The sequence below is a fragment of the Drosophila nasuta genome, chromosome 3 (genome assembly GCF_023558535.2).
Source record: "Drosophila nasuta strain 15112-1781.00 chromosome 3, ASM2355853v1, whole genome shotgun sequence".
Taxonomy (NCBI): domain Eukaryota; kingdom Metazoa; phylum Arthropoda; class Insecta; order Diptera; family Drosophilidae; genus Drosophila; species Drosophila nasuta.
In genome coordinates, this window is record NC_083457.1 from 15,083,327 (window position 1) to 15,144,274 (window position 60,948).

The window sequence follows — 60,948 nt, forward strand, 5'->3', positions numbered from 1 at the left end:
CGCCATGTATGTCATACACGTCATGTATGTCATACACGCCATGTATGTCATACATGTCATGTATGTCATACACGTCATGTATGTCATACACGCCATGTATGTCACACACGTCATGTATGTCACACACGTCATGTATGTCATACACGCCATGTATGTCATACACGTCATGTATGTCATACACGACATGTATGTCATACACATCATGTATGTCATACACGCCATGTATGTCATACACGTCATGTATGTAATACACGTCATGTATGTAATACACGCCATGTATGTCATACACGTCATGTATGTCATACACGTCATGAATGTCATAAACGTCATGTATGTCATACATGACATTTGGTATATATGACATACATACATGACGTGTATATCAGTTCACGCACGGCATCAATGTTTTCTGGCACAATGGCTGTTTTTGGACGACCTTTGTCTTCGAGCGAGCATCGGCCACGATAAAATTCATTAAACCAGTTTTTCATAAGGCTATAGGATGACGCTTCATCGCCATACAAAGATTTAAGTTCTTCGTTACACTTTTGTAGTGATATTCCTCGTCAAAAAGTGTGAAAAATTATTGCTCGAAAGTGTTCTCGAGTAAATTCCATTTTTCTGCCGAGGTAAGTTTATCATTAATCGTTTATCGATGTCAAACATAATACACGTAAAATAAATAATATAAATAAATAACACATGTATGACATACACGCCATGTATGTCATACACGCCATGTATGTCATACACGTCATGTATGTCATACACGTCATGAATGTCATACACGTCATGTATGTCATACACAATAGTGAAAGAGAAAGGGAAGGAGAGAGGAAGGTAGGTTAACAAAGAAGACGGAGCCACTCTCTCATGAAACACAGCTGTTATTGTGTGCAGACGCCCACCCTACCATGATCCTGCATTCATTGCCAAAAACTAAAAAGTTGGCAGGATCCCTAAGAGACAGTGGTTCGGCTAACCTACTCCTGCTTGGTTATGCATGGTTCCAAATAAAAGTAAACAATTAAGCGGACATACTTAATTTATTAACATATAAGAAAGGTGATTTGAATTTTAACATTACAAACGAAATGACAAGAAAAATAAATAAATAAATAAATTAACGGACAAACATAGTAAGTGTGTATGAGGCGGAATTAATTAAATAAGGCAAAAAATAAATAAATAAAGAAAAACTAAAAATATTTAACCAATAAATATAAAATATGATCTAGCATAATTATAATATAAATAATTATTTTAATCCTCGTCAAAAAGTGTGAAAAATTATTGCTCGAAAGTGTTCTCGAGTAAATTCCATTTTTCTGCCGATGTAAGTTTATGATTAATCGTTTATCGATACACACGTAAAATAAATAATATAAATAAATAACACATGTATGACATACACGTCACGTATGTCATACACGTCATGTATGTCATACACGTCACGTATGTCATACACGTCATGTATGTCATACACGTCACGTATGTCATACACGTCATGAATGTCATACACGTCATGTATGTAATACACGTCATGTATGTAATACACGTCATGTATGTCATACACGCCATGTATGTCATACATGTCATGTATGTCATACACGTCATGTATGTCATACACGCCATGTATGTCACACACGTCATGTATGTCATACACGTCATGTATGTCATACACGTCATGTATGTCATACACGCCATGTATGTCATACACGTCATGTATGTCATACATGTCATGTATGTCATACACACACGCCATGTATGTCATACACGTCATGTATGTCATACACGCCATGTATGTCATACACGTCATGTATGTCATAAACGTCATGTATGTCATACATGACATTTGGTATATATGACATACATACATGACGTGTATATCAGTTCACGCACGGCATCAATGTTTTCTGGCACAATGGCTGTTTTTGGACGACCTTTGTCTTCGAGCGAGCATCGGCCACGATAAAATTCATTAAACCAGTTTTTCATAAGGCTATAGGATGACGCTTCATCGCCATACAAAGATTTAAGTTCTTCGTTACACTTTTGTAGTGATATTCCTCGTCAAAAGTGTGAAAATTATTGCTCGAAAGTGTTCTCGAGTAAATTCAATTTTTCTGCCGAGGTAAGTTTATCATTAATCGTTTATCGATGTCAAACATAATACACGTAAAATAAATAATATAAATAAATAACACATGTATGACATACACGCCATGTATGTCATACACGCCATGTATGTCATACACGTCATGTATGTCATACACGTCATGAATGTCATACACGTCATGTATGTCATACACAATAGTGAAAGAGAAGAGAAGGGAAGGAGGGAAGGTAGGTTAACAAAGAAGACGGAGCCACTCTCTCATGCAACACAGCTGTTATTGTGTGCAGACGCCCACCCTACCATGATCCTGCATTCATTGCCAAAAACTAAAAAGTTGGCAGGATCCCTAAGAGACAGTGGTTCGGCTAACCTACTCCTGCTTGGTTATGCATGGTTCCAAATAAAAGTAAACAATTAAGCGGACATACTTAATTTATTAACATATAAGAAAGGTGATTTGAATTTTAACATTACAAACGAAATGACAAGAAAAATAAATAAATTAACGGACAAACATAGTAAGTGTGTATGAGGCGGAATTAATTAAATAAGGCAAAAAATAAATAAATAAAGAAAAACTAAAAATATTTAACCAATAAATATAAAATATGATCTAGCATAATTATAATATAAATAATTATTTTAATCCTCGTCAAAAAGTGTGAAAAATTATTGCTCGAAAGTGTTCTCGAGTAAATTCCATTTTTCTGCCGATGTAAGTTTATGATTAATCGTTTATCGATACACACGTAAAATAAATAATATAAATAAATAACACATGTATGACATACACGTCACGTATGTCATACACGTCATGTATGTCATACACGTCACGTATGTCATACACGTCATGAATGTCATACACGTCATGTATGTAATACACGTCATGTATGTAATACACGTCATGTATGTCATACACGTCATGTATGTCATACACGACATGTATGTCATACACGTCATGTATGTCATACACGCCATGTATGTCATACACGCCATGTATGTCATACATGTCATGTATGTCATACACGTCATGTATGCAATACACCTCATGTATGCAATACACCTCATGTATGTAATACACGTCATGTATGTCATACACGTCATGTATGTCATACACGCCATGTATGTCACACACGTCATGTATGTCATACACGCCATGTATGTCATACACGCCATGTATGTCATACATGTCATGTATGTCATACACGTCATGTATGTCATACACGCCATGTATGTCACACACGCCATGTATGTCATACACGCCATGTATGTCATACACGCCATGTATGTCATACATGTCATGTATGTCATACACGTCATGTATGCAATACACGCCATGTATGTCATACACGCCATGTATGTCATACATGTCATGTATGTCATACACGTCATGTATGCAATACACGTCATGTATGTCATGCACGCCATGTATGTCATACACGTCATGTATGTAATACACGTCATGTATGTCATACACGTCACGTATGTCATACACGTCATGAATGTCATACACGTCATGTATGTCATACACGCCATGTATGTCATACACGTCATGTATGTAATACACGTCATGTATGTAATACACGCTATGTATGTCATACACGTCATGTATGTCACAATGGCTGTTTTTGGACGACCTTTGTCTTCGAGCGAGCATCGGCTACGAAAATTCATTAAACCAGTTTTTCATAAGGCTATAGGATGGCGCTTCATCGCCATTTCAGTTCATCGTTACACTTTTGTCGTGATAATCCTCGTCAAAAAGTGTGAAAAATTATTGCTCGAAAGTGTTCTCGAGTTAATTCCATTTTTCTGCCGAGGTAAGTTTTTGATTAATCGTTTATCGATATCAAACATAATACACGTAAAATAAATAATATATGACATGTATGACGTGTATGACATGTATGACATACATGACGTGTATGACATGTTAATTCCATTTTAACAGGTAAGTTTTTGATTAATCGTTTATCAATATCAAACGTGGTCGCAGTTCTATGGAGCTTTGATTGATTATAGCTTTCTTGCTTATTTAAAAGTACTATTATCTGTCCTATATATAACAGAAATGTATATTTGAAATTTTTATATTTTTTTTTTTTGTATATTTGGTGCATTGAATTGTGTATTTAGTATATTAAATATTCATTTGTATATTTGGTATATTAAATGTATATTTGTGTTTTCAGTATTTTTTGTTATATTAACTTGGTATACGTAAATGATAATACCGCACTCTTTTGCTTGTGCTCCCTCTGACCATAGCGCTGCTACAGCTGTTTGCAGTCCCAGCGGTCAATGACCTGGCGAGACTGGCAATAGCAAGTCATTTATTTGAGTGACAGCCATCAGCTGATCCACATTTAATTTCAATATAATGTTTGCCTATATTCTAAATGCTAGCAATGCATTCTAAATGAACCAAAATTAGTTAATTTTAACTATCATTTTAGTTTCACTTCATTTTATTTCCAAAATAATTATTTATATTATAATTATGCTAGATCATATTTTATATTTATTGGTTAATTATTTTTAGTTTTTCTTTATTTTTTTTGCCTTATTTAATTAATTCCGCCTCATACACACTTACTATGTTTGTCCGTTAATTTATTTATTTATTTATTTTTCTTGTCATTTCGTTTGTAATGTTAAAATTCAAATCACCTTTCTTATATGTTAATAAATTAAGTATGTCCGCTTAATTGTTTACTTTTATTTGGAACCATGCATAACCAAGCAGGAGTAGGTTAGCCGAACCACTGTCTCTTAGGGATCCTGCCAACTTTTTAGTTTTTGGCAATGAATGCAGGATCATGGTAGGGTGGGCGTCAGCACACAATAACAGCTGTGTTGCATGAGAGAGTGGCTCCGTCTTCTTTGTTAACCTACCTTCCTCTCCTTCCCTTTCTCTTCTCTTTCACTATTGTTTAATGTAACCTTCCCATTACACTCCTTCTTCTCTGTCTTCCCATATGTACGCGTATTTTAAAACTATTATTATTATAAGTGGTGCGTCCTATTAGTTGGCCCTTTCCTTGAACCCCATGCTATCTGAGCAAAGCCCGGAGAAGCCAGCGCGTACGCCACGCTAATAAACCCAACACCAGCACCCGACGAATATTACACTAGTGATTCGTTACAAAAACTAAACGTTTATTATGTTTATATGATTCATGAATAATTTAAATACATATTTAACCTAAAAAAGAGCACCTAAATAAAAATGCTAAGCAGCTTGATTATGTAATTTCAACATAACACAATAGAAAAAGCTTTGGTGTCATCAAAATTAATCTACGATTTTTTGACAATTTTAAAATCTAAAAAATATTCATGACATTATTAGACTTACATAAAATTGTAAAAAATAGAGATATGTAGGTTGCTTTTTTCCTGTAAATTAATAACACTCTGATGTAAAACTCGTTGCAATAGGATTTACCTAGATATGTATTTCGTTTAGAATCTGGTGGTCATGTCATGTTGGCTTATAGCAGCATGACGTCTACATTCGGACACTATTAAATTGGTTTTTATGTAAGTAGAGTATGTAACTATCAAACCAGTGAAATGGTTTTCTGTATTTATTGTATAGATGCTTGCTCCCTTCAATTTAACGAACAGTTGAGTGACGTTCTCAGTTGTGCAACGGAAATTATGAGAGTGCAACCTATTGGATTAACAAGAGAATTGCAGTTGAAGTTTTCAGGTGCAGTGACTGTTCACTCCCCTCTTCTCTCCACTCTGCATGTGGAGTAATTGTTCTAGTCAGCATGCAGAGGTTGGCAACACACATGACATACTATAAATGCTATTAAAGTGAACGAGTTGGGGACAGAGAATTATGCAAGCAGTTTTGATTGACTGCCACAACCTGACCAAAGTCTGTGTTCGAGTTGTATGTGTGTGTGTGTGTGTGCACATAATTACATGCAGGTGTGTGTGTGTGTGTGTGTAAGTGCTGCGGGTGTTATTAAATGCAATTGTTATTTTGCAATCAATGCCAATTAAAATCGCCATCAATCTGGTTATGGTAAATGCGTTTTTGTGTGTCTGATATTGATCTCTCTCTATATTACGTATACGCAATCCGCTAAACCGCAAGTAAAAACAAATATTGTTGTGCATGCGCTGCAACTGCAACGGATTAACAATAACAATAACAAATCCACGAGGTAATTGATTTAAATGAGAATTTAAATCGAAATCGATTAATTGGCTGAGCGTCGAATTAATTTGAAAATGTGAATCGATTCGTGAGTCGAAATTGGCAAAAGTTGAAGCCACATGATTATCGTTGAGGTCGACGCATCAGCGTTCTTTTCCCGATTGAAATTGAAATTGAAACTGCATTAACTCTGCTCTGCACTCTGTTCAACTCAATTATAGTGTGTATGTATGTATATATGCGATGTGCTCTGCTTGTTGCACAATTTGCTGTGGCCGTGCCACATGTGCAACTTAAATTGGCTTTGGCGCAAATTAACAATTTCATTTGATAAATCAAAGGGTCAGTGCGACATGGCAGGCAAACAAACAACAAGCAACCATTCAAAATAGACTCACACACACTCACACACTCATTCATATTCACATTCACATTCACATTCGCATTCGTTCCGTTTCAGTTGCACGCAACATTGGGAACAATGCTTCTGCTGCTTCTGCTCTGTGTGTGGTTGTGAGTTTATATTCAACATGACATGAACACATCGAACACCCACGCATCGAGGAGCATTCATTATGCATTGTTGCTTCCATACACACACACACACCCGAGCACACACACACACACAGACTTTTGCATAATTCTGTCTGTCATTGGCATTGGTTTTCTGGCTACAATTGCAATCGAATTTCTTCCCCTCTCTCTCTCTTTCTCTCTTTCTCTCTTTTCGCTTCCCTCTCTTTCTCCCTTTCTGGCATAAATTGAACCATTTTACTTTGTGTTCAATATGTTTAACAAGCAAAATTTCACATTACACAGCAAATTTGCCAGCAACATTCCCAACTGCCATTTCAGCTCCAAGAGAAATTATTATAAACTTCACTTGAATCTTCATTCACCTGATAAATTGGAAGGCAAAGATGCTGAATTAACTTTATGGGACTCGATTAAAAGGAAAATAATTTTAATTTAGTAGTACATATATATTTTATGAATGAATATCATAGAATTAAATTTTCGTTTTACATCTATAGAACTTTATAGGGGTCTATTAAAAGGAAAATAATTTCTGCTTATCAATTAATTTAGTATTTAAATTATGAATTTATATCGTAGAATTACATTTATTTTATTCATTGATAGAAATATTATTTCTCGTTTCGTTTTGCTGAGATGATTTTAGAGCTATTTGACATTATGTTTATATCATTAAAAGTAACTCAGCAATTAAAAATTAGGAAATTTATGCGGAATTAAGGCAAGAAAATTGATAATGTATTATGAGTTGAAATTGTCTTTATTTTTATTTTTATATTTTTTTTGGAAATTAACTTAGTTATTGTCAACATAAAAAGAATTTCACTCTAGAGAAACTTCCCTACTTCATAATTTGTAAACAGTGTTGCAAAAAATCAAAACTTTATTGTTGAATTCAAAATTTAACTGACGTTGTTAGTTGCTTTTTGTAGTTCGAAAAATGCCGATGAAATCAATTTTGGAATTCGATCAATGCTGTTTGCTGATGGCAATTTGTCGGTTTTATTGAAGCGCAGTGTGAACAACAAAAGTTTGCGATAAAATACATTTCAAAGAACAGAAAGTAAAAAAGGAATAAAATTTCAAAAAAACTAGTCAAATTGATATAGTCGAGCGTGCTCAACAATGTGACACTCAATAATCAAGTCCATTAAAGGTCGAACGAAAGAATTTGTGAAATTTGCAAGCAAATGATGATTGATGGCAGCAATGGCAACTGGATGCTGATTACCAAATCGTAGGGTTCCAAAACGCAATCAGTAATAAAAACATATGAATAGAGAGAGAGAGAGAGAAGGAGGTGAGTAGAAAATGTATAACAACATTCGTGTTTGTTTTCACACTCGGTGCACTCTTGACATGGGCAAATAGAAGAGCCACCTGCCAGGGTCAGAGTTCGTTCGAACACATTTGAACATTGAAATATCAAAGGAGAGAGCTCTGTTGCTGCTTCTCGACTAGAAATTTAAAATCATATCGAATACGAGTAAATATTGGTTCAGCATGAAGTCATACACATGGCTGCAGACAGACAGAGACCTATAGACAAAGAGAGAGAGGAAGAGTTTTATACATGGATTGCAGATGAATTCTGATTTTTAATTAAAAGGCTTTGTGCAACAATTTTGTTAAATCATGCACGTAGTCCATGTGTGTGTGTGTGAAGGGATGTTTATGCAATTTGAAATGCATAACAATTTTAAAGTGAACCAATAAAAATGAAGTTAAAGTGCTTTTCAACTACGACTAACAACAGCTGAGTCATTTATTTTATGAGGAATTTCTGTTAATATCCATCAGCTTCACTTCATGTGTGTGTTGTGTTGTGGGTGTGTGTGTATTTTGGGAGTATGTGTGTACTTATTGTTTGTGTGCACTTCATTTATTTTATGCGTTGTATCCCTTAAATGTGCATGTACTTGGTTAGTCACTCCGCTTCTCCTCTGCTCTCCTTCTCTTTTCCTTCGTTCCGCTGCATAAAATTTATTTCGTTTTTATTATCATTTCATGCATGTAACACAAACACACTCACACACACACACACACACTCATTCTCATCTATATATGCAGCACAATGGAACGAAAAAAATTCCGAGAAACGCCTGCAATTGACCTCAGCCCAATGCTCGACGCCCTTTGCCCCAAGCCCTTTGGTCTTCTGGTCTCCTGGTCTCCGGTCTCTGGCTCGTCTCGGCCAAGAGGCTATAAAATGCTTTTCAAGGGACAACGAAGCCAAACAAAACAGTGAAAAGAGAGAGAGAGAGAGAGAGGGACGAGGAAACAAAAACAAAAAACAAGGTGGCGAAAAAATAGTTGCGCCCTCTTGTAAAAAATATGTAAACTTGCAACACACGACGACTATCAACGGCTGCTCTCTTGTTGCTGTCCCCATTGTTGTTGTTGTTGCTTCCTTGATAAATATATACAAAAAACTGCAGCAACAACGGCCATAACAATGAGGGGGAGGAAGGGAAGAGCGAGGGGAAAGATGAGGCAACGAATTGCTGTCTATTTTAGTTGTTGGCGTAATTTTTTCACATTTTCCTCTGTGTTCTCGCTGGCTTTTCTTTATGTTATTTTTTTTGTTGCGTTCAAATAATGTCATTTCGTAAATTGCTCCACTAGCATACGTCCCACTCCACACTTCCTGCCTCCCCTCTTCCCTTCACTTCGTTCTTCTCCTCTCCATTTCCCATTCAAGCATTGAAGCTACCCTCGTTGGCATATTTTTTAGGGCTTCCTTCGCTTTTCGGTCGCTTTGCTCTATGTGTGCTGGAATGGCGGTATGTCGATGTAGTCGTTAACAATTGGCCTTTTTAGTACGGAGAGCCGGAGAGTCCTGGCATTGTTTCGGACCGGGAGTCGTATCGGCTCTGCTCGTGTGTCCTTTTTGCCCCCGTCGCTGATGTGTCGCTTCAAACTTTGCCTTTGTTTGGCGCGAAAATCAATTAACGCGCTCAATGAGCTTCAAAAAACTTTGCAGCATACACTCACACACACACACACACACACACCCCCAATTCACCCCCAATTTACACACACACACACACAGAGACATAAAGAATACAAAGCCAATTTACAGTTAACCAAAATGTAAATGGCGTCAAGGGAGCCGCTTGTCCTGAACCTGTTCATGTCGCTGTCAATGTGGTTGCCGCTGCTGCCAACTGCCAACTGCCAAGCTGACTGCTGCCTGCTGCCAGACAGAAACCAAAAACAGCCACAGCAACTGTGAAACTGCGAAACTGGAAACTGAAAAGCGAGATGTAAAGAGAGGAGAGGTGTGAGGGAACTGCGGAAGTGTCAACTGTTTTGATAAGCTGTAAAATTTAATGTGCTGCAATGTCATAAAAATCTGTGGCACGGCCGCAAGGACAACACACGAACGAAGCACATGAAGCACATTAATGAAACGATACGATTCCAAAAACGATGCCAAGCGAAACAAAGCGATACGGAAAGCAAGCAAAATATTGTACCAAGAGAAGCTTCCCACACTTTTTGATGTGGTTAGTTAGGCACATTTATGGAAGGTCCCACGTAACATTCGAAGCTGCATACGAGGACAGCTCATCCAACTTGAAAGTTTTGATACCCGGTTTGCATAAGATGGAAGACGAGTTGATTAGGGCATCTCCGTTTGTCTGGCAATCAGAACTACTGCTTACGATGCTATGGCAATTCTTCTTAGTAGTAGAGAAAGGTTTAGGTAGAGAAAGGTTTCGTATTTATAATTATTTACTTATTTACAGTAGAAATACAATTAAATTCAACTATATCTTTAGATATTGAAAGGGAAAAGACTACAAAATTATTCATTATACAAAATATATATTTAGAAATTTACTCTTCATACAATTAACGATCTTATTCTGGAAGAGCGTATTAGAACGTTTGGGCAATAAAGGTAAGTGTCTTCCATTATTGAATTTAAGAAGATATACATACTACATGTATGTTGGCTATATAGATAACCTTTGATTATTTAATAGTTGAAGTCGATGGCCTAGCAACTGCTAGCACTCCCTTCTTTTAGTTATTATATTATTTTGTATAATAATTAACATGTAAATAAAAATAATAATTTAATAGATGGGATATTTTATATCTACGTTTGTAATAGTTCACTTTGATTAAACTTCATGCTTACGGCGACTAACTTCGTTAAAACTTCGTTAAAACTGACTTTTTACGACTTTTCGACTTTTTACAACTCATGATCCACTTCACACGACTTGATAATTTTATTGTATACCAAATTATCTATCGACAAGCTTAACCGATGTTAGATACATATATCATTGCTCATAAGATAGATATTATATAAAATAATGAGACCTCTAACTATCATATTATCATCATAATAAGACTAACATATATGAACGTTTCTATAATAAACTTAAAGGTTAAGCTTTTATAGTAAATGTATTAAATATAAATTTTTTCTTAATCAATATTACCGAAGGAATAAATATAAATATCAAATATGATAAGTTGAGACCTATTAAACTGACAAATAATTGAGTGCCAAAAAATCATTCAAATTCCAGCGACAAAGATTAGTTGCAGCTGTTTCTGATTTGCTCTCACAATTTCCATTTCAATATTTCAAGGTATTTATTTGGAAAGGCAGCTTATGCCGGGTATACCGCAGTCGAGTTCACTCAAGCGTAGAATGCTTACTTGTTCTTGTGGCAGCTGCCGCTTTCCCCACGTGCCACGCAACGTCATATTCAATTTGAGATCAATACAGGAACATCAGATAGGAAGCTGGGATGGGGAATTCGAATGGGAATGGGAAACAGGATAACAACAGGACATTTACACATAATATTCCACACTTTTCTTTTTATTGTTTGTTACTCCTCGTTGGCGGCGGTTGCAAAGCGATTTGACAACAAGATAGAGTACACACTTTTCCCCTTTCCATTGTTGGCATGTCTTTAGCCTCCGCTTTCCCTCTTCACCTCCTTTCCTTTCTTTTTCCCCTCACAGACTTAGCGAGACGCCTTTGTGGCGTGCTGATTTCTCAGGTGGTCGCTTTCGCACATGTATTTACATTTACAATGCGAGTGAATGAATCATCGTTGAGTACCTGGCTCTCTTGTATTGACACAATGTTTCAATTGCAAGTTAGCTGCTGCAAGTTGCTGTTGCCAGTTGCAAGTTGTTCGTGTACACATGAACAAACATCGGTTGCATCTTTGATAAGTCAAACGAGTGTCCTCGTTGAGACTTGTCCAACAATTAAAAGTATCCAACTTGCAGTCTGAAAAGTCCTTTGCAGCAATTCCAAGTGCTCGGTGGTCGGTGTGTTGCACAGTCAAAGTGGCGAAGGCAAGATGCGGTGCGGTGCAGGTTGTTTGGATGCCTGCTGAAAACTTTAATTGCATGTCCAGCTCAAAGTAAGCACAATTGACCCAATCAAACCACTTTGCAAACTTTGACAATTGTTTTTGATTTCATAGGCCAAGTGTTTGCCTCTTCAGGAGCGGAGGGAAGAGAAAGAAGTTCACTGTTGAAAGTTGTGTGTGTTGCAATTGTGGTTCGTGTTCGATCTGTTTCGGCACAAAGAACTGACGTCTATTGACCCCGCACTATGAGAAAAACTTTCAACATTTATCTTTGTCTTCATCACCCCCCAAAAAAAACACCCAAAATATCCACTTGATTTTCTGTGGCTTTTCCCCAAATATTTCCAAACTCCCTTTCTCTTCAATTCTCAACTGTCCACTCATGTCATGTTGTGTGTTCTATCTCACTCAATGTGTGTGCGGCTTTTCAACATTCTGTTTATAATTGTTTACGATTTGTGTTTTTTGAGCCATGAAATTAATTCCATTGCTTGTTTTCAGCACTTTTCAGCAGTGTGTTAAAGACCACACTCTCTCGCCCATTGTCAGCTTTAAACTTGGCCATCAACTTTCCATTCACTGCCAAATGTCCTTTGACCTTTGTCAGACTTGCTCACAATGCTGCCAAATGCCAAGAGCAAAGTTTCCAAACTGTTCTCCCGCATTATTAAAGTTAGCAAACTCTTCATAATTATTAGTAACGACCATTGAAACCCCCACGCATGTTCTATCTCTCAAAAGTCTACTCAAATTAGGCCAAGTCTTCTTTGAATATAAGCTAGAAATTGCCCCAAAACTTAAACTCAGATGATACCGAAAAAATATCTTTAATCAGTTTCTTCCTTAGGGAGTTACATTCCCAACATAAATTAATTTAAATATAATCCTTTGAGAGTAATATCTTATTAATTTCAAGAGAAATAATTAGATTTATTAGCATAAATTTTTTTTTTACTTATTTTGGTTGGATTCCTTAAAATAAATTATAAATTATGAAATTAGAGGAGAATATTAATATCGTATTTAATAATAGATTGCAAGAACTTATTAGTTTATATTGTAATTATCTGTTTATATTGTATTATCTTATTTATCAATATTTTATTGAGCAAATATATTTTTAACAGCAGCTATGCGAGAAGTAAGAGTTAATTAAGAGAGAAGTAAAGAATTAGAGGTCAGATAAAGATTTTTGCTGTTATTAAAGGAATACTATTTTATAGGGGAAAACGCCTACTTGAATGTAGTACTACACGAAATATAGACTTCGGTAGATTCTTGGTATTATTAAAGTATATTAAATTGGTATATTTTCAAATTAAACGTCTACTTACTAGGGGCCTTAGTTGCTATGGCTGACAATCTGGTATATTTTGCACTTTATGATATATTTTGATTGTGGTACTATATCAAATATAGCCTTTGGTGTATTTTTAGTATTTTTGCGGTATATTAATTTAGTATTTTGAAATTAATATTGTGATGTTTATATTCAAAATGGATAGCGCAAATCTTATAGTGGAGCACACTTAACTATAGTTTTCTTACTTTTGATTTTCATCTTTAATATTGAATCTTAATTTTAAAAATAGTTTTTCACACATTAGTTTTTCAGTTGTTGAACAACAGCTGAGCTTTAAAAAGTGCAATAAATAAAAATGTAATAAATTATTCAATTTATTATTTTAAAGTATCTATAAACTTGCATTTAAATTTTTCCGTTTATTTAGCATATGTTTTTCATTGGTTTAGAGAGCAAACATTATTTATAAGGTTTCTTAAAAAATAATAATGGTTCTCTACCTTTTTCGCCTGGATTTATGCCCCATCCAAACAGACCGTGAATTTCTGTAAAAAGTTGTTATTCGAATGAACTCTGAATATTAAATGGTAAATAAGCGAATTGAATCAGCGATGCGTGAGTTTACGCTAAATTCTTGAAGCTATCCAACGCTCTCTGTTTGCAAATATGAACGAGTTGGTATACGAGCGAGTATCCATGCCAACTGGATGTGGATGCAGTGACTGTGTATGGAATTGGCGGGTCCGGGTCTCTGCTGCTGTCCGGCCCAGCACTTGTATAGAAGTGCGTAGAGCCGTGGATTGTTCGCATGCATGAATGGTTTTTGAGTCGACTCTCTGTTCTGTACTCTCGACTCTGTTTTCTGCACTGCTCTGCTCTGCTCTCGATATGCCAATTGCAAATTGCTAAAGTGTTTCAGCAACTGTCAGTCTGTCTGTTGACCAAAGTTGCCAGGGTAACATTAATAGGCAACAAGCCGACTGGCTGGCAATAGCTATCGCAATCGCAATCTCAATTCCAATTCCAATGGCAATCAGCAGCAGGCAACGCTTGTTACCGGCTTCAAACGATTTTTGGCCTGTCGAACACCGTTCAACGTGCAACCTGAAACCTGCCACCTACATGCATACAGCCTACAACCTGGGACGGGGCAATTTCAAGTGGCATCCAGAGCTGCGCTGGAGTTATCAATGAGCATTTAAGTGACTTTTCTGCGAGACGATTACAAATGCTCTCTGTGCCAAATTTGTGCGAAATGGATACTGAGCAGCATGTGGAGACGGAGACGGGGATGGAAGCACAACTTTAACTGCAGATGGACCCGGCAAATTAGCTTAAAAGGCAGCGCCAACTTGATAGCTGAAATAAAAAAAAAACAACACACACACACAAAATAGAAGAGCAAAAAATGCTGGCAAATTAATTTCAATGCTGTGCGATGAGTTTTTATACAGAGCTCTTTAGAGTACAAGGGTATAATATTTAAGTGACAATTGTAAATGTAAATATTTGACAGAAAAGAAAGCAGCTCGGGCTATATTTGGGATTAATAATATAGCATAGTATATTTGGTACAGCAGTAGTTTATTTGGGATTAATAGTAACAATCAAGAAGTTAATAGGTTATCCGCTTATATGAGGCTCTAGAAGATAAACTTATTCGAAAACAAGTAAGAAAGCTACAGTCGAGTGCACTCGACTGTGAGATACCCGCTACCCATTTTGAATAAAAGAAATATATTTTGCGATAATTTTCTCAAAATATACCGAATATACTGCAAAAATACTAAAAATATACCAAATAGTATATTTGGTATATTGATATAGTACCGCATTCAAAATATACCATAGACGGCACAATATACCAGATTGTCATCTAAAGCAACAACCCTAGTAAGTAGACGTGTTTGCCCATACAAAAGTATTTCTTTAATAACTTCGACAATTTTCATCTGATCGCAACCAAATTTTCAGGAATCATAACTAACTATAGTTATTATTATATATACCAAAATTCGCAACTCTAACTTTAAAATTACGCTTGTTATTCGATTTTTTTGATTTTCGGGGGCGGAAGTGGGCGTGGCAAAAATTTGAAACAAACTTGATCTGCGTGCAAACATAACAAATGCTGTCGAAAAAAAATTATAGCTCTATCTCTTATAGTCTCTGAGATCTAGGTGTTCATACGGACGGACGGACAGACACACAGACACACAGACACACAGACGGACAGACGGACATGGCTAGATCGTCTCGGCTGTTAACGCTGATCAAGAATATATATACTTTATAGGGTCGGAGATGCCTCCTTCTACCTGTTACATACATTTCCTGCCGGCACAAAGTTATAATACCCTTCTACCCTATGGGTAGCGGGTATAAATAGCTTAACCCACAGTGAGGAACTAATTGTATTGTTATTCTTCTTTCACTTCTAATGGAGCAGATTTATATTAGAAGGTAAGTGCGAGAAATAAAAACTAAAGGCTGAAAAAGTATTTTTATTTTCAGTTTTCATTTTTCTTATTTAACAAATTTTATTTTTGTTGTATGCTGATAAGTCTCCATAAACGAAGCAAACTATAACTCTTGTTTTTTTTTTTAAGTTCTTAAAACTACTAAGCTTTAAGATATTAATTGTGATTTTAATTTAAAAGTTTGAAATTTGAATCTTAGAATAAATTTTATTAAATCTTACAATAGACTTTTCAATACTACTACTACTACTTTAAATGTATGCCCTACAAATTGCTAACCGGTGTATTAAAGTCGAGCACACTCTATTTTAGCTTTCTAGCTTGTTTTTTTTTATCCCTGTCGTTTTGTAGGGTAGGATAAAGTTTTGCAACTCGCGGCGAAGGCAACAGAGAGGAAATTTCGTTTGACAGTGAATAAAATTGCGCGCGTTGCGTCTGCAAAATGAAATTCATTTGGCGCCCAACGTGCGCCATTCTGGCGCCCATATATATGTATGTATGCATGTGCTGAGCAGCAACAACAAATAACAGAGGGGAATAATCAGGAGGAAGGAAGAGGACGAGTCAGAAACGGGGGAGAACTGTGTGTGCGACGTGCAATGGTAAAGTTTTCGACTCGTTTTTGGGGCCTTTTTGAAAGTTTCAAGTTTATTAGCGTGCCGCACAGTGTTGTGCAGCGCAGCAGTGTTAGTAAACGTCCTGCACATGAAATCGAAATATACGTACAAGAACGATAGAGAGAAAGAGAGAGACAGAAAGCGTTTGACACTAGTAAAAGCGTTTGCCCAGAAAGCCAAAGGTGAAAGCAAACGCAAAATGCATTTAAAGTTACACAAAGCGAAAGCTTTTCGTTTTTGCCAATCCTTGTCTGGCTACCCTGCCCTTTGCCTCCTCCCTTCTCTCTCCGCCATGCTGCCACCCGCTGCCCACTTGCGGGCTTAATTCCTGCTCATGGCAAATGGATTTTTTGCTCTTCGCTTTTTATGGTAGCACACGCCACAAAGTGGCTTAGAAAGTGAAATCCATTTTCATGTCCTACACAAAGTGAATGAAACGGATTTCATTTGGCTTTTCTTTGGGGTATTCCCACTCGCTTCAGCTCCGATTGTGCAGCTCCTGTTCTTATTGTATTAGCCCGTTGCCTTTCATAACGCACTAAAAAGAAAAGAAGAACGCAACTCAAATTGCCTCTAATCACGTTATCTATAAGTTGACCAAATCAAAAGCACTTAAAATTGGCTTGTCTCACAGATCACTCTCTTTATAAATTGGCCATGATTCGTAACTTATAACTACTGAACTTTGAGCACTACTAATTGCCGCAGTTGGCCGCAGTCTCATTTCATCTTGATTATGCTAATACATCAAGTGTCTCATCTAGCACTCGAGTTGAGTCGAGTTGAGTCGAATAGAGTCGAATGGAGTCGAGTTGTGCTGGGCAGGAAGTCATGACACTTTGAGAAATGGCTGCCGCATTCCACGTGCTTGCCGCTTGCCGCTTGGCGCATGCCACATGCATCTCTGTCAGTGCACACAGCTGCCCTAAGTGGTCTCCAGTTGCAGGATGAGCACACAGCTCACAACTTGAGGCTATTGCAAATGTTGCGGAAAATATGGCGTCAGTCAAAAGTCAGCGCGACGACAGCAAATAAATTGCATTCCAGGTGCATTGCAGCTCCGCAACTAATCCAAGTTATAGACCAGGCGGCAAAGGTCACTTTGCAAATAATTGGTCAACTGTGCTTTCCCCCTCTCTCTCTCTTCCTCACTCTATTGCTGAACGGCGGCATCAAAGAAATTCCATTTTCAATTCTGGCCAACTGCAGGATTTACAACTATCCCAAGATGAGCTTCTTGCCACACTGTCACTGCATCGTCTGCCCAAGGCAGCTTACGCAATAGTCTCGCCATCTTAACCCCTCTACCACTCTTCCCTCAGCAATTCTCTCCTTCTCTTTGTCTCAGTTGCAGCTCGAATGTATCCTAAATTAAGTTGTTATCCAGTGGAAAATATGCAAATTGTTTTTGGCTCATGTCAGACATAAACTTTTTTTATGGCCAAGTGACATGTAAGCCCAGTCTCCAGAGCAGTCTCTGCAGCCACCCCCTGGACACCCCTTTAACCCTCTTTCCATTCCCTCTCCTCCCTTGCCATTTATCTAGCCAACACTTTCGTCTGGCGCCGCCACCAAAAAAAAATAAAAGCAAAAGCAAAACAAACTCGCACTATTGTGTGTGTGTCTCTGAGTGTGTGTGTGTGTGTGTCTCTGAGTGTGTGTGTGTGTGTGTGTGCTGATGATGGCGACGTGTTCACGTTTATGCACACTTCGTGTATCCCGAAATCAGATAAAGCTAACTCCTCGCTCTCTCCCTCTCTATGTCTAACAACCGAAGCGAACCTCTCTCTAAAATAATTGCAAATCATAAATATGTTAAGGCACGACGTCAGCCTCGTTCTCATTCTGATGAGCATTATTTAGTGGCAACAAAGGCGACAAGCCGTGGCAGTAACTCTTGCTCTGGCTCCAGACTGGCATTTACTACAGCTCTCTCTGTCTTTCTCTGTTCGTCTCCCTCGCACCCACAACGCGTGTCCCCGTCGATTTGGCCGAGTGCAACTAACAGTTAATTAAGACATTTGAGTCGCCGCTTTCGCTTTTCCCCTCTCCCTTTCCCTTTTCCTTTACCACATCCTGCAGCTCTTTGCCGGCTTCACAGCGTGTTTCTGCCTAATCCCTCCCTACTCCCCACCCATTCCCTTCTCTACCCACTTTGCCCCACCCTTGAATGCAGTTCGTCGCGTGTTTCGCCTTCAACGCTGCGGCCATTTTGCCTGCTGTTTCGCTTGTTGTCCTCGTTGTGGTTGCTGTTGTTACTCTTGTTGTTGTTGCTGTTGTTATTGCAATTCAGTTAGAGAGTGTTTATACTTATATTCGTGCCCAATTCCACCCCCACATCTCTTCCCTAGTGCGTAGTGTAATGCTTACAAGCTTCTAATTGAGCGTGCGGAGGTCGCTTCTAATTATCGCACGAGCGAACCAAACTGAACCGTTCCGAACCAAAGCTGAACCCAAGCGAACCGAAGCCAAGCTAATGGTTTTCCATTTCGTGCCTTTGACGCCATTGTTGCTCCTGAATTTACAGTTACTTAGCCTCCTTGTTATCCACACTGTTGTTCGACATTGGCGACATTCGGGCAAAGGGTTTTTGGCTTCAGTCGAAACATAAATTGAGTTGTTTTGCATCTAGGAAACAGTTTAAAGTCGCGCCAGACTGTTCCCTCGCTCCCGTTCTCTTCCTCAGGGGAGCAAGTTTCCCGTGTTCGACGCCTGCTAACTGCCTATCCATCTATCCATTCATCCACTCATCCATCCATCCATCCAAACAGCGAATCAACTTCATTACCCAGAGCAGAGCATGAGCTTGCATGTATGAATGTGTGTCTGTGTATGTGTGTGTTTGGCAGTATGTGTGTGCGCAAATTTCCTGTTCTGCTTTTTACGGCGGCACGTAATCAAATTAAGCAATTACAGCTCTGCGAGTTGCCCTTCTCCTTCCCTCTCTTCCTCACTCTGCTCCACTGGAACCGCATCCACATCCCCTTGATTATGGGGTAGCTCTCTGAGCTTCGTGCAACTTCAAGGCAAAATCAACAGTTCATCGGAAATGGAAGAAGAAGAGCAGTGAGAGTGAGGAGGTAGAAGTTGCACCCCACAATCATAATGGTAAACGTTTCTGTTCTGCTTCTTCTGCTTCTTATGCTTCCCCAGTTACCCAAAGTGGCATTTATGGGCTTCTTTTGGGTCCAGTCTTGCACTCGTTTCAAATGTGTTTATCTAGCAACTTCCTCAAGTCGAATATCCCCATCTCTCTCACTCTTTTCTCCCTCTCCATGGCTCTGCAAATTATTACAATAATCGCTTGGTTTATGGCCAATTAATCAACTCAACATCAGAATCAGAATGAAACCCAGATGGTGAACTGCGAACATGTTTCCACTGACTTATGCATATCCACGACTCGTGACCCAAGACCGCGCCCATTTCAAGTTCATCTCCATCCCCATCCTTTTCTCCTTCTCCTTCTCCTAACCCCTCCCTAGATAAACAGTGAGAACATAACTTAGAGCTGCTTTGAATTGGGTTTCAACTGTAACGGATATGTTTATGGGTCGCTTGGGTTCCTCGAATCGAATTCCAAATTCGGAATTTGTTGGAACCATGTCGCCAATTAACAATATTGGAATTAGGCGGAATGAAATGAAGAAGACAACGCAAAGGCCTATAGCCTGAAGTTATCCTTCCCTCCGGAGTGGTTCAACGTGAAAGTGTTTACTTCGCTGCTCTTCTCTTTTCTTTTGGTCCTTGCCGCTAATCGCTTAGCCCATAAAACCCTAAAAGCTCCCCTAATTATAACTGACCACGCAGCAGTGCAACTCGGTTGCGTTTCCATTCGCATTCGCATTCGCTTTGCTTCTGTTTCGCATTTCTATTTGAATTTGTATGAGTATTGAGTGAATGCCCCAACGAGCCAAGTGAGTGCTACAATGGTTGAATGGGGAAAACTTCTGAATAGCCACGACGATGACGATGGCGACGATGATGGCGAGTGCCTCGGATAAGGCTGACACTGTTGAAGACTCCCCCACTGACCTAATGAGCCATTTAGCCAATTGGGGTTAATGTCTACAAAGGTGCAGAGCAGAGGGTCGAGACGGGAGTCGAGTCAACGCCTTTCAGCTGCTCACGACTCATTGATGAATTTTTCAAAGGATTCGTGCAAAACGAGTTGAGTTCTCAGGAAAACATATGAACTCACTAACTGAGTAGGAAACTTTGTCTTGAGGTGGTTCTTCTTTTATTTGTGGGCTTCATCTTCATCTTCAAGTCTTCATTTTCCTATTTTCATATTTGCCTTATTTATGGGCAAACATTTTGGTCACGTCTTTGGCACGTGAGCATTTTTGGGCAACTTTGCGACGCGTCAAGAAGTTGAACGAGTTGCGTGTTGTCGACGAAGAAGAGAGACGAGGGTTAAGGGGGGAGAAGGAGAGTAGGAGTTTTGGGTGCCTCTAAACTGCATCTTCCTCTAATAGATGGCTGCAACAATCTGGGGCTGCTTTCTGCTCGTTTAGTCTTAAACTTGTTGTGTCAACTCGTCAACTCCCCCGTCCCCTCGTCATCCCCCTCCTTCCTTTTCTAACTCCATCACTTGTGTTGGTGGGAATTACGATATCATCGAAGCCTCGTAAGCTTCCGTGTCAATGCGTGAGACTTGGAGAGTCCAGCTGCATTTGTAGTTGTCATTTACACAGCTTAGTCCTTGTCCGACAGGACACAAACAACACAAATGATTCCCGAGCTCTCAATTGGTCTTGCCTCAACAGTTTACATCGTTGCATCGCCACTCGTATTGCACCAGAAGATGAAGCAGAGAAGAAGGAGGAGGGTGACTTTGATTTCGATTTGTCAACGGTTTCAGCTTTAAACTCTCACACGAACTCGATGCCAGACTCTGATCAGAGAATGTATGACAGTGTTCGAGTATGAAACTGTAATTGGAAGCCACTGAGGCGAGCTGTCTGATTCTGAATCTCTTTTCCTCCCACATGTAACAAGCTACATGCCACATATCGCATGCCACTGGAGTTGTCTAAGGGCTTGTTATGGCTACAGGATTAAGCGAGGGTTCGTGTTACTTTCGCTTGCACTCGCTTCTTAGCCCAGATGACAGATAGCTCCATGGAAACTCGCATATTAATTATGAGCAGGTCTGTATGAAGTGAAATAGAACCAGTTTGCCATACAACTCAATTGGGAATTGACCTCGTAACAAATACCTCGCTTTCCTCGTTTCTATCCATCTATCAATTCCTGTTCACATTAGCTTCAACCTGCAGTAGAATGAGCCTGTGCATCGCTTTGTTCTCTGTCTGAAATTATCTTGTTATGTGGAGTCAACAACTGGATGGTTGATACTGAATCCAGTGAATGGATGCTGAGTGGTGTTGCTATCTCATCAGTCATCATCACAACATCCCCTGTTAGCTTCTGCTTATCAGTTATCAGTTAATGCGCCGCTTTATTGAGTTATGCAAATTGCCAGCGTTCATTGAGTTCTGTTTAGTGTGTGCCAGGATATCGATTTGGTCTTGGACTGACTGCCAACCGCAGACATATTTTCCAACTCATTTCATCGCGAACGAGTAGCAGCTAAAATTCAAATATCACCGCTAAAAAGCGTAAACATGTTGCTGTCTCATTCCTCATCTCTCTGTTTGTGCAACAGCCGCATCCTCTCTATTATCATCGGCATCAACATCGACATCGTCATAGTCATAGTCATCATGGCTGTCATCATCCCCTGTAGTTCGCTTTTACGATCCGATGCTAATAAAGTCGTCTGTTGTCTGTTGTCTGCCGTTGGGCGTCGGCGCCAAGTTGCATAATTCAATTACATCCGATGTAGACTCATAAAACTAAATCAAAGGAAAACAAAGCGTCACGCTTCATTTACTTCTACACAGCTCGCCAAAGTGCTCCCCACAGTTCCATCCCTTCCTCAGCCCCATCTCCCGCTCTATCCCCATCCCCATCCTCAGCTCCATCTGCATTTCCAATCCCAGACAGTGGCCAAAACAGTGTCTGGACTATAGCTTTTCCAATCATAAGAATTTGGCACTACTTCGAGACAGCGTGAAGGAAGGCGCAATAAAAGAAGTTCCTCTTTGTCCTCAATTCCATCTCTCCTTTTTACTCCCCTTTCCTTACTCCTCATGTGGGCAGATCTTTCATATTGCGAGGCTGTTTATCCTTTTGGCCCTTTGCCCACATCCCGATGTCTCGAGACTCGAAGTGCCGCCTCGCATTTGATGGCTACTGCTGCTGGCAAGCAAAGTTTCCCGTCGCTTCCGACAGGCACCCCTTGTCCCTTCCCTTCTCTTTGTCCACTTCGTACAAGCGGATGCTTGCTGAGTTTGTGCCTCAAAGCATCAAACAATTTACTCGCCTGACTTTTGTGGCTGCGTGTCTGAAGTTAGTTTAGTTTAGGCAAAAAGAGAATACTACTCGTATACGTAATATCGTAAAAAAGTGATTCTACTGACTGATGACTGCCCATTTCTCTCAGTGTAAGGCCAACTACAGACTTGGCCTTGGCTCGATGCCCTTTGGCGTCTGCCTAACTTGTTGGCGGATTTTGAATTAGTGCCAAGCATAAAGTGTTGGCCCATTATTATCTTTCGGACTTCATAACTTCTCTCATAAAAATCTTGATTGTTCCTCAGTCTAACAGCATCTGAATCCTGTCAAGGAAGGAGCAGCACTTAAAGCAAATTGCGACGCATAAAATGAAGTGTTCCTTGCTCTTTGGTTTGGGCCAATTTGCAGGCTATTGCCCCACATGCTGGCTGGTTGGCTGGCTGGTAGTGTTATAAAGTAATTTTCCATTTAGGGATGTAATTAACCACTTGGCAATACGTGATCCAATGGAAGCCTGGCAGCTGGCCAAAAGAGGCATCGTTTCACTTGCAAGTTGCAACTGTAGAATAAATGGAATCGCAGATATCAAATTTGAAGGCATTTCAACTGCAACTTTCAGCATCTTCTCTTTTCTTCCCTCTTTAAATTTCCTGTTCTCATGACAACGGAAAAAGCTGACAATAAGAGCGAGCGAGCAAGGCGTAAAAGAAATAAAGGAAATGCCCCAAAATGTGGCAGCAAATCGTTGAGCAACTGTCCGAGTTCGAGTTTCGGACTGCGGCAAACGATTGCAGATTGCAGATGGCAAAGGAGCAGACAAGAATGGACAGGAATAGACAGGAGTGGACATGAATGGACACTCCTTGACTGTAGCTCAGATACATCTTTTATATTGTTGCACATTTTTTCGAGTTGCTAAAATATTTGATTTGAGAATCTGCAACGATTTGTAAAGCGGCAATGACTTGACACCCATTCAACCATTCAACGATAACTAAAGCCTCTGTTGAGCAAGCAGCTTGCAACTGGCTACGTTTAGACTTCAGTGTTATCCTCGACGGCTGATGGCGCCTTGTGATAAGAGTTGTATTGCAGACCGTCTAAGGATTACGCTCGTGTGGCGATTTGTTCGGCGGTTGCAGGACACAAGTTTTGTAGTTCGCCTTTTGTTTTGCACAGGGTGGAGGCAAGTTTTGGTTGCTGGTCGAGTCACGTGCCCATTTTGTTTACATGGCGCATTAAGAGGATTCCGTTTCGTTTTATTGAGATTTGATTCTATTTGCTGTTTTGTTGTTGTCGCCTGCCGCTCGCGTGCTTGACACACACTGAAAAAGAGAGAGATAGAGAGGGAGGGAGAGAACCAGAGAAAAAAAGGGATGTTATAAGCTAGAAAGAAAGAAGCAATTGCTGCCACAGAGATCGCGTCTCACATATTTGTTTTTGTGCTCGCTTTTGCTTTCGCATTATTATCCTGCTGCTTATCCTTTTTTGCTTTTTTCTGTCGACAACCCTCTGACCTCCTTTCCAGCCCTTCCTCTGGGATGGCGTGAACTTTGCCACTTTGCTGCAGCTTTTCCTTTTTAGCTGCTGCAACTGTTTAAGCGTCTGCCATTTGTTGCTGTTGCTGTTCTTGCTCTTGCTGCTTATTGTTATCCTTAAGTTGAGAGCTTCCCATTCACAAATTGTTGCACGTGGGGTGGCAAGCACACTCCCTTGCCCCCCTTGAAGTGTTGTTGTTGTTGTTGGTGTTGTTTTGCCAGTTGGATTCCACTCATTACTGAAAGTGTTTTGCTGCTTCGCTGATAAGTGCTCGTCTGGCGGCTTAGCGGTTGCACAGCTTGCGTTACCTTTAACGTTCAACTTTCAACCTTAATCGGGCTATAAGTTAACAGTTATCAGTCATAAGTTGGGGCAAACCTTTTGGGAGCTGACTCTTATCACTTGCAACTCAGCAACTCAGCTGGTTGCCACTTAATGACTTCCGTTTGCCAATCGCTGTTTTTCCATCTCTTGCCACGCAGCGTTGCACGTGTAAATGTCATAAATGAAGTCAAAGATTGGAAAAAAGGGTTTTTCCCTCACAGCGTGAACGTTTTCAATTATGTAATATGCCCGAAAAAGGCCTCGCTATAATATCAAATTGCATGGATATTTTTCTTTCGATTCGTTTGCTCGCTGTCCTTCATTAAAAGTCCAAAGTGTCCTCCCTGCTGAGGCGCAGGAGGCTGTCACAAAATTTCGCTAAACTCTGGCGGAATTTTGTTTTTTCCGCTTACTTTTCAGCAACGCGAGTGGGAGAAAGGGAAACTGTTTTTTTTTAAATACTCTTTCGACTAGACTGCTGAAAAATACTGTAAAGTATTTTAATCTCTAACCAATCATATGATTGATCAGATATTATGAGAAAAACAACTTTTTTAAATGCAAAAAATGTTATGAGATAATTTTGCTTTTCAATTATTTTTGAAAATCTATGTTGCATGTTAATAAATTCATCAATTAAGAATTGGACTAAAGTTACACTTCTAACAATATATTAAAAAACTTATAACAATAATAGAAAAATATTTTAATGCTGTAAAAGCTAAGTTTTTTCTGTTCAAAACAATTTTTAATATATACCAATATCTTATATATTTTAATGATTAATAAAGTATATTAACATAAAATAATAATAAAGATGATGACATATTTACACTCATAATTAAGTTTTTGAAGAATTAGTCCAATATATATTAAAAAGCTGATTAAAGTAATTCAAAATATTTGTTATTTATCTTTGGCAATAAGATTTTGAGTTGAATTTGTTTTCTATTTCTTAAATTGTTTTTGCATTTGAATAACTTATTTGATTTTCAATAGAATTACTATTTTGTTTTATTCAATTTATTACATTATTGACTTCATATTATTAAAATGTAATTTCATTAATTTAAAAAGTTTCTGCTCACCATTCCAGAGTATTTCGTAGTCCGCCTATTACAGATTGATGTTTGGTAATGAGGCAGCGTTTGGCACTGTAATTGCGAACTAATCAACCTTTTTTAATTGAATTTCTGCAGCTGGCAAAGGTCCCCGCACCGTCTCCTCCCTCTGCTCTACACAATTGCCGCGCTGCCAAATCAAAGAAAGTTATTTCATTAAAAAATTTTAATTGACATTCGTTCTTCCAGCAAATTAAGCTTTGTGTCGTTCAAACATTTCCCCGGCCCCCCTCTGCCTGTCTTCCCCTCCCCCCGTTCTCATCACCGTGTTGGCCATCTGTCAGCGTTGGACAAGTCAGGCTGGCCAACGGCCTGCCGAATAACTTTTTGGGCCAAATGAATCAAACTGACAGTTTTCATACGCCCTTCCTATGTCCGTTGCTATATAAAATACATGTCGTATATATTTTGTGCAATGTTTTTATGTTTTTTTGCCTTTATTTTCTTTTGCTTGTCTTTTTTTGTCAGAAATTTTGATGTAATTACTGCGACAAGTTGCCCAATTTGCTTAGTTCGGGGCCAAGTTTCATTCGAGTTCATTTCATTTAATTAGTTTGCAGAATGTTGCTCTTTACTCGGCTGCTGCTGCTTCTTATTCATCTTCTTCATCTTATTGTAATTGTTGCTGTTGTTGTTGTTACTGATGCTGCTCTTGGCAGCAAGCAGGAAATTGCTTCATTTCGACGGCTTTTGAGTGACAAATTGAATTTGCAGCACAACAAATAGGGCTACTTGTCAGACACACACACAAACATACACAAGTACACATATGTGTTGTACAGTGAACATTCTCTTGGACGGGCAACTTTCGTCCGTTCAAGGAAAGGCAACGCTTAAAAATAGGCGAACTCGATCCTAAAGCTATGCTAAACGCTATTAAATTTTACTAAGGATTTTAATCGGATTTGCAGTTGATTGTTATCCATCTAATTGCATTTATTGTATATATCTTTCATCATAATTAATTTATAATTTATTGTCTAACAAATGTCAAAAGCAGAAGCGATGAACTAAACATTAATTATTAATTGCTTTTAGTAATGAATAACCACATTACAATATATGTTTTTTTATAAAGTTTCGTATTAAAAATTAATTTTATTTCCTTTCAATAGTTGACAATTTTACCCCAAGCCGCTGAGTTCATAGACCTCTGCGACAACTAAGTTTGCACTCTTTACACATGTGAATTTAATATTTATGTGCATTTGTGTTAAAATATTTTCATAGTAAAAAAAAAGAACAAAACAAATTGTTTCTTATGTGTACATTCCATACATATATATATAAAAGGAATATGGAAAAATACCATTATGTAATTTTGATTCTTTTGTCACTGCTATTTTAATGTTCATAGTTGTAAGTATATATAAACTAATATATTCTTCTATACATCTGTATTAGCATTACATCCTCAGCAGTCCTTATTCAGCATATCTCAAGAAAATGATAGTCAAATCACTGTTTAGATTTAGGTTACATGAACTCAAAAAGATCACCAAATTAGTTCTAATATAAAATGTTATAAATCCCCTTCTAATCATAAGCTGAGGCCATGCAAATTTAAAAATATCTTTCATAGAAATCTAGCGTTTACTGTGTGTAGGATTTGTTAAAAATATAATCGAAAGTGCCCTAATTATCAAGTATCTATCTCTCTGCATCTCTCTACTTAATTTCCACATGAAGTGTTTTATTTTTGTTCACATTTCGACCGCATTACAAGGGAATTCCATCTCAGTTGACATCTATTCACAAATAGAACTGTCAGCCAAGAAATTCTCTAGTGGTCTCTTTGCTCTGCTCGGCTTTGGCCAATCACCGAATCAGTCAGTACATCAGTCAACAACAACTGCAGTTTCGGACTGACCTCAATTCGAATGCAATCAAGCCAAAAGCTGACTCAGTGGACAAAATGAGGCTAGAACAATCACCTTTGATTGGTGGGTATACAAATGTGAGTCCGAGTATGTAATTAGCTGAATGATTTCCCCGGAGAATTGGAGCAGAACATATTGTCCATTGGGGTTGACAGTGATCTGATTGCCATAAACTATGTGTAATCAATTGTGTTATGAAATAATATTCCCATAATTATCAAATTATGTGATATGCTTATTAGCTAATCGGTTCATCAATAACAAAACTATCCGTCTCCCTCTCTCTCTCTCTCTCTCTCTCTCTGCTTATATATTCCTCTCTCAACCATTCTCTTCGGGAGAAATAAAAACACAAACACTGGCAGCGTTGTCTTGCTGTCTGGCCATTTGGAAAAAATGCGCAACAGTTGCATGAAGGGGCAACAACAATAACAAGCAGGGAAACCAGCAAACAATTGTCCTTTCTGCTGTTGCCACCAACCCGCTTCCGCTGTTGCCTGCCACATGTGGCAACCGGCATAATTCGACACACTCTGCGCATGTGCCCACAGAAGGAAAACCCGACAGCGGACAACGACTTCGTGTCCTGTGGTGACTGCTGTTCGTCATGGCATTCGGCTGAAGTCGGTTTTAGCTTTCGCCAGTATCGGACAGGTCCTTTTGGGCCAAGTCAGTTGCAAACAGCTTTCCGTTGGAGACAGTCGGTCGAGGAACGCGCGCGAAGGCGAAGCACAAGGCGAACCAAACTCGTGACGCGTCGGGAGACGAGAATCGTAAAGTGACGAATGCATATCCGTCCGTCCATAGCCACAAAAGTAGTTCCTGTTCCATAAGCATATATAAACGTACATATACATATATATAGCCATTACCATTACCATTACCGTAACCATAACCCCGGCCAGAGAAATCATTAATAAACGTAAGCGGTAAACTCGTTGAGTTCTCTGAACGGAACGTGCTCTCCTTTAGTCATCATCAGCAGTAGCCTCAACCTCTGCCGGCATCAGCATTATCCGCGTCTCTCGTTCTGGTCGCGGTTAACGCTCAGCGGTCGTCGGTCGATGGTCGACGGTTGACGCGCTGTTGACGCTGTGGTTCGTCGCGCGTGCTGTGACAACCAGCATAAGCGGCAAGGACATTCCCCAAGAGCCCAACCCAGTCAGTCGGTGAGGCAGCCAGGCATCCAGGCAGCCCTAAGAGCCATGTTGACAGGCTTAAATGGGGCTTTGAGCGCTTAAATTTCAAGGCGCTTTTCTCATTACACCCATTGTTGTGCCACCAAAATGATATATGACACCCGAGCGAAAATATATATATATATTTGTATGAAAGTGTCTACGAAAAGTGTGAATTCATTCTCAGCTGGCAACGAGTGAGCGAAGAGAGCAGGCAACCAAAAGGATTAACCTCGCCTCCAAATAAAGTGCTTACAGTCAAGAGTCTGTAAGAGTGTGCGTTCGTGTGTGCTTGTGTGTGCGTGTAAACTGGCCATAAGGCTGTGGCCAAGAGCTGTGTCGAATTGCCAATGAAAGGATTAAAAGCATAACATTTCATATCAGTTGACAGTCCAGCGAGCGTCCACAGCACGAAAGACGAAGGAACGAAGGCCGCCTGACAGCTCTTAAGCTGATTGCGTTTTGATAAGTAAGCATTTAATGTGTTTTGCTAAACACTTTTTTCAACACTCTCCATTCGATACACACACTCATACACACTCACTCCTAAATGGGACACACACTCGACACACACCAGCAAAGCGTCCTCTCTGCTGTCCGTGACTAGACGTTAGACGACAGTCAACACACGACCCACTGCAAAGTGAAACTAAATAAATATTTTCAGATTTCAGCTGGACCTCAATGTTGAGGCTACACCGAGCGAAAAGTCGAGCAAGCAGACAAGTTGACTTCGACTTTGGCCAACTTAAAAACAATTTGTGTTGAACTTTCTTTCAGTCATATGTTCAGCACACATTTTGTTCCAAGTGTTGTGTGTTGTTTGTCGAGTGTCTGACACTAATTGCAAATAGGGGACAGTTCAAAAGGCTTTCTGCCAACGCCCAAAAGTAGGCAATAAAAAGCAGTTGTCCCTTGTAATGAGATTTCGAAGCATGTCGATACAGTTGATGGGCTGAGCACATGAGCTAAATCGGATCACATTAACCAGCTCACACTTATCCCCATCCCAGGGTATCTTGAGTCGAGTCGCGTTCGTCTAGTTGCCTATTAGGCTTAAGCGAAAGTAAATGGCCGCAAAATCCGTTTAAATCAAATGTAGCAACAACAACAACAACTAGAGCAGCTCAAAGCACTTGAGTATGCCCAAAAGTTATGCAAATCTTGGACAGTTTCTGAATGGGCACCAACCTTCCATCACCTCCACCTCCCCATCTCTCCGCACATTTCCGCACGCTAACGCTTCAGACACGCCATGGTGAATGTTGATGGAATGCCTAAGTGCTTAGCATGCGGAGGCGCATACGAGGGGTGAAGGGGCATCGTTTGGAGGTACTGGGGACACGCTCTTGAGCTCATAAATGGGCAAGCATAAAGGACAACAATGGCCGGCCAAAGTGAAACTAAATGTTGCCCTAAAAAGTATGCTACACATTTTTCTTTTCGCTCCGCTAAGTGCACGCCTCCCGACAAAGCAGCACAGCAGAGGAGAATGGATGGAGGGGATGGAAAAAATGCATAGATTAGGCACGCTTTTAGCGCTTACTTACCAACACGATTTCGTCTCGATGTTTCAATTAGTTACCCCCAATAAAAAGAAAAGCGCCCAAAGAACGTATCCTTTGCCTTCTCCTTTTTTGCTTTGCACTTTATAGTTGCCAGCTTAGCATTGTTATGAATATGCCATTGTCTGGCGCTTTGGGTGAAAATATCATTTTAATAACCTGAAATGACAGTCATAATAAATCAATGATTATTGCCCCATTGTCCTCCTCATTGTGCTCAAGATTACCCAACTCACATTTCACGGCTTTAAAATGGGTCGTTGAATCGTCCTCGTCGTCGAGTAGCTCGACATTTTTATGGCATTCGACAGATAAAAGTTGCGGCCACTCGCTCGACTCCTCCTCGTTTGTGTATCCTAAGCTGCGATTCTGTCACTCTGTCTGGGTTATAACCATAAATTTAAGAGACAACAGAGAAGTGCACATTGTTTGAGTTATCGAAAAGTGTTCGCATAAAACATAATTGCGACTTGGTTTATGAAATGCGAAATGATTGCATTTGATGTCGTATTATAATGCGATTGAGAAATCACATCACAGATTTCTCTTGTGCATAATTGAATTAAATGTCGTCTCGCATTTATCCGAGATTTTGTCAGGCTCAAATAAATGCAGCAGCATGTTCATTGAAAATTTCACAAATTGTCAATTAGATTGCAGCAAATTAAGTGGCAGCCACAACGGCAACCAATCCCAATTGCAGCTCTAATTCCTGCCTCGTTCCCCCCTTGGAATATTTACTACACATGTGCGACGCATAAACGACAAATCGTACTCTTCTCTTCTCCCCCTTTTCTCTCTCCGCTTTATCAACATTATATATGCCTCCCTCGCTCTTTATTTGGCTTTCGTTGTGCTCTGCACAAATGAAACAAAATCGCAATAATGGCCTCCACTCGGCATCTGTCCCCTCCCCTCTTCGACTGGTCCCAAATGTAAATTAATTGCCTGTACAAATTAGCCTACAGGACGACGTCGAGCATTTCGGACATTAGGTTCAGCACAAAATGTTCATAGAAAATTGGGCTTTCAGTCTGCTGGCATATATGTATGTATATAGTAAATGCGCCTCTACCCAATTATCCCACACACTAAATAATTGCACCCAGTTGGTTTTAATCGATTGCCCAACTGCAATCTACGCTCACCAAGGGGTATTTCAATGAGTCTCGAGATCAGCCCCAGATTAGCAGCATGTTTTATTTGCCACCATCGAGAAAGAATATTATTGTTATGAACTTGTTTGTTGACACATTTAATGGCAACTACGAATGCGGTCAGAGAATGCAATTGCATTCCAATTAGTCAATTACTTTTTTGCTGAAATGTAAAAGGAATAAATCAATTTTATTTGTAAATTGCACTTTTCATCACTTTACTCTTAGAATTGTGGTAAAATATTTTCTTAAATTAAAACTTTAAGATGTTTGTAAATTAGATTAAATGGAAAACACAAAAATTGTCTTAAAAAAATTTGTTGCTTTAATTTAATAAATTATTCAGCTAAAGATGGAAAAATGATAAAAAAGTTTGTTTTATGAGAAACTTTTTGGCATTGTGGTTAAACTACATTTCTTGAATTATAATTTAAAATAAAGACTTGTTAGTACTTTTTTTGTCAAAATTGAATAAAGCAACTCAGCTAATATGAATATGTTTTTATAGAGATAAAGTTTGAAATTATGTTAAAATAGTTTCTTTAATGAGAAACTTTAACATTTTGTTGTTAAATAAGATTATATGAATATAGTGAGAAAGCTTTAAAATAAGCTAAACTAATTTTAAGAGTGAGAAAGCTTAAAATGATGCCAAATTAGTTTGTTCATAAAAAAGATTTCTTTGATGAAACTAAAACTTTCTTGGAAAATTTATTTTAAATTGACTAGAAAAGATAGCTAAGATTATCTGAATTTGTTTTTATGGAGACAAAGTTTCAATAGGTTTTATAATATTAGTAATATAAATATTTCATATAATATTGAAATACATTATTCATGCACTTTAGTTCAGCTCTTAAGATTGTGTGTCTATAAAAATAACTATTGAATTTATACTCTTGGCATCATATTTCGAAATATTTTTATCTTTCTCATATTCACAATAATGAAGTCAATTTTGAAGTAGAGCAGCAAAACTAATAGATGCAAAAACCAAATAAAGTCTGCAAAATGTAATAAATGGCAATTTTGCTAAAGGAATGAAATTAAAGTTTCCCAGACTGCAGCAAATAAAATTTGCAGTTTCCACTTGCAAAATTCATAAATTCTATTAAATAAACATCCTTTCCGTCTTAAGCCTTAAAACATTTCCATAACTTTGCAGCTCACCTGTGCTGCAATTTATAAAGTTCACAAATTTTCATTAAGTGTACTACACTCGATTTGTTTGACTTGGGAACGGGTATCTGTGAATAGCCCTGAGCCTAACCGGGCCATAGCAGGGCAGGTAAATAGATGCAAATGTCGCTCTTTATTTTTAATCAGCTATCAAAATGTAGAGCTGCAAATTTATCTGGACCACGCTGGGAGTGGTAAATATTTTCCACTTTTAGGCGCATTTTAATTTGCTGCTCAATTCTCTCTCACAGCATTTTTTGTTGTTGTTGGTGTTGCTCCGTTTGTTGTATTTTGTAAAATATTTACGCGAATTTAATGAAGTCGACACAGCGTATAGTTTGTTTGTTGTTTTGTAGTTTGTTGTTGGTTATTTTGTTGCTGTTTTGTTGTTTTGTTCTCTGACTCCTGGTGAATAGTTGAAATGTTGTTGCGGACAGAACAGACATTAAAGTTAATGAGGCAACTGTGGCAACTGTTTTTCACCGGGAGGCATGCAACCTATCTATAGAGTCAACTGTGCAACACGATAGCCAAATGGCCGAATGGTCAAACCGATGGAGGGGGACAATTTGGTGGCAAACTATTTGGCAAATGAGCAAAGTGCCAAAAGGCATTGAGTTCACTTTCAGAAATATGAAAATCTCGAATTACTTGAATAGATTTTTCCGTCGAAGAGGGGATCGCGGGGCAGCTTAATAACCACGGCGATGCTCGGCTCGTGTCCTCGTGTTTTATTTGTGCCACTAGCAGTAGCAAATTCTGTTGCCAGTTTATCATCAGCAACCGAGCCTTACCGCCCTCCCTTCCCTTGTGTTGTTCTTCATCCCCACACTCGGCAACTTGTCTGCAATTGAAGCAAAAGCAATGCCTCGCGGCTCTTGGCAACATGGCTGAGCAATTGGAAGAAGAAGCCTAGAAATGGGAAATGGGAAATGCGAAAATGGGTACTGGGAAAATGGGAGCAGCTCTGACTGGCATTTAAAGTCGTTGTTTTTGAGGGGATACACAGGGAAACAGAGAGAGAGAGAGGGGGAGAAGCGCTTAGTAAATAGCAGAAAGAGAGGGCGAGACTGTGCCCCCAAAGGCTCGATGGAAGGGATGGAGGACAGGCAATTGAAACAACAACGAGGCGGAAATAAAATATTAACTTTGCTCAACTCAACTCAAACTCACGATTCAATTAGAAACGAAAGCCATTTTATAATTGAAACGAGCCCGCCACGCCTTCAGGCATAGACGCAGCTCCCACAAGTGCGGAGAAGGGGTAGAAGGCAGGGTATAAATAGACGCAGCTCCACAAACAATAATGAACATCAATAAATATTGCCAGGCAAAAGAGGAGGTAGCGAAAAATGATGATGATAACAATAATGTGAAAGAAAAGTCGAGGGTAGGAGAAAGATGATTATTCATTAGAATTCGTTCGATTCGTGTAATTGAAAAGTTTTTCCTTTTCTTTTTGCTGCCGCTCAATTTGTCACTCTCGGCGAGGAAAGAGAGAAGACTTGTCTGTCTGACGGATGATGCGTGTGACAGAGCAGAAAATTTCACTGCAATGTGTCTTCAATTCATCCAATTGCCGAGTCCACTTCCCTTTTGCCCCGCCGCAAGCTGATTATGATTGAGTTGATGTCGTTAATGTGTTATCGATGACGGGACTGAGCGAAGGCTCCACTATCGAGCGATTGCTCCTCGAATGCCGCTGAGAATGCTTGCCACTTGCCACACGCCACACGCCACACGATTCGAAGACAGCTCAAGCAGCCAAGTCAAGGAGGGAGGTAAAACGTTGGCAAAACGAATCTATCTGACAGCCTGACTGCTTACCACGCTTCCTGTTCTCTGTTTGTCTGTCTGCTGCTCCATTTAAATCAGTTACATTGCTCGCAAAGTAAACACAAACACACCCACACACCCACAAGTGGAATACACACAGATACACACTCTGCACGTTGTCCTCATGTGCTTTTACATTTTGTTATTTGTCTTTTGAATTATTAATGAATTCGTTGAATGGCATCGGCTTCAGCTTCAGCTTCATCTTCAGCTACGACTTCAATGGAAGCTTTAGCTGATGTCCTGATGATCTGGCTCTTAATCAAGTGAGTCGACGCCAGGAGCAGAGTCTTCATCGCAGATAAGTTTAATTAAAAAGCCAGGCACATTCCTTAACCGGACCACAACGACAACAACTTGCATTGAAAGTTGAATTGCGTTGACCGCGCATTGCCAAACTTTAAATAGTTTTTCCCAGGCGGCGGGAAAAACTCTTCTGTTCTCATGCCAAAATGGCAACGGCAACAAAGTTTGCTGATTTCGATTTTTATTGTGGCCAGAAAAAAAATACATTTCGCTGCTATGGAGATGGAAGAAGCTAAAAAATAGAGTTGAATGCAGGAAAGCAAAGCAAGCAGGTGAAATTTGAAAGCGGTTTCTTGGCAACAATTTCATATTGGAGCCACTTGACTGCCACTCTTCTTCTTCTTCCTCCCAATGCCATTTCCATTTCCCTATCGACTCTTGACTTTCCACCTGCCGCTGTTTGGAATTCTATTCAGCTAGTTGCATGCAACATGAAGCAGCAACGCAGAGATGGGTGCAACCACTTGAACCACAAAGTCCACACAAAACATTTTTGCAAGCAAAAAGTTGTTCCTGTTTCTGTTTCTGATTCTGTTTTGAGTCAAAGTATTTGTTTGTCTCGTTGCCTGTTTGTTGGTTGTTCGTTCATTGCCAATGGCCACTGTACTGCATAATTTATGGCAGAGAAACATCCAAATATTAGCTCGAATTTATTAAAACATCAGACGAAACAACTCATGTTTGTCGAGAGGATGACGAGGGAGAAAAGTGCGAGCTCCAAAGCTGTTAATCTTTTTTCAACTTTGTAATTACTTTTGCATGCAGAAAAGTTTGCGAACTTGAAGAGAACATTTGGAAATTGTTTTCGCAACAAGAAATAAAGCCAAGCCACTCAACCACAGCACCACAATACCAAAGCACCACACACTCCCTCCAACCACACAATGTCACCAGCACACAGAATATAACATAGAGTATAGAGAGTAGAGAGTAGAGACTTCAGCATCTGTCCGAGACTCAACTAAATCACTTTCTATTCAACAGGACTCTTTAACGAGCGACGACACAAAAGGACAACGAGAGCAACCAGGACACGTGCTCAACACCAACAACAGGCACTGGCCACTGACCAGCGGGCAAAACGTTGCCAACGTGACGATCCACACAATCAGCAACACTTGGAGGAGGAGCAGCAACCAGTTGGTCAAACCAGCAGCAGACAGAAGAGTGAGAGGTAGAAGGGCGAGGAAGAGCCAATAAAAAAGCTAACGAAAATGCTGATGCCGCTTGCAGTCGACAGGCGAAACCAGCAGCAACAACAACAGCAACAGCAGCAACAAAAGCAACAGACGCAACCGCAACAAAAACAAAACTGGAAAAGTTGAATCCGTTGCCAGCAGCCAGAGGGAGAAGCAGAGTCTGCGACAAGAGCAAAGAGAGGCTGAAAAGTTCCAAATTTGGCAGACTGAATCCTCGTAGTGCTCCACGTCGTAGCGCTTTGTGGCCGTATCCGGATGCGGATGCGGAACTGTTAGCAGCAGTTGCCGTCCTCGTATTTCGAATTTCAGTTTTCGAATTTGATTTTAACGCTTCTTTGCGAGTCATCGCAGGACTCTGCCTGTTTGCCAACTATCAACAACCAACTGGCACTGGCAACCAAATCAAAGTTGTGCCCCAACGGAAGCAACTCCCCAGCACTCTATTCCCTCAACTCCACTCCACTCTTCTGCTCAACCAGAACGCCTCAATGATCACACATTGAAATTGGCTGCCATCAAGATTCAAATTCATTGAAATGAACAGCAGTTGCATCGGCGTCACATGCGCTGACAAGTTATTAAGAGCACGTCTGGCTGTAACCGCAATAAGCCTGTCCAGACTATAGACTACAAACCGAAGAGAGTTCCTCATTATGTCTGCTGTTTATAGTGTCTGCTGTCCCAGCATGTTGCTCCTCCTGATCCCACTGCTTGCCTGGCAGACGCCTTCGGTCAGCGGATATCTCAACATTTTCATCAGCCACCACGAGGTGATGAAACTGATGGGTAAGTGACTATTCCTCCCAATACAAACACAACATATTTCGATTCGAAAATAATCATTAGCACAGTTGGTAAAAGTTTCAAAAGGAGGCACGCCTCTGTCGAGTCTCCGCCCCATCGATATGATTAATAGTTGTATGGCAAAGTGCGACAGGACAAATTCATTGCTCCTCAGCAGGAAAAACAAACAGCTCAGCATAGAGGGGGAAACAGAGGGCAGGACATAGGCCACGTTCTAGTCATTAATAGTTCCAAAATAATTGTTGACCATGACGACAACAACAACCAAGAGAACAACGACAACAACGACCACAAAAGTTGCGCGAAAACACGACAAAACAAATCCACACACAAATCGATTTCCGGCTGAAGTCACCCTTGTCCCCCTCGCTCTCGTCCTTTCCTTGGCACCTTCGCCACCCTGTTGACAGCTGCAAGTAGCTGCTCCTGTCCCCTCTCCTCATTCCCTCCTATGGTTAACGACTTCACAGTCCGGTGGAACAGTTTGTTGTTTGTTTTCCTGTTTTTCCGTTTGTTGCTTCACGCGAGCGCTCATTATTGATGGCGCCAAGCATTCAAGTGCCTCCAGATCGACCTTGTGCCATTCTCATTCCCACTCCCATTCTTCTTCCCCATTCCAATTCCAATCTGAATCCCAAAGCCACCTCTTACAAAATAGTTATTGTAATAGGCATTCATTCGGCGTGCCAAGCCGGAATGACGTTGTGCCTCCTCTGCTTTAGCTCACATTGATTAATGGTGCTCGGCTCCAAAATACGATTCGAGCCTGTTTCAATTCCTATTCCCGTCTGCTCGTCACCCGCAGCTACTCCATCATTGGACCGTTAACTGAGCACAGCATTTTCCGGCACTTAATCGTAATTGAAGCAAAATGCTGCCATCTCATTATGCGAGCTTTGCGCAGTTACGAAAAGTAGTCATGGTTGAATCAGGGCACTTCAATTAGTTAACAGCATTAATATTAATCCACAACAAGTGCTTCACGAATCTGAGATTGATGAATGGGTCGCTAGTAATCGGAGCTGCGAATCCGTCTCGTTTCTCTCCTGGTTTTTTTTCTACTCTTAGTTAGAGCTCCTATCGATTTCACTTCGCTTTCTAGTCTGTTCAAGTGTACTCTACACAAGTTTGGTTATGCTTCAGTTCTAATCGGATTTCATTAGTACTTTATTTTGTGCTCTGCTTTACTATTACTTTTGCCTCTTTATGTTTTTTACCACCAGTTAAAGGTCCGGCCCCATTAAGTTTCCCAACCCCCTCGAGCGTTTTTCTAGCTTGAAATTTACAAGCAGCGTGAAATGTAACAAATTGACCCCGCCCTCATTTAAAATGCTTTGCTATTAGAGTGTCACACCCCTCTTCCGAACACTCAGAGATCCCCATACCTTCTCCCTCCCAACTATCCGTTTCACAGCTGTCCAGTTACCCTTTGGCTGTCCCCATTTCTTGTCGCTAATCCCACACAACATTGCTCGCTTGTAATTGCATGTGATTGACATAAGACCGTGTAATTAGTTTATATTTTCTCTTTAATGTCAACATTAAATATGATTTCAACGATTACCATTCCGCTTCCGATTTCTCTCCCTTCTCGGTTCGAACTTTCCTTAGAAGTGTGTCGCACACATTGTCGACTATTAAGTGACGACGACATTAAAATTAAACAACTTTTACGCTTTTTGTTCGCCAAATTGTACGCTATGCTTTCCATTTCGTTATCCTAGCAACCAGCAAATTTTCATCTTTGTGTTGCCAGCGACACCATCAGTCAAGGGCGGGTGTCTCCCATTTCCCATTTTCTATTTCCCATTTCCCAGGCAGCTGCCCCTTCAGGAAAACGTTGTGCAAGAGCGCGTAAAAATGCAATTTCAACAAGTTTCACTTTGATGTGCACATTTCTTGGCCTCACACTCACACTTTGCTTCCCCCCTTCAACCTCTCTTTGTGTCCCTTAAGAAATTCGACCCCCTTGCCATGCATAAGTTGGGCCACCTAGTGCCTGTAAGTGCTGGCAAATTTCCCTTTAAATTAAAACTAAATGCAAAAGAAATTGTTTTTAATGAATAGAAAATCAGTTCTAATAACTTAGGTGTACTGTATTTGGGGCATACACGACTGCCAGATACCCAGTATATAAGACAAATTGTTATATTTATTTAAACGAGAAAGTGAGTTGACGTACAAAAAAGTATGTTAAATTAGAAACCAATTAACATTTGATAACTAAAGTGTAGTAGCAGAAATTCAATATAATATAACTTAGAATACTCAGATATATCATTTAAAATAAAAATCAAATTTTATGTATATGGTATTTCCACTTATTATAGCATTTTCTTTGCATATTCCTTTTATGAAAGATGTACCTCATCATTCACTGACTTTTTCCTTTTAAGTACCAACTATAATTTAATCTGTACTCTTTTGCATTCTTCTTCTTCGTTTTTCCATTTACCAGAACAGCTTGCTAGGGCATTTTTAAACTAGGCCAATTAAATGCCGCACTCGACTTTAATTCGCTTTGCAATCAGTGTGAGGCACAAAAGCCCAACTTCGTTGCGACACAGCACAGAAAAAAGTAACGAGAGATAGTGCTGTCTATATGGCGCTGTCTATGATAATTTCAGGGAATGCACGTTGCACTCCCACTAATGGCACTAATTATCCTTTTAATCTTTTACGCAAATTATGTGCCGGCATTGTCAAAAGCAGAAAACTGACACCTCTACCCATGCTAGACACCAACACACAGACACAGAGACACAGAGTCAGAGACAGGGTCTTATCCAGCTAAGTCCCTGGAACCCCGACACCGACAGAGAGACGGTGAGCGTGTCTTATAGAGCTTCGCAACACAGACCAAGTCTTATCCAGCTAAACTCTTGCCCCCCTCCAACAGTTCAGTGATTGTGGTTGCAGTGGCACGTAGTCGTATGTGTGGCATTGAGACAATTGCAGGTAGTGGTAATTATGGAGCTACGCAGGCAACAGGGAGTTAACTCAACTCGCCCTTTCTCTCTCTCTCTCTCTCTATCTGTTTCTCCCTTATAAACGCGATGCAAACTTTTGCAAGGCGACGGTAAAGTTGCCACTTGGTGGCGATATTAAAGATATGATAGACAGCCAAAGTTTGACAAAGCAAAAGCAGAAGTAAAAGCACTCGCATAACCAGGTTGAGTGTTCCTGCAACGTGCGGCGTACGTTAAAGGCTCTTCAAGCAATTGCTTTAAGCTTGCCAAAGTGCCCAATCGAAAAGTCTCTCTGCAAGTATCTCTCTCTCTCTCTCTCTTTGAGAGTGTGCTGCACATCCGCTTCGAATCAAAACTGAATTAATTAAACCTGTCACAAGTGCATGCCTCTTCCCTTTCCCATTTACATTGCCTTTTCCATACCTGTTTCCTATTTCCTTTTCGTGCGCGTGGCACCTTTGGACAGGACCAGCAGTAGTCGAGTGCTGTTTAGGGTTGAGTGACATTGTCCTTTTAGTGGGTTTGTGCATATTTAATGCGACACACTTTGAGGTTGTGTTTGTGTTTTTAACATCCAGCACTTAAAAAGCACGAGGCTCTTTCAAGTGTGACAAAATGTGAGTCGCTGTCTTATATTCTTTATTAGCATTTTGTACCCTTATCTGTGTCTATATTTCGTAACTTTTATATTAATAAAAGTATTTCACTTGGTTTTCGCTTTGCAAAAAATGACCTGTATTTTAAACCATAATTTCACATTTTGCTGTACAGAATAAAAGATTTTTTTCATTTGTTAATTTGCGAGAGGTTAAATTTTATTACGCAATAAAATTTTTTGTGCAGCATTATTTTATTCATATTTCTTTGTAGTTTGTATAATTTTTTTGAACAATGAAAATACAGCCTTTCAGAGTAGAATACTTTTTTAATAGTATTTATTAAATTATAACTGTAATCTTTACAGTAGATTTTTTTAAAATAATATAGACTGTTGCCTTCAATATTTGCTCTGCTTTGAGCACATATGAAGCTGGCTGCCAGTTGCAGCCTTCAACACATTGTGCGCCATCATGGAGTGCTGTCGTGCAGTTTGTCAGCGGAAAACGGAAACGAAAGTAGCGCACATTGAGAGCAACTTGAAAGGCTGGCTGAACTCAGCGGGGTGCATAACAATTTCGGATTCAAAAACAAAATGAAAACGGCATAGAAAGAAGCAAAGAAGTGGAAGATGATGGAGAAGAGGTGGAGGGAATGGAGGAGGCAGGGATAAAAGCCAAGGAAAATGCTTTTTCTTGTTCTGTAATTGGATTTGAAATTGTTTTAAGAATCGAGCGAACGCTTTCTTTGCAATCTTAAATGCACGCATACGCGTTTCGCTTCGGCCGGAAATACAACATTCAACATCCGGTGCAGACAAGAGACAGCAGCTGAATGAATCTAAAGGGTCTAGGTCTAGGACTGCGCTGGGATTGTGTCTTCTTTTCGTAGTAGTAGTAAAGTTGAAGAGAGTAAACAGCATTTGCGACTTTCAATGCAAAGCGAGGCGAAGACAAACGTTGAGGCGGCTTAGCCTGATCCCGGGGAGTAAATGATGCAACATAAAGCACCAGACTAGGAATAAACTAAGGGCGAGTCAAGACGCTGGGTAATGTAAATGCGAATTCGACAGAGTGTGCGAGGGGAAGCAGTTGGTGAGACAACAATGAAAGCGGATGAAGAAATTTAATTTCACGTCTTTTTAACTCGAACAGCTTCTTGATGGGTGCTCCAAGGGAGCGACGGAGGGATGTTTTGGCCTGGGTTAGCTGAACAGGATTATAATGCGCCCATAGCTAGTTAGAGTTATGATAATGTTGATGATGATGACGTCTAACATGATGATGATGTTGTAGTCTCGCCCTTAATCGAGTTAGACTACACTTGACACCTTTTAATATTCGGTTGCGGCCCATTGAAGAGCAAGAGCGAAAGCCAATTGACGCCACCTGCCACCTGCAGATGGATTGGAATTCCATTATTATTGTGACTTGGGTTTTGTTTACCGAACTCTGCTGTCCTCCTCATTCCCCGTTAGACGAGAAAATCAATTTCCGCTGAAAGGTGGAAAAGTGAAAAGTGGAGCGTTGAAATAGTTGGCTGGGGAAAAGTAAACAGAAAATGCACAAGTTTGCGCAGCAGTGGAAAATCCTCAGCACAGTGTTGAGGTTTGAGGGCTACAAAAGCAAATTGTGGCATAAACTTTCCCTTTGCCCTATCTTCACGTCAAGCTCATCCCTCACATCGTTTGCTTTCCTTTTTTCGCAGGACTGGAGGCGGATTTGTTCTACGTGCACGAGGGAGCCATTAACACATATGCAATGCACTTCACAGTCCCCGTGCCCGCTGATGTTCACGAACTCGAGTTCTCCTGGCAAAGTCTCATTGCCTACCCGGTAAGTTGCGTCCACCCACCTCCCCACCTCAACCCTTTGCAATCACATCAAATTTGATTTGCACTCCATTAACAGTTGCGCTACACCATCAGCATTGAGTACGCCAACGACCAGGATGCATTGGGAACGCCCACGCTCAGCATACCCCACAAGGGTCTGGTGCCTCAGGAGATCGAATCGTTTCTGGTCTATCTGCCCTGCACGGGCAATGCCAGTCTCCAGCTGCCCGTCAACGTAAACATGGTGGTGCAAGGACCACCGCGCTTCAACGATACCCGTCTCCACTTCAAGCGCACCAAGATCTGCGCCAAGGGTAAGCATCTCCCTTCTGACTGTCAGGCAGAGTCAGGTTATCTCATAATTGTCGTGCTGACATTTTGCAGGCATTTCGCCGGAGCCCAACCAGTCGCCAGCCCCGGCCCATGCTCCCTCCCAGGGTCCCGCGCTGATGAGCGCCGCCGCCTGTGCCCTGGGCCTGGTGTTGGCCGTGGGTCTTGTGGCCAGCATGATGTATGTGCGGGCACGTAAACAGTTGCGTCAGGACTCGTTGCAGTAAGTCCAGTTGATTGGGCCAGCAATTCAATTATCCGGCTGCTCATTACACTCCACACTTGTCCACTTTCAGCACCAGCTTCACCACCGCCGGCTATGGTAGCCATCAAAATGTGTTCATTCGCCTTGATCCACTCGGACGACCTCCGAGTGCCACCGGCTCCTATGCCACCATTGCCAGCCTCAACAAATACCCAGCGGATACCAAAAAAGTCCTGCAGCATTTTCGATCGTAAGTCAATGGCATCTATGTGTCTAACAAAAAACACACAAGCAACGTCAACTCTCTCTCTCTCTCTTTGCCTGGTTCTTTGCAGGATTCCGTAGCTCGCCAACGCCCACGCCGTATGCAACAGCCTTGCTGCCAATGGGGGACCAGGCTAGCGAGACCATTTACTCGAAACCCGAGTCGGTGTGTCCCTCGAGAATATCCTACTACGCCTCCTCGCAGCTGACCCAGGTGAGTCTCAACTACAATCTCAATCTGATGCTGTGGCCACTCGATGGCACCCCAGGGGTTGATTTGGGCCACAGCAATAGCAACAGCAACAGCAAAAGCAACAGCAGCCCCTCAGGTAAATCAAAGCCTTTGATATGTTGCGACACGTGCCGTGTGCCGTGTGGCATGTGCCATGTGCCATGTGGCAGGCTACAAATGGAAATGAATCCTGTTGATGTTCCATCTTCAATCGATGCGTTTCCATGGCCACCAGACCGGCTTCAATTCCAATTTGTGGCACTCACCATTGGGGCAGACCCATCCGATGATTGCTCCCAAGGCTATTTGCCACATCCCACCGCTCGACGCCACCTTTCCACGACGATAAAAATTAAATTCTAATTTATATTTACGAGCTGATAAAGCTCCTGCAGTGCGTTAAACTCGAAACAAGAGCCATTCATAAATATGCGACTTGGCTGCCTCGCTCCCCATCAACTTGCCACCTGCCGAGTCTGCTTGGGGTAATCGAGGTAGTCACTCCTCAGGTACTCCTGGGGTATCTCACGCAGTTGGGGCAAGTTTTGCGTGGCACTCACGTACTACCCGACGACCCACAGACCCAGAGACTAGACTTGAATTATGTAGATACGAGAGCGAGTGCGAGTGAGTGGCTGTAAATATGGAGTGGAGTGCATGAATGGGGAAGCGTGGAGCGTGTGAGTCTGTTTAGATAAGCAGAATGTGCTTCACAGTACCGAACACAGACAAACAGTCGAAGCAAAAACACCCATGTCTGACTGCTTCCTATCTTTATCCTTGCCGCTGGCGATTGCAAGTTCAGTTCCTATTCTCTGCTGCTGCTCTTGTTTCGACTCCGCCATTCAGTGGTTGCAAATTAGGAAACTAAATGTGAATGGAATCCCCCAGAGCAGACATCAAACCTCAAGCATAATCTGTGGCACATAAAGACGAATCCCTTAAATTAATGCACAACTTTCTACACATTGTTTGCTCTTTACTATCGGTTCCTCTCTCTCCCTAGAGTCTTCCCTCGGCTTTCGTTTTCTTTTGGAAAATTTAACTTTCTGGCCTTGCTAAATCTGTCGCAAATTAGAATAAATTATTTAGCAGCTTCTTTTTGTGCTGTTTTTCTTGCTAAACAGTTCATAGAGTCAGACTGGGCGACATCGTTTACATTTCTCCTAGACAACGGGAGTAATTCCTTTTCTTCACTCCCCCTCTCTCCTCTCAGCTACTGATTGTTGTGCCCATTTTCGTCACCATCTTCTAACGCAATTTCCATCGACGCATAATTAAATATTCAATTTCCATGGAGACTCCTTTAGATTTTTATTTGATGCTTATTCCTTGACATTCTTGCGTCTCCTTTGGCCTCTTCAGTGCCTCGTCTCCAGCTTTTTTGGCTTCCTTAAGCATTTTGTTTGTTTAGACTTCAATTTCATACTCATTATGGTAACGGTTTCAAAGAGGCACAAACATACGTCGAATACATACAATTCACTTAACTGAATGTGAGTATCGGAATACGAGTAAATTCAGAAGCCAGACGACAACGAATAAAATGAATATGTAGCCCCCCAAAATTGGAGTCGAGTGCTGCACATGTGTGTGTTGGTTTAGGGCAGAGTTTGGGGATGCTTGCCATAATTATTGTTGTTCTTCTGATGCGAGCCAAAACGAGACGGAGAGACACCCATTTAGTCAAACAATTATATCCAAGTGCACACACACAAGCAAACACACCCAGAGACTCTGATCTGCTCAGTTGTGTGGAAATATCTCATTTCATGTATGTGTATGTGTGGAGCTCCCTCGCTCGAGTCTGTTTGGATTCTATTAAATCAGTCTATAAATGTTGCCCAAATTGCTTTAATGTGCAGTGAAAGTTTAACTAACGACAGCGGGGACTACAACAATTACACCAGATGGAAGAGCCGAAGGGGGAGATGGAGATGGTGATGTAGGGGTGAGGGGCGGGAAGTAAATAACAATAAAAACAGCAGCGAACTGAAACCAGACTACAGCTGTTGAAACATGACTTTGTGCTTGTTTAGAAACACTTGCAAAATATTATTGCAGCAACAGCATGAGAAGGGAGAAGGGGAAAAACAACTACCGCGGTTAGCTGGACCCGGAGACCCGAGGCTGGGAAAACTAAACGCCATGTAGTGAGGCAAGGCAACAAAAGGAAAACGATGCAAACATTGAAAGGCATTAGGATATTGGATCAGAGCTAAGCTCAGACTGTGGCTGAGGCGAAAGGATAGAGCAAGGGATAAGTGATAAGGGGGGATAGGGATAAGCATCTGGAATAACTGCTGCGGTTGAGCATGTGCAACTAGCACAAAAGAAGAGCGGGAAATGGCAACGAAGGCACTCGAGAATCCAGCTAGAAAGTGGCAACAAAAGTGGGGCAAGGGTAAAAGAGCAATTGAGAAAACCCGAGAAAAGTAAGAGAGAGAGAGAGAGAGAGAGAGAAATAGAGCGAGTGCAAAGCAAAGAGGATGTACATTAATGCCATGGAGCAGTGGAGCAGACTCGGTTGGAGGTATTTTATGGAGATTACTAAAGATTCGTGCAACATGAACAGGTGCTAATTAAAAATGTTGTCGTCGCCTCATTAAAGAAATTTGTAAATCAACCTGCAAATGACGCACACAGCATGAGTAAAAGTTAAGCCTATGCCCGACTGGGAGATGAATGCGACAGCCAGAAGCGGTAAAGTGGCTGGGGTGAAAAGTGTCCCCCCTTTTATTTTTGGGGGACAAAGCACGTACGCCTGTTAATGGATTTCCCAGTGTTGTTCTTTTGATTAAAACGCATTATTTACATTTGCGACACAGGGCTTTGTATCCCATGGAGAGGGCGCAAATTTAATGCGTTCAGGTTTAAAGAGTGGAAAGTGTATCAGAGGGGGGGAAAGTTGGGAGCCTTTGCTTGACAAATAACGTAGAGCTAACTCGATTTTGTGCTCGGCTTTTGCATTTGCTTTGCTCTTCAATTTTCTTTTGCTTTCATTTGCCATTTCTCTAGCCGGATAGACGGCAAACTACGGTGACTGCTTTTGTCGGCCATTATACTATTGATTGCTTCCTTCTCAAAAGGCAACGCGCTGCAGGATGTTGCAGGATGCCGCAGTTAACTCAGCTATGTTGCAGGCGTTGCATAGGCCTTTGCGGTTTTCACACCCGGTCACTTGATTTCATGCCTGTTTCTCTGTTCTGATTTCATTGCGGTTAGTTACTCTAAGAGTGAGAGAAGCTGCCTTATATGCAGCAAGGATTAGAGAACTAAAAGCTGGCATCAATCCTCGTAAGATATGATTGAAATTGCCGACAATTTTATGAAGCGAAATGCGTTTTAAAATATAGTCTGAAATGATTGGAGCTTTATATAAAACTTAAACTTTCTATTTTTTTGAATTTAGAAGTAAGCAAAAGGAATCATTGCGTCGACAGTAGATGAAAGTCTTCTCTTTAATTTATTTTGAAATGAAAAAGTACTAATTGACTTTGTTCATCAACTTTTACTTATCAACTGTGAAAAGGAATGCAAGAAAGTAGACTTAACTATAGAAATTTGTGCAAGTTATGTTGAAAACGACTGGCAAACTTTAAAAAAGCAGAAAAATCATCAACAATAAGGATAAGTGCGAAATTAAGGCAGAAGAATAAAATAAATATATATAAACTGCAGTCCTTATGAACCGAATTTAACACAAAGCGAATAAGAAAGTTACAATCCAATGTTCTTAATTTTCAGATATCATTTTCAATAAAAGCAATCGGAATTATTCTTAGAATATACGAAATTATAATACCAACATAAAATTAAAATATCCCGAATAATATAATTGATGCCCGATAACCACTTTCAATAAAAGCTAAACAGAACGGTATTATTCTTAAAATATACCAAATTAATATACCATAATAAAACTATAATATACCGAAAGATATATTTGTTATATAAATATACTTATCACGTCCAGTTATATTGTCCTTCTACCCTATGAATTGCCGGTATAAAAACTAGTTAAAGCAAACAACCTTAAATTCAGAATTTAGTTATGAGCTTCTTCTATTAAATATTCATAGGACTTCCATCAATTTTTAACTAAGCTCTCAAACGCAATCAAAGCAACACTTGAACAGAAAATGAAATGGAAAAGTGTCGACAAAATGTCAACTCATCGTTATTTAATTTTGAAATAAATCAAACGTAATTAAACAATGATTAAACAATCAATCAAACACATTGAAATTATGCCTGAATGAATGGAATTCCACCGTTTGATAATAGATACATATTTGACAGCGCAAAGTAGGCGCTGCGTTGTGGGCGTGGCCCGTGGCACGCGATGCCTAATTGAAAGACAATTACCTGTAATTAAATGTGCGTATAAGAGGGCGTCACATTTAATTGGACCCTTTGGCTTTTACGCTGGCTCCGACTCTGACTACGGTTCTCGTTTTGGTTCTGGCTTTTGGGCCCTTTTAATTATGCATTAGACGCTTTGGACCTGCAACTTTTTGTGTGGTGCCACAACAAAGCGGCGCCCCCGAAAGTTGCCGAACTGTTATTAAATGCCGAATGGCAAAAGTCTAACGAGCACTGTCAGGATGGCTTTCGCTTTAGCTTTGTGTTTGGCTTTGGGTTTGGGGTCAGTGTCTCGTCTGGGTTTTTGGCTGGCGCACAAATCGATCAAGCATAAATCAAACGAGAATTCAAATTAGTTTGCCAGCCAATTAGAAGGCAGTTCGTTCCTGGCAGCAGCGGCAGCCAAATGTGAAATTAATGAGACTCTTCTCGGTTGCGTATGGAAAAAGTTGAAACTTGAAATTCCACGTGCCACAAAACCAGAGGTTCTGATTAAAGATGCGACCACGAGGGGAAGCGGGTGTGTGTGGAGGAGACAAACTTGCCTGTCAGATAAAGTGAAATATAATTGAGACCGAAATGCAGCACAAGCTCCGGTTGTCAGTTCACTAATTTAAGTTCATTAGGCATCCGTTTGCCATGTAATGCCAAGGTGACAAGGTGCCGAGGCGTATACGTAATATTTTGTTGCAATTTTTGTTGGCGCTCGCATGCTATATGCTGCATGCTGCATTCTGCATGCTGTATGCAACAGCAATCGCAAATAGCAAGCGGCACCAACAAAAGTAGCAGCAAACACAGAATTTGCATATTTGCAACTTGTGTCAAGCTCACAGCAATTTAATATAGGCACAGTGAGTCAAAATGGAATATAGAGAGACTTTGAAATTAAATCAATTTAGTGTTAATATAAAGTTATTTAATATTCTCGACTTGAATTCCATTAAATTAATGTTAATCTGAAATTACGAAATATTTATGTGACGACTGCAGTAATTAATAGTAATTACTATTATTACTATTATTATAGTAGTAATAGAAATAGTAGTAGTAGTAATCAATAAAAATAAATTAATAGAAATGGAATTTGTGATTAGATATGAAGAGAAACTTTCAGTAATTAATACTATTATAAATATTTACTTCAATGAGTTAAAATATATTTACTTATCCATTAGTTAGACAGTAATTAAGCATATGAATTCTTTTTATTTAATGCGTTTCAAATAGTTCAAATCAAAATTATAAGCTCTGAAAGTATCAAACCTAAAATGATGATATTTATGTGTTCATTAAACAAATATATATAAGCTATAATTAAACATTAAATTTGTTGGTTAAGGTTATTGGAATAAATGTGATATCGATTACTTAAATTAAGCTTTTAATGAAGTGACATAATTCTCTGCATAATATAATATGCTTTTGCCCACGGTGGAGGTCACATTGTTTATAGCTGTTTTTATTGTAGTTGTTGTTGACATTGTTATTGCTGTTGCAGTTGCTGCTTGCAATGTTGTTGCTGGCATTGTTACTGTTTGCTGCTGATGCTGTTGCTTTGTTGCTCGAAAGTTTGGTTGCCAGTTGCTGGTTGCTGGTTGCTGGTGAATGCTGCCAGAACAGGAGGACATGAAACGTTGGCAAAATTGTCATCAAGCTTTTTTAATTACGAGCCAGCTGCGGGAGAAGTTAACGCTGCGGTTCTGCAGTAGTATGCGTGAGAGAGTGTATGTATGTGTGCTTGTGTGTGTGTGTGCTTGTGTGTGTGTGGGCAGCTGTAGAGCTGCGAATGACATAAACAAATCAGACGCCTGTCAAGTGTGTCAGCCGAAATTTGTGTCTATGACTGGAGAAAGAGAAGGCGTGCGTATGTGTGTGAGTGTGCGTCAGTGTGTGTGTGCGGGTAATGCGTGTGTATGCAAGTGTCATTTGCAGGCCAGCAGCAGCTAGACTCACCCCTCAACACCACCCCTGGCCACTGACTGCTGCTGCTGCTGCTGTCTCTGCTGCCATGTTGTGTTGTCATTAGAAATGTCACAACAAAGCCAAACAGCTGCAAACCCAACGTCAACATTGCCAACGCTTTGAGCGACGTTGTTGTCGCTTGTCGCTCTTTGCTGCTGCTGCTGCTGCTGTGGTTGTTGTTGTTGTTGTTGCTTCTATTGCTGTTGCTTTTGGTTATGTGTTGCCAAGTGTCGCCTCGTTGGCAACACACAACATGGCCAGCTCTCTCTCTCCCTCTATCCCACCCCTGCGCTGCATTGTCTTTAATTTTGTGCAAATTTATACTAACAAGCTGCAACCCCTGTCCCCCGCCTCCCCCCCTCCTCACTTTCTAACTACCACCACAGTCTATTTGGTGGCTCTGCGACAGTTGACATCAACGGATGCTTTCCAATTTTCAGTTTAAGCAATAAGAAACATCAACATGAACAACAACAACTCGAGCTTAGCAATATTGTCCATTTGACGAGCACTTTTAATACGCCACACACAAAAATATCACAGAGAGAGACAGAAAGAGAGAGAGAGAGAGACAACAGCAAGGCAATGCTAGAGTTTTTCCCCGTGGCACAAAAGAGCTGCATTTTCACATTCCACAAAAATTGGTCATCAAGCAAAGTTAGATATTTGATGTGTTTTGCCATTGGAATCGACAATCGCAATACGAAATACGAAATACGAGTTGGATGTTAGCTTCAGGGTAAATGCAAATGAAAATGGAAATGAGCTCACTCGAAAGCAATAAGACCCCAATTTTGTTTTTAATACGTAATAAATGCAAAATGAAAGTGACAAATTCTGTGACAATATTAACATATTCGCACTACATGTAATGAACAAATCAACAATTTTGATGGTATTTTAAACAAGTGAAACAAGCAGAAGAATTACTGAATAATTTGACAAAGTAGTTAATTAACCGTCATAAAAGTGGTGTAAAAATGGTATATTAAATTGCTACAATATTTGTAGTTATTTTTAGTTAGTGATGCGTAAATATGGGTCAATTTACTAAATAAGTTTGTTAGCTCATAAATTGAGTAAATGTTTGCTCTATTAGGTTCCCCATATCGTTTATTGTTGTTGTCCATGGTTTAGTTCTAGCTCAGTTCAGTTGTTTTGTGATTAGCAAACAATTGTAAGGGAAGTAATCGACGTTAAACATTTAAGGATTTACTATAAATAATTTCACTTTTCACATTTTTCTTTATAATACGAAATTGTCAATTGACATATTTTTAAACCTGCTACCCATAAATTGGTGACTCTTTGTATATATATATATATATATTCTTCATCAGGATTAATAGCCGATATAGACGATATAGATATCCTAGATTTCAAATCTCCCACTTAAGCCCGCAAAAGTTTATAAAAATCATATAACAAGCTTAATTTTGAAGCTAGATTTTTGGTTCATACATTAATAACTATATTATTTAAGATTTCTAGAAATTTGGTAACGATCAGACAAACACACTTACATACTAGGGATCTGAATTGGTTTAGCTGACAATCTAATTTATTTTGGTCTCTATGGTATATTTTGAATATATGTATCAATATACATACATACAATAGCATGTGGTATTTTTCAGTATATATATTTGATATATTTTTATGCTTTATTTCAAAATGGATGGCGGGTATCTCGCAGTCGGGTACGCTTTAAAACATACGAATTATGAGGTTTATTTCTCCTGTACGATAGAACAAAAATAATTAACAAAAACGAACAACCAAATATAATAGAATAGCTCAATACTACTGTCCAAATTTTATATTTATAGTTATGTATTGATAATTTATTAAATATAAATATGTACAATACATAAAAATGCAAACCAATTAGCTCAAATAATATTAGATAAAAGACATTCTTATAATTAAAATTTTGCAATTTATTGACGCGTTCTATGACAACAAAATAACAACATCAGGCATATATAGTATAGTAATTAGTTTTGGTTATTATTATAAGAATATTTTCAGCAATTTTGTTAGTTCTATCTTATAAAGTCTCTGAAATATCAGTATTTAAATTAGCGGACAGACAGACAGACGGACCTTGTTTTAAGTGTGCAGGTTAATGCTAATCGGCGAAGCCGTCAACAGCTTGTGTAACGAGTTAACAAAGCCTAAAGTATACATGAATGTTTTATGTATAGGAAAACAAAGCAGCTGTGCATGAAGCATCTTGGCAATTCAATTTGCCTGAATCCTGACTGCGATTAAGGCTAAGCCGCTTACATAAAATCTAATTACACTTGACCTGCGCTCATTAGGACAATCCTGTACCGATAACAAAGACAAAACACAGATAACAGATAACAGAAGAAAAAAACAAATAACAATAAACATACAAATTTATATGTGTGCGAAAGCATCCAAGCGAGTTTCACCTAGCTGCGGGATATTGGAGTCGAGTCGAGTCGAGACGGATCGAGTTGGGGAGCTATTAAAAGCGACGCCGGTGCAGCCCGCAGACACTTTTGTTGTTGTCCTTGTCACAGCTATCCCCAATACCGAACTCCGACTGCGACTCGGACTCCAATTGCAGTGGAGGACGAGCTTTGCATGTTGTGTTGTTGTTCGTTGTTTGTTGTTGGGCGACAAGGATTTATCGCCGCTGACGAGGGAAGCGTGTTGATGAGCTTGGCCAATGCCAAAGCGAGAACAGCAGCAGCTATGTTATGTAGGGAGCTTGGTAGCTTTGATGATGTAGTGCGATATTGTTGCGTTTTAATTGAATTTTCTTTGTGTGACAGCCAACAAGGACAACAACAGGACAACAGCAGACCAACAGACAAAGTTGGCAAATGCGACAGAGGAAAAGGGCGTGGCTCAAGCAAAGTGGCAATAAAGGCAATAATGAATGAAATTCACTAACAAAAGGCAAACAACTATTGTTTTTATTGCTGTCAATGTTCGGTGTCCTTTCTCCCCAGCTGTGTATTGGCTGTCCTTTTGCCGCTTCCCTTTGCCGCTTCCCTTTGCCTTCAACTTTGCCTTCACTTTTGGCCGCTTTGTCTGTTGCTTCAACAATTTTATTGCATGCGCGCATATTGTTGGCGGGCCATGAAGCTGTTATTTTTAATAAGCGAAAATTGCTGGACAGTCTCAGGTGGACTTCACAACTGGCTTCTCTCCCTCCTGCTTCTCTTCTGCTCCCACCTGCTGCTCTTCTGTTCCTCTCCAGCTCCTCTCCGGGACATCTTCAGCTCATCTGCTGTTTCTCTTCGACTCTACACCGTTACTACTACTGCTTCCCTCCTGCTCCTCTTCAGCTCCTCTCTTGCGCCTCTTCTGCTCCCCTCCTGCTCCTCTTTTGCTCCTCTCCCGCTCCAATCATGCTTCTCTCCCTTTGCTACTTATGAAGATTTACGCCATCAACTTGGTCAATGGCACCAAATGTGGCTTGCCACACTTGCCACATTTATGTAAATTTCCACACCAAATTAAGAAAGAAATGAAGAGATTTTTCTTGAGTTTATTAGCCCAGCGCTTTGAGATTCCCATAGTGCCGAAATCCGTCCCCTTCCCTTTCATTCCCTACCCGCTAAGCACCCCTCACCATGAACGCTGTTCAGTAAATGATTTTCGCTGTGTGTTTTATGAAAATAAATGAGCTGCTATCCGGACTGGGAAGCTGTTCTCCTCACACTCGCTTTCTATATCTATATATTATATAGCTTGCCAACTGTTTGCCCTGCCCCTTGCCCCCTGCCTATCTTCCCTTGCAACCTTGTTGGTAGTCTCAAAAAAGCTTGTTTATACAACTCAGCTCGCAATTTCCTACAGCTGCGTTCCACGTTTTCCCATTGCTGTTGTTCTTTGCTGTTGTCTGAGCTCCTCCAGGGTTTGGAGCTTGACTTACCTCCTCACCCACCCGCTCTCCCCCTAGCAGCTCATCCTGCCCCCGTCTGGCAGAAGGCTATGCAAACATAATGCTCGACGAATTAAAGCTTTTTGCCAACCAATAAATTATTCATGCCGTAAGACAACTACGGTTGTCCTGACGGAAATGGCACAGCCCTAGATCCTGGCCTCCCCCACGTGTCCCCACGCTCCCCCGCTCCCAGTGCTCTCTACTGTCTCTCTCTCTAGTCGCTGTCGTAGAACACTCCCTACTTTATATACAAATTATGGCGCTGCCAGCAGAAGGCAGAAGGCAGCGAGCAAGTCTTTGAAGCCGTTGGCAACGCCAACTCGAACTACTACAACTACAACAATCAAGCAGTCAGGCAGGCAGGCAGACAGTTGGCAACATCAGCAGTTCCTTCGAGCGGAAACGGAACTCAATTCATTAAAATGAATGAACGAAGCGCAGCCAAGTGCATGACTAACGGTAAACGGATGCAAACTGAAAGATGCAAATCCGGCAGCTCAAATTGCGTTTCATTTTCATTGCCCTTTTTGCTCAGTCCCCCCCATTTCATTTGATATTAAGCTGTGTAGTTTTGCCCCCAAAGGGCTTCTCTAATTTCACCTAATGAAAAGCCAATTACAAACTTATCAATTGTTTCTTATTCTTATTATCTTTGCAGGCCTGCAGCATGTCGACGCCGAAGAGCAGCCGCGGCAATGGCGGCAGTGGCAGCCTCTTTGGTGGCCTTGCCACAGGCAGCACCATCACGGTGGCCAGCCATGCGCACAGTGAGAAGACCAAGGAGCGTCTTCGTCGCATTCCCAGCGTCCAGCCAGGTGCATTGACCTACGAGCAGCTGGTCAAGGAGGGCACCTTTGGTCGCATCTATGCGGGCAAGCTGGGCGAGACCTGCGATGCACTGGTCAAGACCGTCATCGATGGCGCCTCGTTGACACAGGTCGCCTGTCTGCTGCAGGATGCCTCGCTCCTGATTGGCGTCAGTCATCAGCACATCCTGGCACCGCTGTTGGCCAACACCGAGCTGCCCGGCCCCCCAGAGATTGCATATCCCTATCCGTCCAAGGGCAATCTGAAGATGTGAGTTTACCTCAAAAGCACTGCGAATTGATTTCACAAATTAATTCGCTGTTGAATTTGCACTTTCGTTTTTTTCATTGGCAGTTACTTGCAAAAGTCGAGGGAGTCCAGCACAGCGCTGAGCACGCGGCAGCTTGTCGAGTTTGGACTGCACATCACAAAGGCGCTGGCCTACCTGCATTCCTTGGGCATTGTGCACAAGGATCTCGCCACACGCAACTGCTAGTAAGTATTGGAGAAAGTAAATAAGAATAAGAATGAATACAAAGCAAAGGTGATTTCAACAATTGCTTTAAATGCAAACAACTCGAATAAAAAAAGACATCAAGAAACAGAATTCAAGCCACAAAAATTTGACTGAGCTCAAGAAATGAAATTAAAATTCTTGGAATTTGGATTCACTCGCATGCTTTATTTATTTTGCTTCATTCACATTCACATTTTATTATTAAGGTAACATGACGAATTCATTTCAAGTCTCTTCTCAATTTTTGTTTGCTTATTTACGCAAATCATGCAAAATTATGCTCAGAAATTATGTGATAATGTTCTGATTAAATTGCCAAAGTTTTAAATAGATATTTTAAATACTTTTTTGAAAGAATAGTAAATTCAATTTTAAGAATACAATTATTGTTTAAGTTGCCCAGTTAGGTAACTGTGCACCTATCTTTGTTACCATTTCGTTATTATTTCAAATAAAAAAAAAGAATACAATACAATTTTTTTATCTTTTCAACTTAAACATATTAAATTAAAGCAGAACAATTTAAGATGTGTTTTTTTTACGAACAAACATTATTACCACAAAATTCATTAAAGTATAAGATTTTTTTGCTTTAGTATATTTTTGCCAGAAATTTACTTGTTTTGCGAATTAGTGCCTATAATACTCGATTGGTAATGATTAATTTTTGGTTATTCATTTTATAAGTACAATGCAATCATAAGCATGGAATTACAAGCATAGACAGCTCAGTAATCTATATGAATTTCTCTGGCTTTAATAATATAACAGACTGACAGTTTGGGATACATAATAGTATAGCAATATTGTAACATTAGCATGTATAACATAAACAGAATTAATTACTGTAAAGATATATGTAATACGATGCTAAACAAAGTATTGAGTCTATGCTCATGAGTTAAATTAAAAGGACGTGCCTTAACACCATTTCATATCAATTTTATTTCCTTTAAAAACTTGAACTTCTTTTTTTTACTTTAGTCAACCACTCATATACACAAATACAGAGAATATATTATAGACGAATCTATTACCAGATGACTACCAACAGCTTAATCTGTCCATATCTTTCAGTTCTTATTGTCTGTATATAACAGTCCTTGGCTGGACTGATTCACTGACTTAAATATCGATCCAAAATAATAGGAAAGTAAGACAGCAACAAGTTGCACAAAATAATGATAATAACTTTATAGTTAGTTAATGATGAAAGCAGCTAGCGCTAGTAAATTTACGCTAGGTGATAAATTTATTAATATATATTAATAAATAATAATTATATAAAATAATTACTTCATCGGAATACACATATACACAAATTTCACCTCAAATATGTTAATACGAGACAATCTCTTAAGGCAGCTGGTTCGAAAAGCATTTGTAAATTGATGTTATTGGCTATTCAGTTTACCTTAAAAGTTACCTTTACAAATCTCCCCTTCTTATTCCTTTTTTGCAGTCTGGACGAAGAAGCCTACGTGAAGATCTGCGACAGTGCGCTCTCTCGAGACTTGTTCCCAGATGACTACGATTGCCTGGGTGACAACGAGAACCGTCCTCTGAAGTGGCTGTCGCTGGAGTCGCTGCAGAAGAAGGTCTATGCCACACAGAGTGATGTGTGGTCACTGGGCGTGCTCTACTGGGAGCTGGTCACACTTGCACAAATGCCACACGAAGAGGTGGACATCTTTGAGCTTACCAATTACTTGGCTGCCGGCTATCGTCTGGAGCAGCCCGTCAATTGTCCAGATGAATTGTAAGTACTTTCCCCATTTAGATAACCCCTTGATTCTTACGATGACTTCATCATCATTTTGTGGTCGCAGCTTTACGGTGATGAACTGCTGTTGGCACTCGGAGCCAAAGCAACGACCAACGCCCTCGCAGCTGTTGTCGTATCTGCAGGACTTTCATGTCGATCTGGGCATGTATATCTAAAAAGGGGAGATGAACTGATAGGCGCTCCAGGCAAATGGATTAACTTCAACATTGAATAACTGAATGCATAACTAAACTAAATTAATTGAAAACTTTTGCATTTTAAATGTGAGATTTACCTGTTACGAGTAGATGTTTGATGTCTGTAAATATATAAGTGTATGGAAGGAAGAAAGGAAGAAAGGCGTCGCAGAGGTCGCAAATCGCAGTATTGTGTAAGTAGACATTAAGGCGTTCAAATGGCACAAATGCTGAAACCAATTATAAATCAACAAACGTGTGTTGCAAGACAGTTGCACATTCCAAGTAATTCATAAGTAAACAACAATGACACTCAGTTGCAAGCAGAGACAGTTGCAGTTGCAAGGTGTTCCCCAATCCGTTTTCGACTTCAACTTGCTTAAGGTAGTTAAAATCAAAGCGAAATGCAAGCGAAAACGTTTTTGGGAACGCTACAATTGAACACTTTAAGTAGCTAGAAATTGAATACACATAAGATTGCAAAACAGATAAATTATATATGATTGTGAATTATTGAGAATGCATATTTTATTGAATGTGTGTAAGCAGAACCATGAAAGTGATGCTTAGAGGGTGGAGGAGTGTAAGAATGGAAATGAAAGTGGAAGTGGAAGATAGAGTTGAATGTGCGACAACAAAATACAGAATCTTTTGTTCTCAAATGTTGTCCTCAATTGTTATCAAAGCGATAAATGTATTTATTTATTTACCAAACGAGCAATTTTTTTATTAGACATTATTATTATTATTATGATGACAACAGTACTTAAGTATTTATAAGGCAACAACTCTCGACTGAATCTGAGTCCAAGGAGTCAAACATGAGGCACATCAGCAGATATGAAGTTCAAATCAGCATTAGAGAACCACACAATCACAATCACAATTCCGAAATAAAGCAAATGTTAAATGCAACGCAAATCACACTCAAAAATTGTCAATGTCACAAGCTAAACTTAAAGTTATGAACAAATTACTTAGGGGGACTCACAAACACAACAAACCACATCACAACACACAAACAACAACAACAACTACCAAAATTTCACACTAATTTATTTATAACAACTTTAACTTCAATTTCAAATTCAACTAAAAACTTCTTTAGCTAAACTAGACCAGAGAATTAGCATTTGAAATGAAATCGTAGAGCTATTGTTGTCACACAGAAGTTCAGGAGTTTTAAATGAGCTTAGAGCTTTCTGCTTAGTTGGTTTAAAGCTGCTGCTGCAAAGTATTCAAAATTTCAAGTAATGCTTTAATGTTCATACAACATTATTAAAATATTCAATTACTAAATCCAATCTTGTAACAACTTCTTAAGCTTTAAACCACTTGAAGAGCTTAAACATAAAAGTTTTTGCAGTATTAAACACTTATATTGTTGGAAAAGTTAATTTAAAGCTGCAGCTGCAAAGTTTCCAAAAATTTCAAGTAAAACTTTAAAGTTTATTCAACAATTTGCTTAAATCAAATACCAAATCAAATAATAAACTAGTAAACAACTTCTTAAGCTTCTAAAGAGTATTTTCATGTGCTTTGATAAGACAGCTTTCGAATGAGTGTAAAGCTTTTTGCTTACTTCGTAGAAAGCTGTAAAGTTTTTAATATTTCATGTAATCCTTTAATATTAAACAAGATTATTGAAATATTCAATTACCGAATCAAAGGATAAACTAACAACAACTTCCACTTTAAGTGATAAAACTTAACATAAGCACTTTCATGTGCTTTGAAAAGAGCATAACTCATGCAAGCTGCTCAATTCAATTAACTTCATGCTTAACTTTAACTTCAATTAGCAACTTTTGCAACTAAGCAGAGAAATGAAGCTGAAGTTAAATCTGAATATTAATCAGAATTACTAAGCAACTCTTTGGGAAAACTTTCACGTTAAATTTTACTAAAAAAAAGCTCTACAATTGAAACTTCTTGTGAGCAAAGTTGACTGATGATAAGCTCTCTTAAGTTGTATTATAATTTTCTGTTGCTTACCATTGATATCCTACTGCTCGTCCATGTTTCCAGCTTAGATTAAGGTATTATTATTATTCATATTGTTATTGTTCAAAGAGTTTCGTTTAATTTTTGCTCTATTTACGTTTCTAGTCATTGATATTATTTGCAAGTTCTGTTGGCAAAACGCAACTAAAAGTTGCCCAAGAAAACGAAAAACAAATAAAATCCAAAGCTAGAGCAACAACAACAAACAATATGTTATTGTTGTGCTCTAGTTGAAAGTGCAATAAAAATGAATGCGTATCGAAATACCAAAGAAATACACATTTTAAAATAGTCATTCCTCAGAAAAACCGTAAACTGCTTATTCTCTCTACTTAGTCTATAGGATATATATTCTATATATATATACTACAATAAACAATCAAACAAAAAACCAAAAAAAGTTATATGTACTATGTGTATGTTTTATTTGATAAGCTCAAGCTAAAGCTCAAGTTCTTACTTTGCACTCAAAGGTAATGGAAACACTGATCAATATGAATATGAATGTTACTAAAAACGAATACAAAATACGATACGATAACGAATACAAATTACGAGTACTCTCTCTCACCTAAAAACGACAAAAAAAATGAAAAACTTAAAACTAAGTAGAAAATACTCTGCAAATCTCTGCTGAAATTGTGTCTCAACTCTCAACTTAAATGGAAAGCAACTCAATTCGTGAATCCCTTAAAACTTGCAAGAAACTAAGTGTAAAACCATTTTAAATAGTTAATAATCACACACACACACACACACACGCACTAATACACACACACACACATAAACTATGACTAACTGAATGTGTTTCAAATTTATAAATACATAAATCTTAACTTGTACTTGTATGTATGTATCCTGAATGTATGTATGTACTGTCTATGTATATTTTGTCATCAAATTGAGTACTAAAGAGTAAGCTCGAAAAGCGAAACGAAGATAAACAAATGGCAAATCCCCAAGGGATATTGCTATTTCAAATTTCCAAATACTACGAAACAGAAACAGAAACCGAAACAGAAACAAAAACAGAAACAACAACACAGCAAAGAAACTCGACTACAAACTACAAACATGCATCAACTAGGTTTTCTCTCTGTATTTTTAAGGCAACACACACTCACACACACTCACACATACACACACTCACACACATACAAAAGGAAACTGTCACAGCAATCGAGCAAAACAAAAACCTAAAAATTATCATTCAGATTCTCAGCGTCTCTCACTCTTTAACACTAACCAATTTTTATATAGATGTATTCTCTGTCTCTGTCTAACTTAAGATACTATATGTACCCTAGTATATGTATATGTGTATTGGAAAATATTTGCTAAAATACCCCCACCACACACACACACACACCCGTACACACACACACACACTTGCACACCAACTAATGCTTCGAAACGGAGGCGACAGTTTTTCTTCTTCTTTTGTGTGTTTCATTTTTGGGACTGACAGACTGACTCTGTGGGTGGTGGCAACCGTAAGATAGCAAAACAGAAATTCAATTTTTGTGCAAAAGACAACAACAACAACAACATCAGCAAGAACAACAACAAAACAACTATACTAAAATGAACAAAAACAAAAACAAATTAAATAAATGTTCCTTTTGAATCATCAACAAAACACAAAGCTCTATTATTATCTCTCTGCACATACATCAGTGCGTTTTTAGTCGCATCGCATCGCATCGCAATTCCTCAACACACACACACACACAGACAGACTGAGTAAGTATCTTTCCTTTGCAACGTGCAAGCTGGCCACTTGCTGCATTGATTGGCTTGACTTGGCTTACGCGACGTATGCGTGATGTCCATGCCAAGGCACGTTCTATCTAACTAGCCAGCCAATGCATTGGCACGCAGTGGCAACTGAAGCAATCGCTATTAGCTTTGCAATGCAATCAATTTATCAACAG

At 39.6% G+C, this 60,948-nt stretch overlaps 1 protein-coding gene across 1 annotated transcript; it reads left to right on the forward strand.

Annotated features, from left to right (window-relative positions):
* The first annotated feature begins 28,511 nt into the window (after nucleotides 1-28,511).
* On the forward strand, nucleotides 28,512-60,641 carry LOC132791762 (tyrosine-protein kinase Dnt). Its single transcript, XM_060800814.1, is given in 12 exon segments — nucleotides 28,512-29,458; nucleotides 36,017-37,017; nucleotides 42,309-42,436; nucleotides 42,512-42,749; nucleotides 42,820-42,988; nucleotides 43,062-43,194; nucleotides 43,196-43,220; nucleotides 43,306-43,448; nucleotides 54,383-54,801; nucleotides 54,886-55,026; nucleotides 56,511-56,807; nucleotides 56,878-60,641. Coding segments are annotated over 11 exon segments (1,938 nt in total). The 5' UTR covers nucleotides 28,512-29,458; nucleotides 36,017-36,884; the 3' UTR covers nucleotides 56,990-60,641.
* Nucleotides 60,642-60,948: the final 307 nt, after the last annotated feature.